This window comes from Prenolepis imparis, unplaced genomic scaffold, assembly GCF_030444845.1.
Source record: "Prenolepis imparis isolate NDT839.2.m4 unplaced genomic scaffold, iyPreImpa1.0 SCAF_15, whole genome shotgun sequence".
Taxonomy (NCBI): domain Eukaryota; kingdom Metazoa; phylum Arthropoda; class Insecta; order Hymenoptera; family Formicidae; genus Prenolepis; species Prenolepis imparis.
Genome location: NW_028141173.1, coordinates 7,999,411 through 8,071,499, shown reverse-complemented (window position 1 = coordinate 8,071,499; position 72,089 = coordinate 7,999,411). Strand labels below are relative to the sequence as shown.

Genomic DNA, 72,089 nt, shown 5'->3' with positions numbered 1-72,089 from the left:
TGTATTCCTGGCTGTGTGAGAATACTCATAGTGTTAATGAAAAATTTAAACAATTTGTAAATATTTTACAATGTGATAATATCCGCGATGTGAGCAATGCCGCAAAGGTGATACGTGATAGTAATATGTTTAATAGCGAATCACTTATAGATTGTGAATTGATAACTTGTGCTATAAATGAAATTATTTATAATGCTTGCAACAAATAAATTATTTTACTATTAAACTGTGTTTAATTCTTTCTTTCCCGCCCCTGTTCTATATGTATATAAATAGTATGATGTGCACATGCATTATCAACAAAACTCTTCAAAAAAAAAAATGATGAGCTAGATGATACTCCAGTTAGAACAGAGAGATGAAGAGAGATGTAGAATTAAAATCAAGAGGGGAGCAACATTATAATATATGTGTCGTGTCATAGAGTAGCAGACTTATACTCGCATGCTCGTGCTGTGCGGTTGCATGAAACTGTATGATATATAATTCTACAAGTGTTGTAAAGATGATAACTCTGGAGGAATACATTGAATTACTGGAACAACTTGTGTTGTGCAATGTTGCTGACCTGAAAGAATGGGATTTTTTCGGACTGCCTCCACTTAAAATTGATAAAACGGTTTACTGGATGTGGGAGCCAGATTGTGATGGTTGTATCGACTTGTTAGAAGGACAATGCCCGCAAGAACTAATGAGAATTTTCGGAATGCAAATGAACCCCAAGAAATTATTAATTGGAAATTTGCAGTCACGGACAACTCGAATCGCGCGACTTGAAGAAATAAGAAGATTGCTACGCAAACGTTTCTTAAGCATAGATACCAGTGTTCCTGCGCTTTCGACACACACTCCGGTTAATTCAATTGTGCAGGCGATACATGGGCGTGAAATCGGTTTGAAAAAACCTCATACTGATGCTCTAAAATATCAACTATGGGCTATGAAACTATGGGATGATCCGAAAGAACGATCTTTCCGATTCGAGGTGAACGTTAAAAGATTTTCATATGTTGAGCATAGAGAATCCTCTGAGGAGGAATAATTGTTGTAAGTATTTCTTTTCATTTAAAAATTATTAAAATAATAAATTGAATCATAAAATAAATATATTTAATAAAAATTTCTGTTATGTAGGAGTTCCGCCCTGCCGCCTCATAGCCACCGCCACCTCGCAGCCACCATCGCGCTGCAGTAAATTTTATATACTTTTTTACATTTTATATTTTACATTTTATATTGTTTATCTTATTATTTGTATTTTTTCTTATATATTCATATTATATTATTATATTTTTATATTATATTATTATATTTTAAATTTTAAATTCACACACACACACACACACACACACACACACAAACATTTTGTAAAATATACACACACACATAGTTATATAATAAAAATTACTTTAAATATTTAAAAAAATGTATTTATTTTAGAATAGGTCCTCACCCCTTCCTCATCCTAAAAATATTAATTTAAAAAAATATTTAAAAAAAGTCTCTCTCGCGTCCGCCTCTCGCGCTCTCGTTCGCTGCATCAGCTCTCGCGCTCTCCATCGCCGCATCGTCTCACAACATCTCTCTCTCGCTCTTGTAATATCTCTCTCGCGTGCACCTCGCGCTCTCCTTCGCTGCATCAGCTCTCGCGCTCTCCTTCGCGTCATCTCGCTACCTCTCGTCATCTCGCGCTATCTCTCTCGCTCTTGCATATACGCCTCGCTGCAACACCTCGCGCTCTCAATCGCCGCATCATCTCGCTACCGCTATCTCTCTTTCGCGAACGTCTCTCTCGCGACATCTCTCTCTCACGTTCGCCTCGCGCTCTCCTTCGCGTTCCTCTCTCCCCGCAGACCCCTCACCCATAAAGCTTCATGCGGTCTTTCGCGGTTCCTCTCTCCCCGAGAACCCCTCGCGGATCCTAAAATCGCGGACGCTTCCCCCTCCCGCGGACCCCTCGCGGATCCTAACCTCGCGGACGCCTCCCCCTCCCCGCGGACCCCTCGCGGACCCGGCTCCAAAATCGCGGACGCTCCCCCCTCCCCGCGGACCCCTCGCGGATCCTAACCTCGCGGACGCCTCCCCCTCCCCGCGGACCCCTCGCGGACCCGGTACCAAAATCGCGGACGCTTCCCCCTCCCCGCGGACGCTTCCCCCTCCCCGCGGACGCCTCCCCCTCCCCGCGGACCCCTCGCGGACCCGGTACCAAAATCGCGGACGCTTCCCCCTCCCCGCGGACGCCTCCCCCTCCCCGCGGACCCCTCGCGGACCCGGTACCAAAATCGCGGACGCTTCCCCCTCCCCGCGTGACGTCATCCCCCCTCCCCGCGTGACGTCATTCCACCGCGCCGTGGGTTCCCCTCGCCCCTCACCCCCCCTCATTGCCCCTGGGTTAGAACTCTCATAGTATATCTACTTTCCATGATGAGAATAAGCATATGAATAATATTTAAAATTGAAACCACAATCGAACATCAATAGAACCTCGTACATACATCGATCAACCACCTTCATACCTCGATCGAACCACTTTCAAACATCAATCAACCACCTTCAAACCACTTTCGAACCATGTTCAAACATCGATCGAACGTCAATCAACCACTTTCGAACCACGTTCGTACCTCGATCAACAACGTTCGAACATCGATTGAACGTCAATCAACCACCTTCGAATCACTTTCGAACCACGTTCGAACATCGATCGAACGTCAATCAACCACTTTCGAACCACATTCGTACCTCGATCAACCACGTTCGAACATCGATTGAACGTCAATCAACCACCTTCGAACCACGTTCGAACATCGATCGAACGTCAATCAAACACTTTCGAACCACGTTCGTACTTCGATCAACCACCTTCAAACCTCGATCGAACATCAATCAACCACCTTCAAACCACTTTCGTACCTCAATCAACCACTTTCGAACATCGATTGAACGTCAAACAACCACGTTCGTACCTCGATCAACCACCTTCAAACCTCGATCGAACATCAATCAACCACCTTCAAACAACCACTTTCGTACCTCAATCAACCACTTTCGAACCACCTTCGAACCTCGATCAAACATCAATCAACCACCTTCGAACCACTTTCAAACCACGTTCAAACATCGATCGAACATCAATCAACCACCTTCAAACCACTTTCGAACCACTTTCATACCTCGATCAACCACCTTCGAACCACTTTCGAACCACGTTCGTACCTCGATCAACCACCTTCGAACTTCGATCGAACATCAATCAACCACATTCAAACCTCAATCGACTACATTTAAAAATTATAACATAAGAATGCTGTCGCATACTGAAATTAATACGAGTACGTGCGGACATATAATTCTTGTATGCATGTGAGGAAAAGGAGAGAGGGAGAGAACAAAGAGAATATTATTTTAATATTAATTTATTCAAAAAAAGGGTGTGGCGAATCATTGCGATGATTTGACCACCAATTAAATATTTTTAATACATTTTCTAAAGCGCAATTTTTTACATATTTATCGCAACGTAGGCTATAGGTAGTATCTAAGTTGTTTAAGGTAGGAATATCTTCATAGTCTGCATCCAAGGTCTCAATAATGAAACCGTTTCTCGCATCGTCCATTATATCGATCAACCATTCTCGCTTTTCATGGCCTTTTACATACTCAAGAGAGGATGACTCTTCTTCTTCTTGTATCATACCAGCGATAGCTGTTATAATCAAACGCTGAGCCATGCTGTATGGAACGTTTCCATCTACCCATTGCAATCCATGATGATTTCGAGTCAACCATGAGGCTTGACGTCTCTCCGATTTTATGAGCACTTCCCATGGTACGGGGCATGCGAAAAATTAATGTGAAACAATGAATCCTCTTCTCAGGATCGCCGCTTCCTTCACAATAAACTGTTTATTGAAAATAAATCCTTGTAGATCCACAAACGTTGGTACAACCATATTGTTGCAAGAATGTTGGACGACTGATGTCGATTGTTAAAAATTTCAATCTTTTATATCGGAGGATAAATGCTGATTAAGTAATTTTACGAACTATGTTGGTCAACGGACAATATTCGACAACACGATCGTGCAAAATGAGACAATAGGCGGTAGTATTTGCCGGTACATCTTCCTTACATTCAAATTCTATTCTCACGTCCACGGTAGAATTTTTGACAGATTCATTTTGTTGCGAACAATCAATAACTGCGAGAGGACCGCAATGTAGAAATTTAGCGATAGTTAGTACATTCTCAATATCACACCCGTAATAAGATTTGCGAAAACGAGAGTACATATCAAACAAGAGGGCGAATCTATTTTTTTCCAAATCTAAATTTAAATCATCATAGGGATAAGATTCCGAGTTTAGATATAGCTTAACGTTGGCTAATTTACAATGATCGAATGTAGTAACATCTTTTGTCATAACATTCTTTTTACCAGTCTGCAGTGCAAAGATCACATATCGCGGCTTTTCCAGCTGAGAGGCGGTTTTCACAGTCCACGAATGCTTGGTCGTACTATGTAACAGCGGAAATTCGTACAGATCCCAAGAGCGAAAACTCATGTTTAAGAATCGCCCGCTTTCCAATGTTCGTAACAAGGATAGTTTATTGATTTCGTTCAATATTACATGCGGCATACGCCATTGTATCTTGATCAATTCAATATCAGCTTCAGCAGGTCCATACAGACAATTGTTGTCGTTGCGCGAACGTATCAAAATTAATTCGTGGCGAGCATTAATCACAACTCGCTTGTAATCTTCGCAAAATCCCAATAGCATGTTGAGCGGCACGCAAAAGTTGAACATGCAACTATCACCACATGATCCATTATGTGTCATATCCCACCCGGCATTCTTCAAGATTTTACTTCTCTCAGTAGTTAAAGAGACATAATTTTTCAACGTAGAAGTTATTCCAACGGTTCTGTTGCGATCAATCTCCACACCATCGAGTTCATATCGAATTTCATCAAACATGAACGCAACGCAGTTATTTGCCAATACCAGCGTTTCATTTGCATCTATTTTAGATATCGTCAACTTTCCCTCAACATACAGAAAGCTTTCGCATGGTAACGTGTACAAATCCTGGTGGTGTATAGGTATCCGTATCTCATCGCTATGTCCAAGCGATGAGTTGGCGCATGGATTGTATGTATGTGTCTCAACCTTGACGATACGATCATCAAAGACTGGTTCACCACCAATATTCAAAATATCAATCATTTTTTCGTACGATGAATCCCAATGATTTTAAAAATTCGCGATTCAATGCGCTGAGTTTCTTTTTAGTGTAACGAGATCTCTGATTATTGTCGCTCACTGCCACAGCTGCTCTCGCAAAAGTATTGTCACTCGTAAAATTATTGTCTCTCACGTGCTCCGTATCATTTAGCACGAGCATCACACGCTAATTTTGTCGACGCCGTACGTGCAATCTTACAGTAACTTCCTCTCCTCGAAAATCCAGCAATCGTCCTTCTTGATCAACAATGCGTATCGTTAGATCAGTAATGCTCCGTACGACGATCGGGAGATAAATGATCTGTGCAGGCGTTTCCGATATCTTATATCCTGGCGGCACGCTCGGTGAAAATTCATGTATCGTGTGTACGCGCTTGTCATTACTGTACGCACCAGTGGTGACGCTACATTCTATACGGATAATATTCACGCTAATAATATTTATAGGTAAATCCGAATCATGCCATTTGTGAGGTTGCAATATACGATTCGACGAGAATCCCAACAGCGATCCAATGCTGTCTGGTTTACTAAAATTTATTCTATAGATGCATTTGATTTCGCTCTTTAGAGTATTATGATTGGCGCGAAGCGCTATTGCATCTTCATTCTGCTCTTTATTGGAAGGATATTCTGAAATTGCACGTCTCAGATACTCATCTATAGCTTGTATTTCGTATGATCCTTCGGGTATCGTAATTTCCTTGTCATCGTTATCAAAGTAAAATTTATTATTCTTAGAATTTACATTCGGTATCGTATGATAAGTTTCAAAATCTGTTAAACCGAGCTCATAATCACCATTCGATAAATCTATAGCTGGAAAGTAGCTTACAGCGAGAACGCTACTTTTGCCAGTCAACGTTAGTGTTAGCGACATGTTGTCAAACTGAATCGTGATGATGGATTGACAGGCTTTATATCAGTCGTTTGAAGAAATCGTAAACACAATTGTCCACAATTATTCTGATTATAATTTTGATAGGATGTGTGATTGTATTCTATTTTCGCAACATTTAAATATTGCACCAATTCTTTGGGTGGTTGAAGATTGCCAAAACTATCGAAATATATTGCTCGATTTCCTCTCTTTACATATGCTACCCAATGGGTACCGGAACCATCAACGTCATCCAAATTTACAATACCGCTTTCATTTTGTCGTATACCGCTTATCGGTAAATTATTGCGCATGAAAACATCTCTAAAGAATGGTATACGCATACGTCTTGCCAGTTGTTGCAATTGTACATTAGTTGTTACACCCACAGGCATTTTTAGCGTTTTTTTTTTGACGTTTTTTTTTTCTTAGTTGAGAATCCCTGTCCACGCTTGTATGGAGCGAGATAAACTCCACGACCTTCCATAGCGCGATTATGACGTTGCATTTCTTCAAGCTGACGTTGCGCAGCCTTGCTATCATTCACAGCCTTTGCGACTCCCGCTGCTCCACCGGCCAACGAACCGAGAACTCCCAACAATGGTAAAATTGGTAAGATACCACCACGCTTCGCCACAGGCAGTATTCGTTTCTTCTTCTTTTTCAAAGATTTTTTCGTCTTCATCCCCATACCGAATTTTGTTTTTGCTTTCATAGCTGCCAAAACAGTCGTAGCGGCTGCTCTTTCACCAAGAGTCGAATCTCTCGCAGTAATACGTTTTCGCGCTTTCGCAGCGAGTATATTGTCAGCAACGTGTCGTTCTCTGAGGGCGTTGCTTTGAGAATATGCAATGTCGTGCTCGCGACACGCAGCATCCAATGGATTAATGCCTCGATCACCTCTAGCCAATCGCTTTTCCAAATGAGTCACCGGACCGCAAAACTGATAGCCGGGGATATGTAATTCGATCGGAAGTGCGTTTATCGCGCGATTAAAGAGACCACTACCTATTTTCGTTGACATTCGCTGCAATCCTTTATCATCGGTGCTGGACCGTCGATGTGCGTTCGCTGCCACGGTCGATTGTAATGTTCGAAACAGCGGCGACAGGCCTGAATCTCTGGATCCGCCTTTATGTGTTCCGGAAGCTTGTCCCACACGTAGTGTATGTGATTTTCGTATCGCAATAAAAATGCTTTTGGCACAAATTGCAGCTGTTCGGCGCTTAAACCGTGAATATCGGAAGCACTTGTTAGCAGAAGAAACATTTTTTCGCTACTGAGCGATTCATGGTTCCGCGCAGCTATAAATAGGCTCTCCATGACTCATTCATTCATTCGAGAGAAAACATGCGGTTCGTTCAGCAATCGACGATAATCAAAGTTACAAATTTCGATGATAAAATACGGTTAATGTTGGATAAAGAAATACGCAGACATGGAAACATGCTACCAAATACTATACGCGGTATCATCTGCGGCCCCTCGAATTGCGGTAAAACTAACGCGTTGATTAGTTTGATAGAAAGCCCGCACGGCGTTTGCTTCGAGAACATGTACGTTTACTCGAAATCGCTTCAACAGCCGAAATATCGATATTTGGAAAATTTGCTATCAACGATAGAAGAAATTGGTTATTTTACATTCTCTAATAATAGCGATGTCATTCCACCGAGTGAGGCGCTTCCGAATTCCATTTTTATCTTTGATGACGTGGCATGCGACAAGCAAGATATGATAAGAGAGTACTTTGCAATGGGACGACACTCGAGCGTCGACTGTTTCTATCTTTGTCAAACGTATGCCAAGATACGCAAGCATCTTTTACGTGACAATGCAAACTTATTAATTTTATTTAAACAAGATGGGACAAACTTGAAACATGTGTACAACGATCACGTAAATACAGATATGTCTTATGATAATTTTCGCGCTTTTTGCCAGAAATGTTGGCAATATAAATATGGATTCGCGGCGATTGACAAGGACAGTCCGCTGACTAATGGACGATATAGAAAAGGATTTAATGAATTTGCAATACCGCAAAGCAATTAGTCGCTTTCGACACATTGATCGAGCAACGTCTAAATTACAACATGATGAATAACGATCGTGAAAAGATTGTGAGAGAGATTTCGAAAACGAGCGATTCAATCCGCAAAAAATATCGTTTCTTGAAAACTGGTAAAATGGAGGAGGACGATGCATTGGAGAGGCATTTTAAACCAATCTCTGAACCTCTGAAACAGCTTGTTGAAAACACAGTCGGTGTTGAGTCTGGTGAGGAAAAGATTGAACCATCGAGTATGCTCGCAGAGAAAAAAGAGTTTAAAACAAAGCGATCAAATATATCATTGAGCGGTATAACTTCTACTCCAAAGCGAATCAAAAGCAGGCGAATGCAACAATTATTGGATGCAACTACTTCTACTCCGATACAAGATGTACAACCAAGACAATTATTACATGATAAGACATCTATCGAGGAAATTTTCGAGACTACACCTGAATCGCTTGTGACATCGATTCAACATTCATTACAAACATCTGAGGGTCAAAATTCATTGCGAAATCACCTGGGTCCACTTGCTCAAAAATATGTGGCAGCTATATTGAGTCAAGATAAAAATTCCAAGATGGATTACGTATACGGTGTTAAATTTATCGACAAAGGAATGATGCTCGGTAATAAAAATTTCGATGTGGATAAAAATGATAATATAATTATCGATGGATCAAAATACGTTGGAACAACAGGTCTTTACGAGCTAGTTTTCAAGAGAATTCCCGACGATGAAATATATACTACAAATGACTTGCAAAACTACAAAAGTATATTCATAAGAACAAATGCGCACAGACGAAATGGTAATGTGAATCATCCAGTATTAGGTAACAAGGGATACAAATATAAATATATAATCGCACCATTATTCTCTGATAAAAAATCTGGAAAAGGTATACCGCGTGCTATGACCTTAAACAATAATAAGATTGATTACGTGCATTGGAATGATCCCAACGAGTTGGTAGATCGTCTGCGATTGCTCGAAGCTTCACGTCAAGCCGGCAACAACGCCCACGACAATGAAATATTGTCGATTATCGAGGAACTTTACGAAGCTGGCATTATTATAAAATAAGTTATACATCCACGATACGAGTCAGTCTGTCAATATTAGTGGTATCGAAATGTCGATTAATAAATTTGGATTATCACTTGGAACGTCGAATAATAATTCATATTATCAATGGAATGGATTACTAAGAAATTACGTGCGCGATAACACTCTGTGTCTAACAGCCTCCGGCTATGACGCAAGGTCGCGCAAGATACGACGTGTAGCGCAACCGGAAGATGATAATGATGCAGCCAACAAACGATATGTCGAAGCGAGTGTCAAGCTTTTGAGAGATCAACAGAAAGAAATTGAGAAGAAAATAATAAGGCTTGAAAGGAATATGCAGGCGCTATTATTAACGCTGGATAAAATGGCTGTAACGCAGACTACATTAAAACATACATAAAGAACTGTACGTGAAAATTATATCACATTATTACAAATATGCCTCGATCAAACACCTCTGAAAAGCAGCTACTCGTGGAGGAATTGCACGCTCCAGCGAGAAGAAATTTTCCGCGTAGACGCGTCATAGTACGTGGATACGACGACCTGTGGCAAGCTGACGTGGTCGAGATGCGTCCTTATGCAAGAGTCAACAAAGGATACAATTACATACTCACCGTCATCGATGTGTTGAGCAAGTATGCATGGGCCGTGCCGCTCAAGAATAAGAGCGGACGCGAAACAGCTGACGCTATCGCCGAGATAATTCGAGATGGCAAGAGATGTCCGAGAAACATACAAACCGATAGAGGAAAAGAATTTTACAATGCAAATGTGCAGAAACTCGTAAAAAAACACAACATCAATCATTACTCAACGTATTCTGTTATGAAAGCCTCAGTGGTGGAACGATTTAATCGTACTTTAAAGAACAATATGTAGAAAATGTTTACACTTAATGGCAATTACAAGTGGATCGATGCGCTGTCGCGACTCGTTGCAGAGTACAATGCGCGAAAACATCGCACTATCGGCATGAAACCTATTGATGTTACTCCGGAGATTGCTGAAAAACTTTTAAATACGATATACAGTAACGTAAAAATTGCTGCTCCGACAAGATTCAAAGTAGGCTGTCAGGTACGCGTGAGTAAATTCAAGACCATCTTCGAAAAAGATTTTACACCAAATTGGACTACCGAAATATTTAAAATTATCAAAGTGCAGAAAACTAATCCTGCGACATATATACTTGAAGATTCGCGCCGAAATTCCGTCGCCGGAGGATTCTACGAGTACGAGTTACATCATGTTGCAAATCCCGATGTATATCTCGTGGAAAAGATTTTGTGGTCCGGGGACTCATTTGGAAAAGCGATTGGCTAGAGGTGATCGAGGCATTAATCCATTGGATGCTGCGTGTCGCGAGCACGACATTGCATATTCTCAAAGCAACGCCCTCAGAGAACGACACGTTGCTGACAATATACTCGCTGCGAAAGCGCGAAAACGTATTACTGCGAGAGATTCGACTCTTGGTGAAAGAGCAGCCGCTACGACTGTTTTGGCAGCTATGAAAGCAAAAACAAAATTCGGTATGGGGATGAAGACGAAAAAATCTTTGAAAAAGAAGAAGAAACGAATACTGCCTGTGGCGAAGCGTGGTGGTATCTTACCAATTTTACCATTGTTGGGAGTTCTCGGTTCGTTGGCCGGTGGAGCAGCGGGAGTCGCAAAGGCTGTGAATGATAGCAAGGCTGCGCAACGTCAGCTTGAAGAAATGCAACGTCATAATCGCGCTATGGAAGGTCGTGGAGTTTATCTCGCTCCATACAAGCGTGGACAGGGATTCTCAACTAAGAAAAAAAAAACGTCAAAAAAAAAACGCTAAAAATGCCTGTGGGTGTAACAACTAATGTACAATTGCAACAACTGGCAAGACGTATGCGTATACCATTCTTTAGAGATGTTTTCATGCGCAATAATTTACCGATAAGCGGTATACGACAAAATGAAAGCGGTATTGTAAATTTGGATGACGTTGATGGTTCCGGTACCCATTGGGTAGCATATGTAAAGAGAGGAAATCGAGCAATATATTTCGATAGTTTTGGCAATCTTCAACCACCCAAAGAATTGGTGCAATATTTAAATGTTGCGAAAATAGAATACAATCACACATCCTATCAAAATTATAATCAGAATAATTGTGGACAATTGTGTTTACGATTTCTTCAAACGACTGATATAAAGCCTGTCAATCCATCATCACGATTCAGTTTGACAACATGTCGCTAACACTAACGTTGACTGGCAAAAGTAGCGTTCTCGCTGTAAGCTACTTTCCAGCTATAGATTTATCGAATGGTGATTATGAGCTCGGTTTAACAGATTTTGAAACTTATCATACGATACCGAATGTAAATTCTAAGAATAATAAATTTTACTTTGATAACGATGACAAGGAAATTACGATACCCGAAGGATCATACGAAATACAAGCTATAGATGAGTATCTGAGACGTGCAATTTCAGAATATCCTTCCAATAAAGAGCAGAATGAAGATGCAATAGCGCTTCGCGCCAATCATAATACTCTAAAGAGCGAAATCAAATGCATCTATAGAATAAATTTTAGTAAACCAGACAGCATTGGATCGCTGTTGGGATTCTCGTCGAATCGTATATTGCAACCTCACAAATGGCATGATTCGGATTTACCTATAAATATTATTAGCGTGAATATTATCCGTATAGAATGTAGCGTCACCACTGGTGCGTACAGTAATGACAAGCGCGTACACACGATACATGAATTTTCACCGAGCGTGCCGCCAGGATATAAGATATCGGAAACGCCTGCACAGATCATTTATCTCCCGATCGTCGTACGGAGCATTACTGATCTAACGATACGCATTGTTGATCAAGAAGGACGATTGCTGGATTTTCGAGGAGAGGAAGTTACTGTAAGATTGCACGTACGGCGTCGACAAAATTAGCGTGTGATGCTCGTGCTAAATGATACGGAGCACGTGAGAGACAATAATTTTACGAGTGACAATACTTTTGCGAGAGCAGCTGTGGCAGTGAGCGACAATAATCAGAGATCTCGTTACACTAAAAAGAAACTCAGCGCATTGAATCGCGAATTTTTAAAATCATTGGGATTCATCGTACGAAAAAATGATTGATATTTTGAATATTGGTGGTGAACCAGTCTTTGATGATCGTATCGTCAAGGTTGAGACACATACATACAATCCATACGCCAACTCATCGCTTGGACATAGCGATGAGATACGGATACCTATACACCACCAGGATTTGTACACGTTACCATGCGAAAGCTTTCTGTATGTTGAGGGAAAGTTGACGATATCTAAAATAGATGCAAATGAAACGCTGGTATTGGCAAATAACTGCGTTGCGTTCATGTTTGATGAAATTCGATATGAACTCGATGGTGTGGAGATTGATCGCAACAGAACCGTTGGAATAACTTCTACGTTGAAAAATTATGTCTCTTTAACTACTGAGAGAAGTAAAATCTTGAAGAATGCCGGGTGGGATATGACACATAATGGATCATGTGGTGATAGTTGCATGTTCAACTTTTGCGTGCCGCTCAACATGCTATTGGGATTTTGCGAAGATTACAAGCGAGTTGTGATTAATGCTCGCCACGAATTAATTTTGATACGTTCGCGCAACGACAACAATTGTCTGTATGGACCTGCTGAAGCTGATATTGAGTTGATCAAGATACAATGGCGTATGCCGCATGTAATATTGAACGAAATCAATAAACTATCCTTGTTACGAACATTGGAAAGTGGGCGATTCTTAAACATGAGTTTTCGCTCTTGGGATCTGTACGAATTTCCGCTGTTACATAGTACGACCAAGCATTCGTGGACTGTGAAAACCGCCTCTCAGCTGGAAAAGCCGCGATATGTGATCTTTGCACTGCAGACTGGTAAAAAGAATGTTATGACAAAAGATGTTACTACATTCGATCATTGTAAATTAGCCAACGTTAAGCTATATCTAAACTCGGAATCTTATCCCTATGATGATTTAAATTTAGATTTGGAAAAAAATAGATTCGCCCTCTTGTTTGATATGTACTCTCGTTTTCGCAAATCTTATTACGGGTGTGATATTGAGAATGTACTAACTATCGCTAAATTTCTACATTGCGGTCCTCTCGCAGTTATTGATTGTTCGCGACAAAATGAATCTGTCAAAAATTCTACCGTGGACGTGAGAATAGAATTTGAATGTAAGGAAGATGTACCGGCAAATACTACCGCCTATTGTCTCATTTTGCACGATCGTGTTGTCGAATATTGTCCGTTGACCAACATAGTTCGTAAAATTACTTAATCAGCATTTATCCTCCGATATAAAAGATTGAGATTTTTAACAATCGACATCAGTCGTCCAACATTCTTGCAACAATATGGTTGTACCAACGTTTGTGGATCTACAAGGATTTATTTTCAATAAACAGTTTATTGTGAAGGAAGCGGCGATCCTGAGAAGAGGATTCATTGTTGCACATTATTTTTTCGCATGCCCCGTACAATGGGAAGTGCTCATAAAATCGGAGAGACGTCAAGCCTCATGGTTGACTCGAAATCATCATGGATTGCAATGGGTAGATGGAAACGTTCCATACAGCATGGCTAAGCGTTTGATTATAACAGCTATCGCTGGTATGATACAAGAAGAAGAAGAGTCATCCTCTCTTGTGTATGTAAAAGGCCATGAAAAGCGAGAATGGTTGATCGATATAATGGATGATGCGAGAAACGGTTTCATTATTGAGACCTTGGATGCAGACTATGAAGATATTCCTACCTTAAACAACTTAGATACTACCTATAGCCTACGTTGCGATAAATATGTAAAAAATTGCGCTTTAGAAAATGTATTAAAAATATTTAATTGGTGGTCAAATCATCGCAATGATTCGCCACACCCTTTTTTTGAATAAATTAATATTAAAATAATATTCTCTTTGTTCTCTCTCTCTCTCTCCTTTTCCTCACATGCATACAAGAATTATATGTCCGCACGTGCTCGTATTAATTTCAGTATGCGACAGCATTCTTATGTTATAATTTTTAAATATAGTCGATTGAGGTTTGAATGTGGTTGATTGATGTTCGATCGAAGTTCGAAGGTGGTTGATCGAGGTACGAACGTGGTTCGAAAGTGGTTCGAAGGTGGTTGATCGAGGTATGAAAGTGGTTCGAAAGTGGTTTGAAGGTGGTTGATTGATGTTCGATCGATGTTTGAACGTGGTTTGAAAGTGGTTCGAAGGTGGTTGATTGATGTTTGATCGTGGTTCGAAAGTGGTTAATTGAGGTACGAAAGTGGTTGTTTGAAGGTGGTTGATTGATGTTCGATCGAGGTTTGAAGGTGGTTGATCGAGGTACGAACGTGGTTGTTTGACGTTCAATCGATGTTCGAAAGTGGTTGATTGAGGTACGAAAGTGGTTTGAAGGTGGTTGATTGATGTTCGATCGAGGTTTGAAGGTGGTTGATCGAGGTACGAACGTGGTTCGAAAGTGGTTGATTGACGTTCGATCGATGTTCGAACATGGTTCGAAAGTGGTTCGAAGGTGGTTGATTGACGTTCAATCGATGTTCGAACGTGGTTGATCGAGGTACGAATGTGGTTCGAAAGTGGTTGATTGACGTTCGATCGATGTTTGAACATGGTTCGAAAGTGGTTGATTGATGTTTGAAAGTGGTTCGATCGAGGTATGAAGGTGGTTGATCGATGTATGTACGAGGTTCTATTGATGTTCGATTGTGGTTTCAATTTTAAATATTATTCATATGCTTATTCTCATCATGGAATCTTTGTCTCGGACCATCTGTTTTCTTATCTCATGTACTGAGTAAGCGTTCAAGCTAATTCTTATGTCATACATCTCCTACTTTTCCTACCGAGAGCGGGTCTGTCTCCGCGATGTTCGTCATAAAGTTTTTAGCGTTTGACGCGTTAATATCTTAAACAGTTTTACAATGAATTTTGAAGAAATAGTGCGCCATGACGATCGACCCAGGTGGGTCGATATGATATTTCGTGACGATCGACCCATGTATCATGACTTATGGTACGAGTCGGTGCGTGAGGTGGTGGCTGCGAGGTGGGTGCGGATAAGTCGGGAGTATGACCGATACTATAACGATCTGCTGTGGGGCGACATAGAGGAAGAGGTCCCTGATGGCGAATGGGATGATGTGTGCTGCCTTCGCCAGTTGTTCGGGGAGGAACCTTATCCTCCCGAACATGTCCCGGAGCCATTATGGGCCTAGTAAGTATTTCTTTTCATTTATAAATTATTAAAATAATAAATTGATTAATAAAATAAATATATTTAATAAAAATTTCTGTTATGTAGGAGTTCCGCCCTGCCGCCTCACAGCCACCGTCACCTCGCAGCCACCACCACCTCGCAGCCACCACCACCTCGCAGCCTCCGCCTCGTACCACAAGTGGTGATACATGGGTCGATCGTCACGGAATATCATATCGACCCATGTGGTTCGATCGTCATGACGCAGCCACCACCATCGCGCTACAGTAAATTTATATACTTTTTTTTTATTTTATGATTATATTATATTTTATATTATATTTTTATATTATATTATATTCATATTATATTATTATATTTTAAATTTTAAATTCACACACACACAAAATTGTATAATTGCACACATACACCTATTTTATAAATAAAAATTATTTTAAATATTAAAAATATATAGTTTATTTTAGAATAGATCTTCTCCCCTTCCTCATCCTAAAAATATTAATTTAAAAAAATATTAATTTAAAAAAAAATATTATTAAAAAAAAAGTCTCTCTTACGAACGCCTCTCTCTTTGCGTTCTCCTTCGCTGCATCAGCTCTCGCGCTCTCCTTCGCATCATCTCGCTACCTCTCGTCATCTCGCGCTATCTCTCTCGCTCTTGCGTCATCTCTCTCGCGTGCGCCTCGCGCTCTCCTTCGCGTCATCTCGCTACCTAACCATCTCGCACTATCTCTCTCGCTCTTGCATTTACGCCTCGCTTGCGTCATCTCTCTCTCATGTTCGCCTCGCGCTCTCCTTCGCGTTCCTCTCTCCGCGCGGACCCCTTACCCAAAAAGCTTCATACGGTCTTTCGCGGATTCCTCTCTCCCCGCGGACCCCTCGCGGACCCTAAAATCGCGGACGCTCCCCTCCCCGCGGACCCCTCGCGGACCCTAAAATCGCGGACGCTCCCCCTCCCCGCGGACCCCTCGCGGACGCTTCCCCCTCCCCGCGGACCCCTCGCGGACCCGGCTCCAAAATCACGGACGCTCCCCCCCCCGCGGGCCCCTCGTACATCGTGGACGCCACCCGCGTGACGTCATTCCTCCGCGCCCTGGGTTCCCCTCGCCCCTCACCCCCCTCATTGCCCCGTAGTTAGTACTCTCCTTATATCACTACTAAATTATTCTTAATAATTTTATTTTTATAGTAGATAATTGTAAAAAATGGATTTCACGGGCTGCTGTGAAACATTGGCGAAATCGTCGAAATAAACGATTAAAAAAAGCTTTGCTTCGAGGTTCGGTATCAGATTGACGTGATAATGAGTCCGTTGTGAACCTTAATTTTTCCAAAATCATAGAATCTGAACAAATGCTTTCTTCCGTTTCTTCGAGTGTTCCCGTTACCCAATTCGATTCACCCATCAGATCTCCATCTCCTGTACTCGTACCTCATTCGCACTCTCCCGACCAATTCGATTCACCCATCAGATCTCCATCTCCTGTACTCGTACCTCATCCGCACTCTCCCGACCATTTGGATTTACCTGATTCACCCAGATCTCCATCTTCTGTACTCGTACCTCATCCGCACTCTCCCGACCAATTCGATTCACCCATCAGATTTCCATCTCCTGTACTCGTACATTATCCGCACTCTCCCGACCATTTTGATTTACCTGATTCACCCAGATCTCTATCTCCTGTACTTGTACCTCATCCGCACTCTCCCGACCAATTCGATTCACCCATCAGATCTCCATCTCCTGTACTCGTACCTCATCCGCACTCTCTCGATCAATTCGATTCATCCAGATCTCCATCTCCTGTACTCGTATACCTCATTCGCACTCTCCTGAACAATTCGATTCACCCAGATCTCCTGTCCCTTCAACAATCATTCTTGAAGAAGATTCATCTCCCTCTTCTCCAATTTCTCTCGAAGATGTACAACAATTGGAGAATGAAACGATTTGTATCAGTGATGATAGCTCTGAAGAACCGGAGTTATGATATGAACAATCAAAAGCTCGATTTTTTAATCAATTTCCTATATTTGAAGAAATACCTGAAGGCTATTTTACAATTGGTCCAGGTCCTATTGATTATAATATTCTACAACAATTTTTAACAAATGCCAATCCAAATACTATTATTGCCTGGTATGTTTTTGGATATAGATATCCTTTTGCTGTTCCAGTTAACGTTTTTTTAAAATTTTATCCTCTCTCAACTGTTCAAATTCAAGAAATTTAATTTCTTCTGAAATCTTCTGAAAATCGGAAAAGCGCCGAACAGCTGCAATTTGTGCCAAAAGCATTTTTATTGCGATACGAAAATCACATACACTACGTGTGGGACAAGCTTCCGGAACACATAAAGGCGGATCCAGAGATTCAGGCCTGTCGCCGCTGTTTCGAACATTACAATCGACCGTGGCAGCGAACGCACATCGACGGTCCAGCACCGATGATAAAGGATTGCAGCGAATGTCAACGAAAATAGGTAGTGGTCTCTTTAATCGCGCGATAAACGCACTTCCGATCGAATTACATATCCCCGGCTATCAGTTTTACGGTCCGGTGACTCATTTGGAAAAGCGATTGGCTAGAGGTGATCGAGGCATTAATCCATTGGATGCTGCGTGTCGCGAGCACGACATTGCATATTCTCAAAGCAACGCCTTCAGAGAACGACACGTTGCTGACAATATACTCGCTGCGAAAGCGCGAAAACGTATTACTGCGAGAGATTCGACTCTTGGTGAAAGAGCAGCCGCTACGACTGTTTTGGCAGTTATGAAAGCAAAGACAAAATTCGGTATGGGGATGAAGACGAAAAAATCTTTGAAAAAGAAGAAGAAACGAATACTGCCTGTGGCGAAGCGTGGTGGTATCTTACCAATTTTACCATTGTTGGAGTTCTCGGTTCGTTGGCCGGTGGAGCAGCAGGAGTCGCAAAGGCTGTGAATGATAGCAAGGCTGCGCAACGTCAGTTTGAAGAAATGCAACGTCATAATCGCGCTATGAAAGGTCGTGGAGTTTATCTCGCTCCATACAAGCGTGGACAGGGATTCTCAACTAAGAAAAAAAAAACGTCAAAAAAAAAACGCTAAAAATGCCTGTGGGTGTAACAACTAATGTACAATTGCAACAACTGGCAAGACGTATGCGTATACCATTCTTTAGAGATGTTTTCATGCGCAATAATTTACCGATAAGCGGTATACGACAAAATGAAAGCGGTATTGTAAATTTGGATGACGTTGATGGTTCCGGTACCCATTGGGCATATGTAAAGAGAGGAAATCGAGCAATATATTTCGATAGTTTTGGCAATCTTCAACCACCCAAAGAATTGGTGCAATATTTAAATGTTGCGAAAATAGAATACAATCACACATCCTATCAAAATTATAATCAGAATAATTGTGGACAATTGTGTTTACGATTTCTTCAAACGGCTGATATAAAGCCTGTCAATCCATCATCACGATTCAGTTTGACAACATGTCGCTAACACTAACGTTGATTGGCAAAAGTAGCGTTCTCGCTGTAAGCTACTTTCCAGCTATAGCTTTATCGAATGGTGATTACGAGCTCGGTTTAACAGACTTTGAAACTTATCATACGATACCGAATGTGAATTCTAAGAATAATAAATTTTACTTTGATAACGATGACAAGGAAATTACGATACCCGAGGGATCATACGAATTACAAGCTATAGATGAGTATCTGAGACGTGCAATTTCACAATATCCTTCCAATAAAGAGCAGAATAAAGATACAATAGTGCTTCGCGCCAATCATAATACGCTAAAGAGCGAAATCAAATGCATCTATAGAATAAACTTTAGTAAACCAGACAGCATAGGATCGCTATTAGGATTCTCGTCGAATGGTATATTGCAACCTCAAAAATGGCATGATTCGGATTTACCTATAAATATTATTAGTGTGAATATTATTCGTATAGAATGTAGTGTCACCACTGGTGCGTACAGTAATGACAAGCGCGTACACACGATACATGAATTTTCACCGAGCGTGTCGCCAGGATATAAGATATCGGAAACGCCTGCACAGATCATTTATCTCCCGATCGTCGTACGGAGCATTAATGATTTAACGATACGTATTGTTGATCAAGAAGGACGATTGCTGGATTTTCGAGGAGAGGAAATTACTGTATGATTGCACGTACGGCGCACAGTGGGACCAAAGCGCCGTTCGAGCGGACAAAACCTCTTCATAATATACGATGCTCTTTATCATCAAATAACATTTAAATGATCTTGTGAAGCATCCCAAAATACTTTTGTTATGCGTATGTCATTTTAAATATTAATCTTTGAGTCGTATTAATATCAGAATGTTAGCGTAGTATCCAAACAGAGTCACTATATTGAATCTGGAAGTAAAAAAAGCAGAGCATTAGAATAACAATGATATGTTATATATTTTCAAATGTGAAATTATTTATTATACATGAATTTAACAAAAAATATTAATAGATATGAAGAAAAAAATATAAAGAAAAAAATATAAAAATATAAAGAAATATACATATTTATATACATTTATCTTTATTCATCGTCTGAATCTTCAATATCTTCATTGCTTTCCAAATTATCCAGAAGAGCAATAACATTTGGACTTAAACATCCTTCTTTTCTTCGAGGAAGTGATCTGTATGATGAAATAACAGGATCTGAGGATATCAAGAAGATATGCATTACATCTTCTTTCGTCGCAGTTCTTGATATTTTTCGTGTAAATTTCTCATGAAATGTCCTAAAATCTTTATTCCGTGCTTCTTGAGCCTCTTCACTCAACATTCCGATGGGAAGCAACGATACAGAAATGACATCTGAACCATGAATAAGTATTTTGTGAACTGATGCCGGTATTGGATACCAGGGATACTCCTTTACATATAAGCGTGCGGTATCCAATGCGTAATCTTTAAACGCATTCACGTTGACAGCGTATCCACAGGATAAGGTTTTTAAAATAACTGCACATCTGGATATGACTTCTTCACTTATTCCCGTTATATCGGCAGATTTACTTGCATTTTCGAAAAATCGACGAGCCATGTTTCCGTTGTGAGTTGTGCCTTTTCCTTGAATGATTATGCCAACAGGCAAACCCATTTCTGAATGAAAACGATTTTTTATGTACGTTTCCCTAGCATCTATCAGCTCCTTAACATCTTTTCGTTTTTGCCATGACTTTGTATCTAATCTAATGGAAACATGATACAACCATTCAAAAAATCGGATGTAGGCATGAAGAGTTGAAAGACCAAATTCGCACACACTTTTATCGATTTCTCTCTTCAAAACTTCATCGATATTATTCATATTTGCAGGAGTAACGCCACACATGTTACATTTTTGCGCCGATTTAGTATTAGTTACAGCATTGCATGTCTTTCCATCAATCATTGTCATGCACAGACCATGGTGTATAGTTATATGAGGCAAATTTGGAATCTCCACTTCTGATGGAAGTAAATTTCGAATTTGGTTTTCCATTTTTGCCTTCTCCGTGCGTATCACCTCTGCAGTTTCTTTAATAAATTCTAATTTAATGGCTCTGCAATATCGAGTGGAGGATGGTCTTGGATTTTGCCACAAAATTGTCTTTTTTCCATCATCTTCGGAAACAGCGTACAGTTGGAGAGGCACTAAACATGTCATAAATAAATCGCTATCCGATTGTTCCACAGTTGTAAAAACTTGTTTATAAAGTGAGTGACCGCTGCTCCCATCACAGCCCCATTTCGATATTAAGCGTAAATTATGTAGCATATTTTGTGCACGTTGCAAAACTTCAGATTGCAACTGAATTATGCGACGAACCGTGAGATCTAGTAATGCCTGTAATTCAATTTCAGACATTGTTTCTGTAATGTGGATACATTCTTTTGGCGGATAACATTCAGCTTTAGCTTCGCAGAGTCTCTTATAAGATGGATATATATCTGCTCCGCGAGATTTTGCTTGAGTTCGTATAATTTGATACGAACTCTTTGTCAATTACTATCTATCATTAAAGCTAGTGCTTCTGCAGGGGTATAAGAGATAATATTAGGAATGTTCTTAGAAATACTCCAAGCCTTATTTATTTTTCTTGACCGTGAAGGTGTTGTCATTATTGCTTCTTTCATTAATTTGGCTTCCTCGTGTTTTCCGTCTACACGCAAACTCTTCTGTGCAGCATACACTAAAAGTTCTGTATCATTTTTAGACATTTCATTCGCTTTTCTCCTCTTGCTTCGTTCACCGCACAATCCAAATTCTTTTACTGGACGACCGCGACCGCCTGGATTCTTTTGTGCACTTGCCTCGGAATTATGACCAGATATTGATATTGTAATCACAGTATCCAGCCAATTAGAATTATGTTCCATAAAACGCCTTCGGTTCCGATTACAATCCTCCCATTTCCTTTTTATTTTTGAGTAATGTTTCGTTAACTCATATTTTGCAACTGAATTCAAAGTATCTATGCACAACATATTTTTGATATAAAGATTTGCACATTCATATCGCGAACTCCATGAGTTAGATGTTGAATTCGTTTGTATTAACGCTTCAAACAGCTCTCGCCGTGTAATTTCGAAAGACATTTTTGATAACGCAATGTGACAAAACTGGTGAATGACACAACACAACGAAACGAATGTAAAAATAATGGAAATATAGGAGCCTCTAAATACGTGACTATCGACTGCAGTGTAAGATACTACAATCGGTCATGAACAATTGCCGATCGAACAGTTGATGATCATTTTCCGCATTTTATTGAACGGTATTACATGGAGCATAATATTCAAAATAGATGTTGCGTTATTGAAAATGTCTTTCGAAATTACATATCAAATCAAAAATATGTTGTGCATACTTTGAATTGAATTGCAAAATATGAGCTAACGAAACATTACTCAAAAATAAAAAGGAAATGGAAGGATTGTAATCGAAACCGAAGACATTTTATGGAACATAATTCTAATTGGCTCGACACTGTGATTACAATATCAATATCTGGTCATAATTCCGAGGCAAGTGCACGAAAGAATCCAGGTGGTCGTCCAGAAAAAGAATTTAGATTGTACGGTGAACAAAGCAAGAGGAAAAAAGCGAATGAAATATCTAAATCAATTTGCTTTTCGTGTTTAATAATAAAAAATATAAGAAAAAAATATTGTTTAACTCTAAGACATCAACGATTGCTGTGTCCATTGCAGTAAATTTATACGTTACACTTGTATTACCTTTTATTCATTAATTGTTAAAAACAATGTAAACAACACTTACCTAATATACCAATCACATCTAATAAAGTTATTATTATTCTTGATTATTAATGAATAATGAGAAATCAGGTGTAAAGTTCGTGGTTGTGCATTTGGCGGCTGTCGAATAAGGTTGACGCGCGGTTATGCATAGGCCGAACGCCATGCGTCTCTGTATAAAAAAATGCAATTTTCTCAAAATGGAGCAAGTATGAGCACAAGCGCTTTGGCGTGCACTTCATGGATATCTTTAGCTTACAATTCATGATGAAAACAGAGCGGGGCCTCGTGGGGCTTTTTTTATAACCCTTCGAGAAGTTTATTATTTTACTTCATGCATCATAATTACAGAATAAAATTTTTATATCTTATACCCATGCAATAATTATTTATTCCATAATATTTCTACAATAAAAAGGTTCAGCAAAACTAAAAAATATTACATTTCATCTATTTCTAACATTCTCTAGAATCAGGAGACCAACATATTATTACTATGATTTACAAAGCGTTTCGAAATCTCTCACAACCACGAACTTTACGCCTGGTTTTCTTATTAGTCTGATGATGAATCATTAAATGGCATATATTTTCATAAACTTAGGACATATCTGCATAATACTACAATAATTAAAAATCCTAGCAACAACTTTTATTTTTGAGGTTTTGTCCGCTTAAAGGGCACTTTGGTCCCACTGTGCGGCGTCGACAAAATTAGTGTGTGATGCTCGTGCTAAATGATACGGAGCATGTGAGAGACAATAATTTTCCGAGGGACATTACGAGGGACAATACTTTTGCGAGAGCAGCTGCGGCGACGGCAGTGAGCGACAATAATCAGAGATCTCGTTAAACTAAAAAGAAACTCAGCACATTGAATCGCGAATTTTTAAAATCATTGGGATTCATCGTACGAAAAGATGATTGACATTTTGAATATTGGCAGCGAGCCAATCTTTGATGATCGTATCGTCAAGGTTGAGACGCATACGTACAATCCATACGCCAACACATCGCTTGGACATAGCGACGAGATACGGATACCTATACACTACCAGGATTTGTACACGTTACCGTGCGAAAGCTTTCTGTATGTTGAGGGAAAGTTGACGATATCTAAAATAGATGCAAATGAAACGCTGGTATTGGCAAATAACTGTGTTGCGTTCATGTTTGATGAAATTCGATATGATGTGGAGATTGATCGCACCAGAAACGTTGGAATAACTTGCATGATGAAAAATTATGTCTCTTTAACTACCGAGAGAAGTAAAATCTTGAAGAATGCCGGGTGGGATATGACGCATAATGGATCATGTGGTGATAGTTGCATGTTTAACTTTTGCGTACCGCTCAACATGCTGTTGGGATTTTGCGAAGATTACAAGCGAGTTGTGATTAACGCTCGCCATGAATTAATTTTGATACGTTCGCGCAATGACAACAATTGTCTGTATGGACGTGCGGAAGCTGATATTGAATTGATCAAGATACAATGGCGTATGCCGCATGTAATATTGAACAAAATCAATAAACTATCCTTGTTACGAGCATTGGAAAGCGGGCGATTCTTAAACATGACAAACATTTTCACTCTTGGGATCTGTACGAATTTCCACTGTTACATAGTACGACCAAGCATTCGTGGACTGTGAAAACCGCCTCTCAGCTGGAAAAGCCGCGATGTGATCTTTGCACTGCAGACTGGTAAAAAGAATATTATGACTGCAACGGACTTTTCCTTCCCGTGCCGCGCAACTTCGTCACTTTTCTCGGTATCTCTACACACAAAAATTCGACAGAGTGCTTGGGCGCCAGGTACGGTCAAGCCGCACCACTCAGGATAACACGATAATTAATTCTACGACAGTGACGGCTTAAGCTCGGTAACTCAGTTTCTTAATTGGCAGAGGGGCGGGATTCTTAATGCGGGGAATCGTACTCGGGGCTTCGGAGAGAAGGAGAGTCATTAAATCGGCACATTGACATAATTAAATAAAAGTTAAATAAATATATTTCATATTAGAAAAATGATTGCGGTTTCACATTACTTATTTACGGCCTCGTGACTCGGTAGATCCTCGACACTCGAGGTGTTACAACACAATTATGGTTCGATATTTATCGCTACCGAGGGGAACATATCCCGGATTATATTTCAATCGAGGAGGCGGGGGAGAAAGACATTTCCCAAATTACAAGACTCAAATACTCGACACACGACAATCAGAGAGACGAAACTCGATAAATAATTAAACTAACATTTATACACAAAATTCTGGACTGTCGACTCGGTACGGCTCTCCACGGAGAGAGAGAGAGAGGCTGCGCAGTTCTTACTTTAATGGCGAATCTCGGTACAGGCCTCGCGTTTCGGACACTCCCGAGGGCTCGGTAACGAAAGTAATTAACAATGACATTGATAACAATCTTAACCGTCTTACTAGAGACGCGAGTCCCCGCCGAGTTCGCTCTTACCGACTTTGAAGTGGTGGCCTTACAATAATCTGTCGTCCGTCGGTGTCTCACGTGGTTCGCACGCCGCAGTCTCGTCGAACAGTGTCGACTCTGGGCTCACGGCACGCCGGTAGCCGGCGTCGGTGGCGCTGTGCGCGCCGCCTATAATCGATCCTGGATCCTCTGTCGACGATAGTCGATCCTTGTGGGCCTCGTTGCCCCGGTATTTTCGAAACTGCTCTCGGTACTTTTCGGAATGTTGGTGCGGATAATGTAGCTGCTCGCTGCACGTTCCGAATAATTGCTTCTCTCCTTCTCTACTGGCTGTTGACTTGCGGGGGAACCCGCCGAGAGGTGATCAGTCTCCGACTGTTCCGCTTTCCTCGGGACGGTGCCGGCGGCCCCACTGGAGCAGCCATCCCTGTCTCGGGATGTTCGTACCTTTTGATGGGCTCCTCCGCTTAATTCCGTCCGCTATCCGAGGCTGTAAAACGTATCCGGCAGTAACGGGCCCTTACGTATTTATTCTATTTATGGACAATAAATACCTTACTTCTCCGTGTTACCCGGCGTCCCCGAGCGCACCGCTTCCACCCAGGTCGTCCACTCTTGCTGCAAATTCCGCTATCCCGCGATAATGTGGCTGCTCCCTTCGATACATCAGGGCCTTCTCTGACCACTCACTTCCACTCGGTAAATCTATCGGACTTATATAACTAAAGGCGAGTCGACGAAGAAAAGTTCGTCGCTCGCCGACCCAAAATTCGTCCTCTCTCTCGACCCTTCCTCGGCCGGGCCGTGCCGGCCCTGTGACGGGCGTTAAAAACGTCACGTCACATGACAAAAGATAATACTACATTCGATCATTGTAAATTAGCCAACGTTAAGCTATATCTAAACTCGGAATCTTATCCCTGCGATGATTTAAATTTAGATTTCGATAAAAACAGATGGTCGATTCTGTATGATATGTACTCTCGTTTTCGCAAATCTTATTACGAGTGTGATATTGAGAATGTACTAACTATCGCAAAATTTCTACATTGTGGTCCTCTCGGAGTTATTGATTGCTCGCGACAAAACGAATCTATCAAAAATTCTACCGTGGACGTGAGGGATTTATTTTCAATAAACGGTTTATTGTGAAGGAAGCGGCGATCCTGAGAAGAGGATTCATTCTTTCACATTATTTTTTCGCATGCCCCGTACCATGGGATGTGCTCATAAAATCGGAGAGACGTCAAGCCTCATGGTTGACTCGAAATCATCATGGATTGCAATGGGTAGATGGAAACGTTCCATACAGCATGGCTCAGCGTTTGATTACAACAGCTATCGCTGGTATGATACATGAAGAAGAAGAGTCATCCTCTCTCTCGTGTACGTAAAAGGACATGAAAAGCGAGAATGGTTGGTCGATATATTGGATGATGTGACAAACGGTTTCATTATTGAGACCTTGGATCCAAACTATGAAGATATTCCTGCCTTAAACAAATTAGATCCTACATATAGCTTACGTTGCGAAAAACATGTAAAAAATTGTGCTTTACAAAATGTATTTAAATTATTTAATTGGTGGTCGAATCATCGCAATGATTCACCACACCCGTTTTTGAATAAATTAATATTAAAATAATATTCTGTTATAGCCCGAACTATAACCAGTAATTATTAGGAATAAGAATATTATAAAACATTTTTACTTATAAACGAGCGCTCTAGCCAAGCGCTCGTCGAACGAAAACGCTAACGCAGCGAAACACGCACGAAGCACGGAAATCGCGAGCTGCAAGCGAAGGCCAGGGACTTCGACCTGCTTCGCTTGCATTTAGACCAAAAACGCGTGAATATTATTAACCAATCGGGGACTTGTTTCCAAGGGCCTCGCCCGTTGAAAATCAAAGAACAAAAGAAGATATAAGACGGAGAGCCCACGAAGGCAGTCTCGAATAAAACTCCTAAACATCAAGACGGAGTCGCTAATAAGAATCCGGTACATCAGGACGAGACTCACTAATAAAAATCTGAATCATTAAGAAGAATTACTAATAAACGCTCGCTAGCCAAACCTTGAATGTTACGCGAATATTTAATTAAAGAAATAACGAGAAATAAAGTGAAACCAAATTTAATCAGAAATAAAAATGTATTTTAAGAGAAAGAAAAGAGTACAACACTCCTAACTTCCTACGAAGTCCTGCACGACCCGAGGATCCTCATCCTTATTTCGGCGCAACCCCAGTGCCTTGCTCGAGGCACATAACAATTCTCATTATTCTCTCTCCTGTTCCTCATATGCGAGCGAGTATTATATTTCCACACGTGCACGTTCATGTATGCGAGCGATTATTTCCACACGTGTACGTATTAATTTCAGTATGTGACAGCATTCTTATAATTTTTTAAATGCAGTTGATCGAGGTTTGAACGTGGTTGATTGAGGTTCGAAGGTGGTTGAGCTTGGTTCGATTGTGGTTCGAATGTGGTTCGAAGGTGGTTGATCGAGGTTCGAACATGGTTGATGGAGGTTTGAATGTGGTTAAAACATGGTTCAATCAGGGTTTGTATATTATAATTTACTATACTGGTAGACGCCGACTTTTGTTTTCTTATCGTGTATGCTAACTTTTATCTGATGTAATATTATATTTTTACCCTCTATATACTTTTTCACATGCTACTTATCGTGTATGCTAACTTTTGTCTTTTTTATCAGTATAATTTTATATTTTATCCCCTACTTTTCCTACCGAGAGCGGGTCTGTATCCGCGATGTTCATCACAAAGTCTCGAACTATCACCGAGCTATGTGTGGTGACTAAAAGTGCTTGACTCAATACAAAAAAAATGAATTTCGAAGATATTGTGCGTCATGACGATCGGCCCAGGTGGGTTGATATGATATTTCATTGTGGTCGGTCCAGGTTTCACGACTTCCGCCGAGGCGGGCACGCGGAGGCGGACCCCCTCGTCGCCGGACGAGAAGACGCCCACCCGATGGGGTGGATTAGGAGGGAGGTCGGGCGGGGGACGCTGTGCCCCCCTCGCTCGAGGAAGAAAGAGGAGGAGGAGGCCCGTAAGGACGGAGTAGTTGAGCGAGGGGCGCCGTGCCCCTCTCGCCCAGCGAGTGAGGGAGGCCCATGAGGGCGGAGTAGTTCTGGGCGGAGGGCGGGGGCGGGTGTCGCCCGGCTGGCGGCCGCACGGCGAAAGCCCTGCGGCCGGGAGTCGGGCGGCGTCCGCCCTCGTCCCTGCCGAGTTCCTCCCCTAGGGGAGGGCCTCGGCGATGCCCCCGGGCCGATGATCGAATCCCGTAAAGGGAAGGAACCGCGGCCCGGGGGCACGGGGGGATCATAGGGACTCAGATACCGAGTCCCATTGCACGTGATCCCCCCGGGAAGGGACGCGGCAGTAGCGGCCCTCTCACCGGTGCCCTAGAGCGCCGGTGGGAGGGCAACATTGCCTGCGGCGAGGGTTCCCCCCCTTCTGGGGGGAACTCCCGGGTGAAGAGCTCCCGGAGCGTCGGCCGAATCTCTCGTCCCTCTAGGGAGGGAGAGGAAGCCCCGCTCTGGGAGCGGGGGGTGGCGGCTCGAGCGGGAATACTCGAGCTGTGACCCCGCCCCCAAAACTTTTTGGGAGAGCGCGACGTGGGGGCGGTGTCCCCCTGCGCCGCAATCGGGATGGACCGCACGATGGTTTCGCGGGGGAGAGTATCTTCCTTTCGGGGAAGATGCTCTCCTGAGAAGGCTAGGCCTGGGGATGGCAAGAAGTAATGTTTCGGCAGTTCCTTGCCACCCCCGTAAGCGCCAGCGAAGGCACCCGCTGTGGTTTTAGTGAGGTAGGTCTTGGACCCCACCGCCGATCCACACGTGGATCGGTGATGGGGGACAAGGAGTCCCACATAACCCTCATCCCCTACCCGGGGGGTGAGTGGTACCATGAGGTTTCCACAGCGCAAAAAAAAAAAAAAAAAAAAGGTTTCACGACTTGTGATTTGAGTCGGAGCGAGAGATGCATAGTAGGTGGGTGCGGATAGGGCGGGAATACGATATTATAATGACCAGCTGTGGGTAGTGATGTGCGATTCTGAATCGATTTTCTCGACGAAAAAAATCGATTTTTTGTATCGATTCTATAGTATCCGATTTTTGAGAGAATCGATTTTTATAAAGCTAGAATTCTCGATTCTTTTTGTGCTGTTTTCTAACATTCACTGATATCGGTGAGTATGTACTTCGGTGAGTACTACGTACACTTTACATACACTTTCCGTTAGGATACATTCACATGGACTGATATTTTCCGCGTACGTGGAACGACTCTGATTGGTTACGCAGTACACGTTACGCGGAAAATATTCGTCCATATGAATGCACCCTAAGACGTAATATTAATGTAGCGGATCGTTGTAGGCAGATAGATTCTCGTTAATGATACGTACATCAAGTTTTATTCGTTATTCGCCATCGTTGTTCTGACATTCTACTGATATCGGTGAGTATTAAGTAGTGGATACTAAGTTTTAAATAGATAATAATGTTTGAAAACGCATGCCGTTAACCTCAAATTTACTATCCTTAGCATAGCGCTTTACCCTATTTTTCGTATTAATACAGCAGATTGTTATGGGCTTATAGATTCTAACTAATGATATGTTTGTGTGTGCATGTGCACGGAATTTTGAATTTAATTTCCAGGAGGAAGAAGGAATTTTTATTAACTTTTATTGGACTCTCTGGGCTTTCATTGGTTTGTTTTTGTGTCTGACCAGAGAAAGCAGTAAGCAGTAAGCAAAGAAAAATGTTTATTTCAAGCAATGTCGAATAACATTACCTACTCAACATTACTCAAATAATTTTTTTTACATATAGGAAAATATGACATAATACTCAACATTGCTTAGCGCCTTAGCTTAGTACACTAATCTGCTTGAGAAACTATCTTTCGAATTGATGTTCTCTTTATTGCTTTAAAATATGATTGTTTTTGCACTTTGCAGTGTCTGTTAAGTCAAAGAAGAGTTCTACGTGGAAATTTTTTATAAGTGGTGAGGGCAGTGCTAAATGCAAAATTTGTCATGTTAACGTTAAAACAGGTGGCAACACGACAAATTTGATGAACCATTTGAAACGAAATCATCTCGAAGTCATCGAAACAGAGCCTGTAATCAAGAAAATGCATCTGAACTCAGAATCTAATGTATGATATGACTCAGTGAAAGTTTTTAATTGGTTTGTTAATATATATATTCTCTCATATTCTCTATATTCTAATATAGGCCAAACAAAGTGAGGCTAATAATCCAGATAATCCTACTAGTACTAGGATACAAACTGAAGAAGTAGAATGTAGTGAGATTACCGCACTACTGTCAGATTCGTCAAATGTCTCAACCACATTCAGGCCTGCATCTAAATCTGATGCTTCATCACCATTTCAGTCAAAATCTAAACAACCGAAGATTGACAGTACATTTCAAGATGTACAATCCTTCCGAGGTAAAAATTTAAATTATTTTTATTTTTTTTCTCGTGCCTTGTTTTTTGAGTAATTTTGTACCTGCTTTTTATATCAAAACAAAATATAATATGTATATATATACATATATAATATAATAATAATATATATAATATGTACATAATAATAAATGTATACATAAATAATAATTATAAATATAATAAATATGTAGAATAATAAATGTTATTTTTTTCAGAAGGAGGTTCCAAAGCTGGTCAAATTACAAACGCAATTTTATTTATGATAGCGAAGGATAATCAGCCTTTTCAAATAGTGGAAGACGAAGGATTTCAACATTTCATTAAAACAGCAATTCCTTTATATAAAGTTCCTGGCCGAAAATCAATCACACGTCTGATGGAAGAAAAATACGAATTATTATCCATGGTTATTAAATCGAAGCTTTCGGCTGTGGATGCAATAACATTAACAACAGACGTCTGGACGGATACTTTGAACACACGAAGTTATTTAGGAATGACTGCACACTTTATATCGGAGGCTAAACTACAATTATGCTAGGCGTGACTCCACTTGAAGAACGACATACAGCGGATTATTTGAGCGAATGGTTGCTGAATACCAGTACCCAATGGAGAATCGCGACAGAGAAAGTTGTCGCTGTTATAACAGACAACGGCGCAAACATATTGAAGGCTGTTAATGACAGTTTCGGAAAACACAAACACCTAGCATGCTTCGCTCACACTTTGAATCTCGTTGCATCCAAGGTCATCGATGAAGAACCGATGGTTCACGCTTTGTGCGAGAAAGTAAAAGCACTTGTCACGTTTTTTAAACAATCTGTAGCAGCCGCGGATGAGCTCAGAAAATATACTAATAAAAAACTGATTCAAAGTGTTTCCACCAGATGGAATTCGACGTACTTTATGCTCGATCGATTTGTCGAAATATCAGAAAGCGTTAGCGGAGTGCTGCTCAAGTTTCCAAAATCGCCTGCAATGTTATCAGCAAGTGAATTGCAGCTTGCAAGAGAGACCATCCAAATATTGAAGCCTGTCGAAAGCGCATCGCGAGAAGCGTGTGGCCAAACTTATGTAACGGCCAGCAGAGTCATCCCTTTAATAAACTTTCTAAAAAATAAAATTGATACATTGGAGACGAATTTGACCACAAGCGGAGGAATTAAGTTGAGAGTGCTACTTTTGGCCAATTTTGAAAAGAGATTCGGAAAAGTCGAATACACTACTCTTCTTGCTGTTTCGACGATCTTGGATCCAAGGTTCAAAAAATTATATTTTAATAGTCCACTCGCGTACTCTCAAGCGCTGCAAAAGATTATAAGAGAGATGAAATTGGTTTCTAAAGAATCACTAAATGTTCAAAATAAAGAAAACTTGACTCCAGAAAAAGAGCTTCCCAACGATGATAGTCTCTGGTCATACCACGAGAGCCTCCTCAGTAAATATCAGACAGTTAATGAAGAAGATACCTCTTCGGGAAATGAAATACCGGCAGACCTAAAACATTACCTGAATCAATCGACATCTAAATTGAATGATGATCCTTTGAACTACTGGCATAATAATAATATATATCCGATATTAAGTAAGGTAGCACATCGCTACTTATCTATAGTGGCAACGTCTGTCCCGTCGGAACGATTATTTTCCAAGGCAGGTAATATCGTAACGGAACGTCGAAACAGGCCTTTACCAACACATTTACAGCAGTTGCTGTTTCTTTCATCGCTCGCGTATAAAGACTGGCTCAACGATTAATAAAGAAAATTGAAAAAGATCAATGCGTTATTTAAAGTACTTTTTATTCTTATCTTATAGAACCTACCTAACTTCTAAATTAGGCTTAGTTTATAGAGGCCGTTAACTTTTTCCATAACCGTTTATTTAAGGATTCAACCAATCGCGTTGCTGAATCAAGTTTCGGTGTATTCTTCTTTTATGCTATATATAACGTAAAAAAATCGATTTTCACGAAATCGATTTTTTGTACTTCGATTTTTATGAGAATCGATTTTTACATGTGCGATTCAAAATCGATTCAGAAATCGATTTTTATCATACGATCGCACATCACTAGCTGTGGGGCGACATGGAGGAAGAGGTTCCTTAAGGACAATGATCCCAGACTTCGACGGAACTTCGCAATAAAAGCTCCAAAAGTTTTTAAACGCGTGCACATATGCCATGCAAAACATAAATCCCGGGGATGAAGAGTCATTAATTCAAGCAATGCTATACACAAATTAGACGGAAAGGCCATGCAAGATTTCGAAACGCATGATATTCAAACTTACGAAGAACTCAAACAACAATTAGAAGACTATTATCAAACGAAACAGAGCACGACGCATCTACAATTAGAATTCAACTCGTTAAAACAAAAAACGAACGAAAACGCGCATGATTTCGGCCAACGCTTCGACCTATTAGCCATGAAGTTATACAATTCAATGATTGAAGGGAAAGACCACCACCCCCCACCCCTGTTTAAACGCGCTATTCACCAAACAATAAAAAACCAAGCATTAATTAACTTCCAAATCGGGCTACGAAACGACCTCAAAATTCTGGTTCGAGCGCAACGATATACGACACTGCAGGAAGCGATAACCAGCGCGGGCGAAGAAGAAAAACTTCTCGAAAACCCTCGGTCTTAGGACAAACATAAAGCCGCATCAAATTATCCGCAACAAACTCGCACTCCAGGCACGCAATGCTACAAATGTGGAAAAAACGGTCATTACGGACGCGACTGCCGCAGTAGCAACAAATACGCGCTCCCGAAACCCGAAAAACCTTCACGAGTAAATGCGATAAATAAATATTGCAACCAGTGCGAGAGGTCCGGGCATAGCCTCAATGAATGCTGGAAATTAAACGGGCGACCAAAAATCCGCGGAGATGAAAAACGAAAAGACCATCAAAAATCACGCGCCGAAAACACACGCGAACAACAGGATTTGCGACGTCAGCGAAAAAGAAGCACCGATTCCGCCAGCAGTGGTAACGAAGACGAACATAAAGACAGAAAAAAACTACCGACGAAAGCATTAAAATATCGCGTCGCACACATAAAAAACACGCCGCACATGCAAAACAAACCAAAACTACCGATAGTAACTTTACCCGTACGCGAAGCAAAAAACGGAAAAGTAAATATGATGTGCGATTCAGGAGCGACCATCTCGCTAATAAAATTAAAAGAATTAGAAGACGAAACGTTAATTTAAGGCAAAATTGCACTCACCGGAGTAGCCGGACATAAAATACACCCCATAGGAAAAATGCATGCCACGTAGTAAGAGACGACATACCTATCGAAAACGACGGAATCATAGGAATTGACTTCCTACAAAAACATTCCGCCATCTGCGACTTCAAAAAGGCGCAACTTAAAATAGGAGAAGCCATATTAAACCTGCAACTTCCCGAAAGAATTAGATTAAAACCGCGTTGCAAGACAATTATTAAAGCCGCGACCAAAATCAATCGAATAGGCATAGTCCGAGCAGAAGAAACTGCTCCCGGAATATACATCGGCAACGGGCTCGTAGAACCGACCGATTTTACTTGCCCCGTCAGCATAATAAACACGACAGACAAGGAAGTCGAAATACCAACGCCGACGGTAGTACTCGAAGAAATAGAACGAGACACCGCGACCGGGATAAACGCGATAAAAAGATGCCAAGCCAAACGAATTAAAGGCGCCACGAAAAGACCGCGTTTGGCAATCACTACGAACTGATCATTTAAATGCAGAAGAACGACAGGCACTGCTACATAACTGCAAAAAATATTACGTACATTCCACTTAGAAGGAGAACCGCTGACGTGCACCGCCGCTATAAAACATGAGATAAAAACACGCGCCGATACCTCACCGATAAATGTGAGACCGAATCGCTTACCAGAAAAACCGAAGTAAATCGACAAATAGTCGAAATGCTAAAAGCAAAGATAATAAGACCGAGTGCAAGCCAATGGAACGCACCCTTATTAGTAGTACCCAAGAAGGCCGATGCATCCGGAAAACCCAAGCTTCGAGTAGTGGTAGACTTTCAAAGAGTAAACGACTTGACAATAGGCGATTCGTTTCCACTCCCTAATATCACCGACATATTGGACCAATTAGGGAACGCCAAATACTTCACAACGCTGGACTTGGCGTCAGGGTATCATCAAATCCCGATGGCCGAGCAAGATAAAAATAAAACAGCATTTTCAACGCCCTACGGACATTACGAATTCAATCGAATGCCGTTCGGATTGAAGAATGCGCCAGCAACCTTCCAGCGATTGATGAACTGGATACTCATTGGAATACAAGGACTCAAATGCCTAGTTTATTTAGACGACATCGTCATATACGGAGCCAGCCTAGAGGACTACCATAAACGACTTAAGGAAGTATTACAGAGACTTCGAGAAAATAAATTAAAGCTACAGCCAGACAAATGCGAATTCTTACGCAAGGAAGTGATCTATCTGGGTCACATAATATCGGAAAACGGAATATCACCAGACCCGTCAAAACTAACGGCAATAAAGGAATTCCCAACATCAAAGAAGGTAAAAAACGTACAGTCATTCATAGGCCTACCCGGATACTACAGGAAATTCATAGAAGACTTTTCGAAGACCGCCAAACCGCTAACGAAGCTCACAAAAAAGGCAGAAAAATTCGAATGGACCACAAAACAGCAAAACGCCTTCGATGCGCTAAAAGAAAAATTGATGACGGCGCCAGTGCTACAGTATCCTGACTTCACACAGGAATTCATCGTAACCACCGATGCTTCCGACTATGCAATCGGAGCGGTGTTGTCACAAGGAAAAGTAAGCAATGACCGGCCAATTGCTTACACCAGCAGAGTTCTATCGCGAGCAGAAAAAATTATAATACGACTGAAAAGAAGTTACTCGCAATAGTATGGGCTGTAAAACATTTTAGGCCATACGTATACGGCACAAAATTTAAAATTGTGACCGACCATAAACCATTAATATGGTTATTGAATGTCAACGACCCCGGGTCAAGACTGATCCGGTGGAGACTCAAATTGGAGGAATATGATTACTGTTCAAGCTGGTTAAAATTGAAATTTTGTATTATCTTTAAGAATTATCTTTAAGTATTCGACATTACTTTATTCTGTTATTATAACATAAAACCGAAACACGCGAGTTCACAACATCATTGTTTCGGGACATGTTGATTCTTCTCTTGTTTTGTTTTCGCCGGATAAAGCGTTACCGTTACACCGATTTACTCAAAATCAGGAGATTCGCGCAAACTCGAGTCATCCCCTTCCCGCTTCGCCGAAGGTTCGAGATCTTCGTGGAAAATATTATGAAAGGTCAGACTCGACTAGCGCGGCTCTCTATCTGTTTTGATACAAGTAGCAATCGAATCACGAATATCTCGAAAATCTGTGGATCGAAATAAATTCATCATCTGGTTATAATACGCGCTGTCGCGTTGAAATAAAGTGTCGATTAAAGTGATCTATCGCGATTAATGATCGCAGCAAATTATGTGCTTATCGGACTCGATAAAATAAACGTATTTTATCCAAAGTGCAACACAGCCTCGCAATTGATATTTCATTTCTCTACTCCGATACCTCAAGATCTCTCTCAGTTAATCCGACCTTCGGTTCCTCGCGTTCAATCAGCTGACGCTTCACACCACAACATACTCTATCCTTCTCTCTCTCTTAGTCTCACGAGCTCACCGACATTGTCTTCTTTCCCGCCTTCGACACCTCTCGCTCTCTCTGAGCGATATCGGCAATTCTAATTCGCACGTGCATATCAAACAACACGATCGCGAACATAATTTGGTCCTTCGAGCCGGATTGAGGTGCATCTGTGCGGAGCTCTAAACGCAGTGTTGTGTGACTTGACTCTCTTCATTGTTCAAAATGAGTGAGCTATTAGGGAAGCAACAAACATTCTTATACTCCATCTCTCGAGCTTTAGAAAATTTTAAAAAAATCGGGAAGAACAATTACACCGGCGCGAAGATTCGTTCGCGTGTGTCCGTATTAAAGGAGACATGGGGGCAGTGCCTTCAGACCCATGCATCTCTTCTGCAATACGTTCCGGAAGAAAAACGAGACGCGTTAGACTATTTCGCTAAGCAACGTTTCGAGACCCACGAAGACATCTACAACGATACACTGGATTACATGGCAGAGTGCCTCGAGGACATAGAGCCGGTTGTCAAGCAACCTGCATCTCCCGATCACCTGCATCGTCAGATCGGCTCATCTGCAACATTCTCCCTGTCGCATCTACCGCCCATCAGCATCCCGCCGTTTGCCGGCAAGTACGACAAGTGGGAGAGTTTCCGCGATCGCTTCAAATCTCTTATTATCGAAAATAAAGACTTGTCAGCGTTTGCTCGGATGCATTTTTTATCGTCAAGCCTTACAGGTCGCGCGTTGGAATCGATTCAGAATATTCCCGTTACCGCTGATAACTTCGACATTGCGTGGAAAACAATAACATCGCGATATGAAAACCAGCGTCGATTAATCGAAGTGCATGTTTCTGCATTGTACAATCTACCGAGCGTTTCGCGCGACTCTGCGTTTGAGTTAAATGAGCTTCGAGATAAAGCGAATCGCGCGATTGCCTCGCTCAAAAATTTAAAAAGAACCGCGGAAGAAATACTTAGCGACATCCTCGTTTACAGCGTATCGCAAAAATTAGATAACTCGACACGGAAAGCGTGGAAATTGAAAGGAGGCGACGATACGACGATACCAACTTATGACGATCTCGATCGATTTATCGCGTCGCGCGCTCGCGCTCTCGAAGATTTCGCACTTCCTAATGCAAACAAACAAACACGCACACAAAAGGTCACCAGCGCTAGCGCTTCACCTTCAGCTACTGTATCGTGTTCATTATGTAAAGCATCTCACTACCTTAATAAATGTCCACAATTTATAAAGAAAAATCCGAATCAACGGCTAGAGATTGTGAAGACAGCTAAACGCTGCCTAAATTGTTTAAGTTTAAAGCACGCAGTAAACTCGTGCCCCAGTAAATATTCTTGTCGGACATGTCAAAAACGACATCACTCGATGCTGCATCTTGATTCGGCTTTGTCTCCAAGTGTCGCCGCCGTTTCCACATCGATTACAACACACGCGGAAACGACGGAAACAAATTCTGTAACAGCATTATTTTCGACGTCGAACGTCACGTCTCGACCTCCGATTTTACTCGCGACGGCCCGCATTACCGTAAGCTCACAAAATGGGCGCGCCGCAGTCGGGAGAGCGCTCCTGGATCAAGGGTCAGAGATCACGTTTATCTCAGAAAAGTTAAGTCAAACTTTAAAATGGCGCCGCGTCCGCACGCCTATCTCGATTGCCGCTGTCGGATGCGTCGATGCCGGCACTTGTCGTTACGCCGCTAATATTCGAATTTCGCCGTATAATCAACCTCACCCGGTTTTAACTACCAGAGCCTCGATTTTAAAGTCACTCACCAAATATTCTCCGCCGCCAGTAGCCTCTCAGATCAACTGGAGTCATTTAAGCGATCTCGCGCTCGCAGATCCCGAACCTCTAAACGATGACCCCATTGATCTAATAATCGGCGCGGACCTTTATGGCGAGCTAATTCTCGACGGCGTAAGAAAAGGGAAGAATGGACAACCAATCGCGCAAAAGACAATTTTCGGGTGGATTCTCTCGGGCCCTACCTCGACCCCTTCTGTCTCGCGTAAAACCGTCACAGTTCAACATTGTTCGAACTCGTCTCTCGAGCTAGAATTACGAAAATTCTGGGAGATCGAAGAGATCCCTCGACAAACTTTATTAAGTCCGGAGGAGCAGCAATGTGAAGAGCACTTTCGCACGACACATTCACGCTGCTCTGACGGACGTTACGTCGTTCGCCTTCCGTTTAAGCGCGGCCCGCCCATTGAAATCGGTGAATCTTACTCTACTGCCGAGAAATTGCTAAAAAATTTACATCGTCGATTCAACGCGAAACCCGAATTAAAGCTTGACTACACAGAGTTTCTTAACGACTTCGAAAGACTCGGACACATGCAGAAAGTCGATAACGCCGCGCTATCCTCCACACAATGCGTCTATCTGCCTCATCATCCGGTGACAGCAGCCTTACCACGCAGTTAAGAGTCGTGTTTAACGCTTCGAGTCGCACTTCTAACGCAACGACGCTGAACGACCACTTACTTATCGGTCCAAAATTACAAACGGATCTAGCTGCGGTAATCCTACGGTGGCGTCAATTTCGGTACGTCTATTCGGCCGACATCGCAAAAATGTATCGACAAATACTTGTCGATCCCCGCGATATCGATTATCAGAGAATTTTGTGGAGTGCGCGTAATACAGAAGTTGCACAAGCGTATCAACTTTTAACCGTGACATATGGCACGGCTTCGGCTCCGTTTTTAGCTTTGCGCGTTTTAAGACAGCTAATCCAAGATGAGGGAGAATCGTTTCCCCTGGCCGCTGTAGTTTTACAAGACCATATTTACGTCGACGATGTTCTATTCGGTGCTGACGACGTTCCCCTTTTGCGTCAAATTCGAAATCAATTATGCACTTTGTTACAACAAGGTCAATTCAATTTAAGAAAGTGGTCGAGCAATACCCCAAAACTTTTAAACGATATCGACATCGAAAATCACGGGCTAGCATGTAGTAAATCGTTGCAAACAGACGAGCAAGTAAAGATTCTCGGTATTAGTTGGAGACCATCATTGGACGTCTTTCAGTTTCTCGTATCGTTTCCTACCGATATTCCAAAAACGAAGCGATCGATCTTGTCTACCGTTGCGAAAATGTTCGATCCGCTGGGTTGGAGCACCCCCGTCACTGTCGTTGCCAAAATTTTCTTGCAACAACTGTGGCAACTCAAATTAGAATGGGACAATCCGCTTCCGCTTCCATTAGTCGAAAAGTGGGCAGAAATTCAGGGATCATTAACCGAGCTCAATAATTTGCAGCTCAATCGCTGGATACAACGCGGCGCGGACACCGCGCATTGCGAACTTCATGGATTTTCCGACGCGTCAACCGCGGCCTACGCGGTAGCGATTTATATAAGAATCACGCCTTTAGCGGGACCCGTCACGTCGATGTTATTAGTTAGCAAATCCAAGGTCGCGCCAGTCAAGACATTGAGTGTTCCGCGACTAGAGCTTGTTGCTGCCGTTTTACTCGCAAGACTAATGGAATTCGTGCGTACATCACTTCATATGACAACCGTACCGTGTACCTGTTGGACAGATTCGACTGTCGTTCTCGCATGGGTGAGCCAATATCCAATGAAGTGGAAAACATTTGTCGCGAATCGCGTGTCTGAAATTCAATCTCGAATTCCATTTGTCCAATGGCGACATGTCTCTACGGCCAAAAATCCCGCCGATTGCGCGTCGCGAGGCATTTCCGGAGAGCGGCTCGCGTCATATGACCTTTGGTGGCAAGGACCACCATGGCTGCTTCTTCCGGCTTCTGAATGGCCCTCGCTATCCGATACTTTGAAGATCGATACGAGTCTCGAACAAAACGCTCGCGCAGCTATTCATCTTACAACACCTAAAGAACCGTGGGATCTCGCTACGCGATATTCGTCGTGGCCTAAACTCATAAGAGTCACGGCTTACGTTATAAGATACGCATCCCTTCTCCGCAATCGCATCAAACGGCGCGAGACACCAGCCGAATCCGCCTTTGCTTTGTCAGCTGATGAGTACAGGACGGCTCGAGATTTTTGGCTTCAACGAATACAAGAGGAAACATTTCCTCTTGAAAAAGACGCGCTTCTTAAAACAAACCTGACTCCGTCAAAAGGCGCCTTGTTATCCTTAAATCCATTCCTCGGCGAGGATCAATTAATTCGCGTTGGCGGGCGGTTATCAAACGCGCCGCTGCTCCGTCCGGTTAAGCATCCGATCATTTTAGCGGCACACCCATTAGTAAAGCTAATCATTCAAAACGCTCATCTGCGATCTCTCCACGCCGGCCCGCAGCTGACAATGGCAACCTTACGAAGAGAATTCTGGATTCTTCGCGCGCGAACGATGGTAAAATCTGTAATTCACCAATGCGTCGTTTGCGTTCGCGAAAAGGCCGCTGCGCCTACACAACTTATGGGAAGTTTGCCAAAAGTGCGAGTCACCCCTCCGACGCGGGCATTTTTACACTGCGGAATCGATTACGCCGGCCCCGTTCTCATTCGATCCATGTCTGGTCGCGGCATAACGTCCAGAAAAGCTTATATCGTCGTGTTTATATTGTTACGTCCCTGGTCTTTCTTCCCCTGAATATCATCCCTTGAGTGTCATCGAGGAGCTTCATCGTAAAGGGGGTTGTTTATTGACAACCGCCCTGTCATTGTTTTTCGGCTCCATGACAGTTTTGGTCTGGCTGACGCATCGAGCGGACGCATGTGGATCAGACAAGCTTTCTTACATTGTGCAAATAATATTGTATCTCGTTGCTTTCGCGTATTGGGTTGTGATATTAAAGGTCATTGCTTCCTTACGAGAGTGGATTCATTTCGCGCGCGAGTGAGTGCGAGAGTGAGTGTGACATTTTTGCGAGAACCGCAAAAACCGTCCCGAGGACGTAACATTTTGGGGGCTCGTCCGGGATAAAAGGAACATCTCACCGCAGCGGAACAGAACATCGAAAATGTTACATTCCCCGAGGATTACCCGTTCACAAGCTCTGTCTCGAGCGACTGACAGCGAGGAATCGAGAGAGCAAACGGGCTCGTTACCGGAAGTCGCAGGAGAACCAGCAGCGACAGAATCTACAGCTCTTCGGGCTCTCCTTCTAGAAATGCGAGAGATGCGACAGGAGCAGACACGTCGAGAGGACGAAATTGCGGCGATGCTGCGTCGTCATGACCAGGAACTGCAAGCCTTAAAAGAGATTCATTCCCGACCACAAAATCTACAGCTAAGTCCTTCTATTAATAGAACGTGTGGAAATTCGGGTGCGCATTTTTCAAATGAGAGAGAGAATGATTTTCGCGCGATATTAGGATTCAAATTAAAACCTGATACTTATGACGGGACAGTATCACTTCGTGAATTTTTCTCGCAGTTTAATTTAATTGCACGAGCAAATAGTTGGGATGATGCGACAAAGACTGTTGCACTTGCTTCGAGTTTGAGAGGAAAAGCGCGTTCGGTATTAGAAACGGTAGAAGACGTGTCCAATTTAGAATTTAATGAATTAAAATCAAAGCTTGAATTACGTTTTGGAGAAGGACACTTATCACAAAATTATTACGTACAATTTACAAATCGAAGACAAAAGTTTGGGGAAGATTTGGCAACATTAGGTTCAGAACTCGATAGATTGGTTCGCCTTGCGTATCCCGAGTGCCCACACGAAATCCGAGATAAGATTGCCTGCGCGCAATTCATTTCGGCGATATATGATAGTTTTGTCAAACGAACTTTACAATTGGAAAATAGAATCTCTTTGAGTTTGGCAATTGAAAGGGCAAAAGCAATAAAAATAATTCAAGGGGAGGGTTACGAGAAAAAGAGAGGAAATTTAAATTTTAATAAAAATTTTTCGGGTGTTGAAAAAAAGAGCGCGCAGGGTAATAAATTAGAAGGCAAACGGGATGAAAAAGATAAGAAGGAAAACAATGGAAAAGGAAATTGGCCAGGCAGCAAATTTAGCGCCGGCCGAAGGGAATGTTGGACGTGTGGGAAAATCGGACATTTCCGGTACGAATCCTATTGAGAAGGGAAACTCGATTTAGCCGAACTTTCCGGGGAGAGTTTGGCTTCCGTGAAAAATTCCTCGGAAATTGTATTAAATGTTAATAGGATTAAGAATAACGATTATTTCATTTACAGGGGAAAAGTAGATAATAAAGTATGTTCTTTCAAGGTCGACACGGGCTCCGATGTTTCCATAATAAATAGCAAATTTGTTGATAAAAAGAAAAGAAAGATTTGTAAAAAGTTTGTTAATTTGAGATATCCCACCGGAGAAAGAGTTCGTGTAGAGTTTTCGGCAGAAATTAAAGTTGAATTAGGAAAATATTCTCTAGAAATTCCAATGTTTATTGCAGACATAAATGATGAATGTCTTTTGGGAATAGATTTTCTAAAAATGGTTAATTTGGATAAAGTCTTTGAATCGGCTTTTGGAATTCCGATATTTGAAAAAGAAATAGCTAGAATTGAAGATTCTTTTAAAGAAGTTCCGATCCCCTTGAAAGAACTCTATGAAACGAATTCTCAACATTTAACTGAAGTAGAAAAAGAAAGTTTTGTCGATTTTCTTGATGAATTTGATGATTTATTTTCTGAAAACATTATTGCAGGGAATTGTAATGTTGTAGAACATATTGTAAATGTGCGAGATTCTCCTCCCATAAAACAGGTTCCTCGTAGGATTCCGATTCAAATGAGGGAAGAAGTCGATAAGATTTTGGAAGATATGAGTTCACGTGGAGTAATTGAGGAATCACAGAGTCCATGGATTTCCCCTGCTGTCATGGTTAGAAAGAAGGACGGTTCTATAAGATTCTGTGTTGATTATCGAAAATTAAACGAGGTGACTATTAAGGATTCTTATCCCCTTCCCCGAATTGATGACATTCTTGATCAGCTAGCAGGTAATTCTTGGTTTTCCACACTTGATCTTAAAATGGGTATTGGCAAATTAAGATCCGTCCCGAGGACAAAGAGAAAACGGCTTTTTCAATCGGTAAGGGACTTTGGCAATTTACAATTATGCCCTTTGGTTTATGTAACGCCCCTGCAACATTTGAACGCCTTATGGAAAAGGTTTTACAAAATTTATTATCAAAAATTTGCCTTGTATATTTGGATGATGTGATAATTTTTGGGAAAAGTTTTACTGAAATGATAAACAATCTTAGAACAGTGTTTTTACGATTAAGAGAAGCGAATTTAAAAATAAACCCGAAGAAATGTGTGTTATTTAGTAAAAGCGTAAAATATTTGGGTCATGTGGTTTCTGCGGAGGGCGTTGTTACAGATCCCGATAAGATTTCCGTTGTTAAAGATTGGCCAATCCCTCACACAAAAAAACAATTACGAAGTTTTCTCGGATTTTGTTCTTATTATCGTAAATTTGTTAAAGGATTCTCTTCCTTAGCTAAGCCCCTTTACATGTTGACAGAAGGTCAAACTAAATACGTATGGGGAGATGAATGTCAGAAAGCTTTTGAAAAGTTAAAGTTTTTATTGTGCTCTTCTCCAATTCTTTCCTTTCCGAGAGAAAAGGGAGAATTTTTATTAGATACTGACGCATCGAATATAGGGATCGGTGCAGTGTTGTCTCAGAAGCAAGATGGAGAAGAGAAAGTAATTGCTTATTTTAGTCGTGTGCTTAATAAAGCCGAACGAAACTATTGCGTTACTCGACGGGAACTTTTAGCGATAGTAGATTCTATAAAGTTTTTTCGTCATTATCTTTTGGGACAAAAATTTTTAATTCGAACGGATCATGTTTCGTTACGGTGGCTTTTATCTTTCAGAGATTTGGAAGGTCAATTAGCTCGATGGATGGAAAGATTGCAGCAATACGAGTTTGAGATTATCTATCGTAAAGGGACTTCTCACAATAATGCTGACGGATTATCCAGAAGACTTTGTGAATCAAACAATTGTCAATATTGTGCAAAAGTGGAAAGGAAAAGCTCAGAAGAGAAGGAACAAACAGTTTCTCGCATCGTGTTCGAAGGCGAAAATTTGGAAAATTGGCGTGAAACTCAACGACAGGATCCTGACATTTCATTTATTCTTCGTGCCAAGGAAACAGCAATTCGTCCCCCACGCTCAGAAATAGTCGGAGAGGATATTTCAACTCTAATATATTGGTCGTATTGGGATTCTTTGATTGTGAAAAATGGGATCCTCTATAAAAAATGGGAAGCTCCAAATTTAAAATCAAGTTTTCTCCAACTCGTGGTTCCTCGAGTACGAATAAAAGAGATATTAGAGGAGACGCATGATTCTCCAGCAGGAGGACATTTCGGAGTCAATAAGACTCTAGAAAAAATTCGAAAACGATTCTTCTGGGCAACCTGCAAACAGGATGTTGAGGAATGGTGTAAAACCTGTAAAATCTGTGTTTCGATGAAAGGTCCTTCAGGAAAAGGGAAATCTCCTCTACAAATTTATAATGTTGGAGCTCCATTAGAGAGAATACAGATGGACATACTTGGTCCTCTTCCTTTGACAAGATCTGGAAACAAATATTTGCTTGTTATCGTAGATTGCTTCACTAAATGGGTAGAGGCTTTTCCTATTAAAAATATCAGAGCTAGAACGGTCGCTGAAGTCTTTGTTAATCAATTTATCTCAAGGCATGGAATTCCAAATGAAGTTCACACCGATCAAGGGAAGAACTTTGAATCACAACTTTTCTCAGAATTAATGAAATTACTCGGGATAAAGAAGACTAGAACTACTGCCCTTCATCCTCAATCTGACGGACAAGTAGAACGCCAACATCAGACTATTTCAAATTTCTTGGCGAAATACGTGTCAGAGGATCAAAAAGACTGGGATCGATGGATTCCCATGTTTCTTTTAGCTTACAGATCTTCGAAGCATGAAACCACTGGCGTGACTCCGACAGAGCTATATTTTGGTAGGGAACTTAGGTTACCTGTGGATCTTTTACGAGGAAGTCCTGAATCTTCTGAAGGAAGACTTTCGGGAAGAAATTTTACTAGAAATCTAAAAGAGAAATTAGAGGAAATCCATTCTTCAGTTAGAGAGCGAATGAATCTGAAATCTTCTCAGATGAAGATTCGTTATAATCGTGGTGCCAGAAGAATTCTTTTTGAAGTAGGACAGAAAGTTTGGTTTTATAATCCTCGTAGAATTAAAGGGAAAGCTCCGAAGTTACAAGGAAGTTGGGAAGGTCCATTCCGAATAGTGAAAAAACTTAGTGACGTGGTGTTTTGTATAGAAAAGTTGTCTAGACATAAGAGAAAAATTGTACATTCAGATAGATTAGCTCCTTTTCTCGAGAGAAGTTTAGAAAACTAATAAAGTAGATTGGAGCCCGGAAATGTCGATTTTTCTTTAAAACGGGGGGATATTTTTAATTTAAGGAAAAGTAGAATAAGTTATTGCGCATTTTATTTTCCGTTTTAGAGTCTTCTATTTGGGAAGAGGTTTGTCTTTAACCTGGGAAGAGTTTTCTGAATGGCGGGAAAGTTGATCTTCCAGCTTAGTCTTCCAGGAAGGAAATCTTCATTTGTCTTTGTTCTACTCTAAGAAGACTGTCTCGCCCGCGGTTTTTGATCCGTGGTTTTCCCGCGGGACTTTGGGCAAATGCCGAGACAGGGACTTGGGGAGTCCATGAGGGACGATGGGTCCACGGAAGATACCCCCCCCCCCTTGTCTGAACCGGAGGACGTAGGGAGACCGGGACTTGTCTTCAAGGAACTTTAAAAGTCGATTGGGACCAAATTGACGGAGTCGCTCGGTAACCTGCTGCAGCAGCCCAGGGTAGGGCAAGAAGACTCGTCGGTGCCCTGGAATCGACAATTGGTGCAGATGTACTGTGGATTTAGATTGGCGGATAGTTCAACGACCTGCGGCGGGAGCCTACGGTAGAACGAGAATTCGTCGAAATCCTAAGTTGGACGTCGGAGCACGGAGATAACTTGTGCGGATGTGCGACGGGATCCAGAATCGCGTATTGTTCGGTAACCTGTGGCAGGAGCCCAGGATAGAACAGGGATATTCGCTGGAGTCATGAAGTCGACATCGAAGCACAGAATTTTGGATTAACGGTGGATGCCCCTTGTTATCGATTGTCGGGACGACAATCTTGACGGAGGGGGGCAGTGTTACGTCCCTGGTCTTTCTTCCCCTGAATATCATCCCTTGAGTGTCATCGAGGAGCTTCATCGTAAAGGGGGTTGTTTATTGACAACCGCCCTGTCATTGTTTTTCGGCTCCATGACAGTTTTGGTCTGGCTGACGCATGTGGATCAGACAAGCTTTCTTACATTGTACATGCAAATAATATTGTATCTCGTTGCTTTCGCGTATTGGGTTGTGATATTAAAGGTCATTGCTTCCTTACGAGAGTGGATTCATTTCGCGCGCGAGTGAGTGCGAGAGTGAGTGTGACATTTTTGCGAGAACCGCAAAAACCGTCCCAAGGACGTAACAATATGTATGGCCACCCGAGCTATTCATCTCGAAATTGTAGACGGATATTCTACTTCTGCATTTCTTGGTGCATATTCTCGATTCTGCGCGCGAAGAGGACTACCCGAGTCAATATACTCCGACAACAGCACTACGTTCGTCGGAGCTGATCGTGAATTAAAAACTGCATTTCGCGCCGCGATTAGAGATCCAAATGTCCTCAACAAAACCGCATGCGACAAAGTCTCGTGGCATTTCATTCCTCCGGCCGCCCCGCATTTCGACGGTTTATGGGAGGCAGGAGTGCGCAGCGTAAAGCACCACCTTCGGCGGGTGGTCGGTTCGCACACCCTGACGTTCGAAGAGTTTTCAACTCTTTTGTGCCAAATCGCAGCTTGCTTGAATTCGCGACCTCTCGCCCCTCTCTCGGATACTCCGGACGAATACGACCCTCTGACACCCGGTCATTTTTTAATTGGCACCGCTCTTACTACGAGTCCAGAACCTTCAATTCTGAATGTAAACGAAAATCGCCTAACGCGCTGGCAATTAGTTCGTCAATTAATCGAAAGGTTCTGGAAGTTATGGCAAAGCGACTATATAAACACCCTGCAACAACGAGTAAAGTGGAAGAAAATCGCTCAAAATGTTCAAGCAGGACAACTCGTGGTAATTCGAAATCCGTTGTTACCACCGTGCAAGTGGGAATTAGGCCGCATCATTCAGTGCCATCCGGGCGCTGACAATTTAGTCCGCGTCGTAACAATCAAAACTGCTACCTCCGAATATAAACGTCCGTTAACGAAAATTTGTTTGTTGCCGATCGCACTAGAAAATCGTGAAAAGGCGACTTGATTAATCTTTCACTGCCAATTAGTGTACGACGAACTCTAGATATATCCAACGCCTCGACTGGGTAAATTCATTTTTTGGTTTCTGTGTGTTGGTTTTTATATAGTAACGCCTGGTTCACCATCGTTAAATTGTTTCGAAATGATTCTTTCGATGCGGGCGGTATGTTCAAGCTGGTTAAAATTGAAATTTTGTATTATCTTTAAGAATTATCTTTAAGTATTCGACATTACTTTATTCTGTTATTATAACATAAAACCGAAACACGCGAGATCACAACATCATTGTTTCGGGACATGTTGATTCTTCTCTTGTTTTGTTTTCGCCGGATAAAGCGTTACCGTTACACCGATTTACTCAAAATCAGGAGATTCGCGCAAACTCGAGTCATCCCCTTCCCGCTTCGCCGAAGGTTCGAGATCTTCGTGGAAAATATTATGAAAGGTCAGACTCGACTAGCACGGCTCTCTATCTGTTTTGATACAAGTAGCAATCGAATCACGAATATCTCGAAAATCTGTGGATCGAAATAAATTCATCATCTGGTTATAATACGCGCTGTCGCGTTGAAATAAAGTGTCGATTAAACTGATCTATCGCGATTAATGATCGCAGCAAATTATGTGCTTATCGGACTCGATAAAATAAACGTATTTTATCCAAAGTGCAACACAGCCTCGCAATTGATATTTCATTTCTCTACTCCGATACCTCAAGATCTCTCTCAGTTAATCCATCGACCTTCGGTTCCTCGCGTTCAATCAGCTGACGCTTCACACCACAACATACTCTATCCTTCTCTCTCTCTTACAAGTAACACTACCCAACTGATACTCACCGATTTGAATGAAACTTAACATACTTATTAAACACCGAAAAATATTAAATACGTGTTTTTTTGTTTCGGCTAAACACGCTTTTTAGGGGTAGAAAGCACCCCTCAACCCCTGGAGGTGGAAACAGTTATGGCTAATTATTTCTGAAACGATACATTTTCTGAAAAAAGTGCTTAGGACCAAAGTTGTAGAGTTCAAAGTGATGCACTTGATGGCGACCTTGAAGTCGACCTTGAGGTCGATTTTCAAGGTCAATTAAATTTGGAAATAATTAGCCGTTGCCGGACTTTGACCACATCCTGTATCTATAATCAGTAATTTTATGCGTTGACTCTAAATCTGTCTTCAGAATTGATTTGTTGCGTTATTTTCCTAAAAAAAGAAAAAAAACCTGACGTAATAGGAAAATAGGCGCAAATTTATAGAAAAAATAAGGAGAAAAAAGTTTTGTAAGTAACTTCAGAATAGAAGTAAAGATAAGAAAACATAAAATGTCACTCTAATTATAAGTTAAACATTACCTTCATGCTATATTAGAAATTTTCAAATTTTTTAAAATTTTTATTGCTACTCTGGAGTTATCCACAATATCTTTTACTTTGTATTAGGATTTCATTCGGACATATGATCAATTATTATTTTCCCGACTGTCGTTGAGCAAGCATTTTCCAAAATTACTTCTTGATCACTTATTTGCTATGAGCTATCTTGCTCGTGAATTTCGTTCGAATATACCTTCAATTATCATTTTCACATCTGTACTTGGGCGAGTGTTCATTGTTTATAGTTTTACGTCAATTGTTCTTACGACTGCTGTTTCTCGTGAATGTTTTCAAAATTCTTTCGGAAAGTATTTACTGCAAGTACTTTTCCATCATTTGTTCCCACGACTATTTTTTGTGTTAATTTCATTTAGGCTTACAATCATAAACTCTGCTTTCTATGAATTTACTTTGAATCTCTGTTATAATATTATTAAAGCATTGTTAATCTGTAAAATTTCATAATGTCATTAAACCCAAAAAATATTTTAAAGTTATTATGCCTCACTTTCGAGGACCCAGTGTACAATATAGAATCTAGAATAACAGATGAAGAAAGATCATTCGCTTCTCAACTTGCAGATTTGATAAAAGACGCTATCAATTTTGATATATTTAAAAAGACTTATGATACTTTGAACTGTACTGATGCTAGTGTGATTCCTGATGCTGTTTTAGTTGAAGACAATCCAGAAGATGTTTCGGAAGTTATGCAAGACGATACAAAATTCAGAGAAATTGTAGACATTGATTATAAGAAGAGAGTAATTGAATTTTGGCGATCTGGACAAAAAAAAGAAGGAATATAGAATCAGTTAAAAACCGATTTAAGAAAGTTATAAATGTAACACAATTGTACCGATGGGAAGCACAAGTTGTTGAGGGTGGGTCAAGGACTGATAAATTGTTATATATCTCTCAATACGTTCTAGAACAATTTAACAATGCATCTGATCGAAATCTACCCATTCACGATTTAGATCTAAAGAGATGGGCCTTGAAAGCAAGAGAGGTAGTTCATTTGCCTTCTCAATTATTTACGGCTTCATCAAAATGGATACACAACTTTAAAATACAACATGGTATTGTTTCAAGAAAAATAAATAAATTCGTGACACAAGCGCATATTTTAAATAAAGCAGAACTATTGGAACAATCTTCCAATTATGTGAGTCAAGTTAAACTAGAGATAGGCTTGCTAGGAACAGCAAACGTTTACAATTCAGATCAATCAGGGTTCAATTTGGAAACACATGCTGGTCGTACATTAGGCTCAAAGGGTTCTTTGAAAGTAGAGTGTCTTGCTCAATCTTTGAATTCCTTGACTCACAGTTACACAATACAACATTTAATATCTGCCGATGGTATCTTGAAATCCCCCTTATTAATAGTTCTGCAAGAAACAAGTGGCCGTTTCGGACCGATAATACAGAAGTCAATGTACAAAGCAGATAATATCCTCGTTTTTGCCACAAAATCTGGAAAATTGACATCCGACATTGTTATTAAATGGTTTGAAGATGTCTTCTTGCCTAATGCTGGCAAGAAGTCTATTTTGTGTTTGGACTCTTGGTCAGGACAAACAGAAAAGAAATTTGAAAATATAGACAAGAGTAATAAAGAAGTAAAAATCCTTACAATTCCTGCGGGAACAACTGGCTTCACTCAACCATTGGATGTCTACGTATTCAGACCGTGAAAAAACTTCCCGAAACAATTTTCGGACTTAATTCTCTTATACAACTATGATATTAACCTACATTTGAGGAATAACATTCTCAAAATTCAATCATTAATCCACAATCAATTCTCATCACCCCGATTCCAAAACATGATTAAATATGCCTGGTGGAAAAGTGGATATATTGAAGAAAAACCAGATAGATGTGAAACGCCTGTTGATTTCTGTTTAAAGAATTGCGGTACAGTCTGCAAAATCTGCAATAACATTGCAGTAATAAAATGTGCGTGGTGTACTAACTCTCTGTGTATGGAGCATTTTTTTGCGATAGAAGATAAAGCTATTCCTCATTATTGCCATGAATATAAAGAATAATGCCAATTATCATGGAATTTATACTCATAGACTATGAAAAGAAATTATGAAATCTTGCCTTCACTGGCTCGACCATATCTTGCCTTTACTGGCTGGATTTCGCTCACATCTTGCCTTCACTGGCTGGATCTCGATCACATCTTGCCTTATTTGAATGAATAATTAACTTTTAATTCCTTTATTGATCGAATTATTGACTGATCTTGCCTTAATTGGTTGGATCAATGAACAATTTTAAATTGCAGAGGCTTGTTTTATTTACAAATCACCAACGTTCTGAATGTAAAATTTTACGCTCTATCGATTCTCGGGATGAAAAGTAAACTACTCCCTTTGAAAAACATGAAATGATTTTCAAATGACCTTGAAAATCGACCTCAAGGTCGACTTCAAGGTCGCCATCAAATGCATCACTTTGAACTCTACAACTTTGGTCCTAAGCACTTTTTTCAGAAAATGTATCGTTTCAGAAATAATTAGCCATAACTGTTTCCACCTCCAGGGGTTGAGGGGTGCTTTCTACCCCTAAAAAGCGTGTTTAGCCGAAACAAAAAAACACGTATTTAATATTTTTCGGTGTTTAATAAGTATGTTAAGTTTCATTCAAATCGATGAGTATCAGTTGGGTAGTGTTACTTGTAAGTGCATACTGCGATAAGACAAAAATCTTTACTATCCTCCGTTTCCCGTTAATAGCGAAACCAACATACGACGTTATAAAAGTAGTTGCGCTCCCTATTCCGGACCATAACGCTATAATGTCAATAACAGAAGTAACGAATAAAATAATCGCGTTAGGTAGGGAAACGCTAACATACGTGATACTAACAATAAATGAATTAGAAAATTGTAAGAAAACCAATTATAAATACGTGTGCCAGGAAACAAGTCCAGTGTACCGAATAAATGCGAACGCACCATGCGAAGTGCAAATGTACGAGCAAAGACAACATAATAACTGTAACATAAAACGCATTATTACGAAAAATGCGATATGGATCGCGTTACACCGACCGGTCACTTGGCTATATTCAACCGCCGGAAAATAATCAACAATTTTTCACAAAAAAACAATTCGTGTACCCGATGGCAACAAACGGAATAATTTTAACTATAACAATAGCCATCATAATCTACATAACTCATAAAAACAAAAAAAAACAGAACAATTACCCATATACAGATCCGACACACTACCGAGATTAAAACCGATACTAAAACGTAGTCTAAGTACGCGATATTAGAAATATTGTAAATATCGCGTATATGTAAAAAATTTTAGAAAACTACGTACCTCCGTTTTCTTTCTAACAGGGGAAGGATGTTATAGCCCTAAAAGCTATATTATATTAAGCAACCAAAATTAGAGCGCATACCCGCGCGAAACGCCGACGCAGCGGGTCTCACGCAATCCGAAAAAACGAGGCTAACGCCGACTAAGCGATTACATTTCAAAATTGCCAAAATGCAAGCGAAGCGTCCCGTTAACCTCTTTCGTTTGCATCTAGATCTTTTGATTGCGCGTTTCGATCCAATTACCTAATATAAAAAGGACCCATCACTAACACTCGGGGGTCAATTCGAAACAATAACGTTATACGTATAAACCGCGTTGACACGGAGAAACGACAAGAAGTGATTACGAGTATCATTCGAGGATACACTCTAACGCGCATTGTAATACGTGAGTGCCATTGTAAGAAGACCGATTAAATCCTGGAAGTCTATACTAAACACTGTATCATGTCTTCAACTGTTAATTCCCTGGACAGATCCCGAACTTCCCAGTTCCTATCCGGCCACGATCCCTTCAAAAATGTCGTGCCTCTCACGGGCATAACATATTGAACCACTTTCTTTCATGTTAATTTCTCGAACCGGCATAGAAGTGAGACTTCGCCGACTCAAGGTCGCTAACCAAAACAGCTTTTTCTGCTGTTTGATTCGCCTCTACTCTAGAATATTTGTACAGAGCATATTTATCATGACGGTTCTCAACCTCGGCTGCTGTAATTACAAACGGAGTTCAACTTAATTATTAAAATGGAGAAACTTTTGCTTGAGCAAGCGGAAATTATACGTCTCACCACTCGTACTTTGGAGAATTTCGAGAAACTCGGAGAAGCCAAGTTCACGATACACAATATCCGAAATCGACAATCTCTACTTAAGGAACATTGGGAAAGGTGCCAAAATCTACATTCGGCGATCGTGTCAACGGCTACAGAGAAAGATCAAGAGACTTTGAAGTATTTTCTGGACGATGAGATTCTACTAGCAGAGGACAGATACCTGAAGGCTATGGACTACTTTGCAACTTTACTGGATAAGTTGGTTAAACCGATAGCAAATACCGATAGCAATACCGATTTGAATGTTAACTCCTCCACGGTAAGCGAGACCACTGCAGCGACTATTCCGCTGCCTCGTATACAATTGCATAAATTTTCGGGACAATATTCTGAATAGACTAATTTCCGCGATCTCTTTCAATCGCTAGTCGTTTCAAATGAAAGTATTTCGAACGTGCAACGTTTACATTACTTGAAGGCTAGCGTAACTGGCGAAGCTAGCACAATTCTTAAAAATATCACGGTTATGGACGCAAATTATAATATTGCGTGGTCCGAATTAAAACAGCGGTACGAAAGTAAACGATTAATCGTCGCGGCACACCTAAGATCCATCCTTGATTTAATCCCGATGAAATCAGAATCTGCTTCGGAATTGAAACGCGTATATGATACTATAAATGACGCGCTGCATGCTTTGCGGAATCTCGATAGAGTAGACGATGATTTTGTAGTTGCAATTGCGGAACGCAAATTAGATTGTCACACGTTGCAAGAGTGGAATTTTCATCTTGGAAGCACGGTCGAGCCACCTCTTTTTTCGAAACTAAGTAAAATATCTTGTTAGTAGATTACGCACGCTCGAAGCTACTCAGCAGATTAAGAACATGACAAATAAGTCTAATCGTTCAGGAACCGCTAAATCTCTCGTCTCCGCAGTCAGCAAATTTAAATGTCTCTCTTGTAACGAACCTCACTCTCTTTATCAATGTAATCAATTTAAATCATTATCTTTAGGAAAACGGAAGGAAGTCGCGAAATCACAACGCTGTTGCTAAAATTGCTTGGGAAAGGGACATTTTCCACGAAATTGCCCTTCTCAAAAACGATGTACTCGTTGCCAAGGCAAACATCATACACTACTACACGAAAAGAACAAAGATGAGAACCTCAAGGGTAAAGCGGACAATGTGAAAACTGATTTCTCCACCGAAATTCCAGTAAGTGACACAAAAAATACGCATATGCTAAAAGTTCAGTTAACTCCAGGATCAGATCATACCTACCCTCCCGTTTTACTTGTCACAGCGAGAGTGTTGACACATTCTCCAGAAGGACGTTCGCTAAGATTGCGAGCGTTCATCGACTCTGGCTCGGAAGCTACATTTATTTCGGAACGAACCGCTCAAGCTTTACATTTAAAAAGACAAAAGACAAGAGTTAGAGTCACTGGAATAGGAGATCATTGCAATAACACTGCTAATTATAGCGCCAAAATTAGATTGACTCCTTACGATAACAATAAAGTCTCTGTTTGTGTCAACACCCTTATTCTTCCTCGCCTAACCTCATATAAACAAGTTCCTGACTTCAAACCTTGTACCCGCTTTTAAAAGGTCCGCTTTTAGCAGACAAAAGCTCCTCTGAGCGTAAGCGTATCGACCTGTTAATTGGTGCAAATCTATATGGATCTATTCTGCTAGAAGGTTTGCGAAAGGGCGCAAAAAATGAACCCATAGCTCAGCGGATGATTTTTGGATGGATCGTTTTCGGGCCGAATCATACGTCGAATCCCCATGTTTTTCTAAATTCAAGAAAGGGTCTTTGTTAATACTTTGCGCTCTGTAATCATCTTAATTCTCATAAACTAAAGCATCATTCTAATTTCGCGTTTTGATTAGATAACTTTCAATTTTGTATCACGAATATTCGATCACCTGTTCGCGCATTGTATTCGACTTTATAAATAGCTTCACACATGTTTACGCGTTTTTGCGTGCCTCTTGAGTCTGGCCGCGCGCGCCCCTCGCTTTACCTTCTCAGCGAGACTCAGCTGATTTGATCTACTCGGTGTCGAAAATTCCTCCGTTTTATCGTGTATCGACCTTCGGACGAGAAACACCGCGCTATCAACGTATCTTTTCGGCACGAAAGCGTATCGCAATTATCCATCTATTATCTGTTAAAAGTCATTAAATAAATTTTTAGTGCTACGTATCTGCAACGTTTAATTTGTGTGTGCAACTCTGCATCTAGTGCATTCCTAAACATTTCTGGTCCTTCGAGCCGGATTCTTTGAACGCAGATTCTAATCGAATTTCTAATCACCGATTGTTCGTTCGCTGAGTTTCGATAGTTCGTCGCGACATCGACATCAATCAGCGATTCTCTCTCGCATACCTCTCGCGCTAGATCGAGCCGTGACAGTTGCATCTTCCACATTCTGCATAAGCCGTGACATTTTCGCTTATCGTGACTATCAGTGACCGTTAAACTTAAAAAGTTCTCTGTGTTATTGTGACCTTGCGCGCTCGTCATCCACGATGGCAACCTTCGGCTATATTGTCGAGAAACAAAACAGTTTATACGGATTTATCGCTCGAGCGTTCGACAATGTGAAAAAATTAGGAAATGATAAAATCAATAAGCACAACCTTGATACTCGCCTCAAGACTCTCGACTCCTATTGGGAAAAGTTTCAAGCCTACAATGAAACCCTTGTTGGTGCGTTAACCGAAGAGACTCATAAGCATCAATATTTCACGACGGACGTGTACACACTGTGTGAGGAAGCATATTTTGCCTCTTGCTCTAACATCATGGTCCTTCGCGACTCTATCACGACTAAGTCAGACGATTCAGGCGAATCTAACATAAGTTAAATTCCGGCATCGGTCGAGCGTTGCCGAAAATTAATTTGCCGAAATTCTCAGGAGAGTACCATGAGTGGCCGTCCTTCCGCGATCTTTTTAAATCGATGGTGAACTTAAACAAGGAGATTCCCGCGGTAGAGAAGTTACATTATCTCAAGTCACAAGTGACAGGCGAAGCAGCTCGATATATCGCGAACATTCCTGTGACGTCTGCAAACTTCTCGTGTGCTTGGGATGCGCTCACCGCTCGCTACGAGAATACACGAGTCATCGGAACGACGTATCTCGATCGGCTCTTCAGCATTAAACCGATCACTCAAAAATCCAGTGCCGAAATTAAAGCCATGCTTTCGACAGTCAAGGAAGTTCTGGGAGTCTTGCAATTTCTAGGCGCTCCTACGAACCAATGGGACATCATCATTGTTCACTTCGTCACCCGACGTCTCGATGCGAAGACATTGGAAGAATGGGAACTCGAGCTCGGAACCTCGCAAGAATTCGCAACGCTTGACCAGCTGGAGGAGTTCCTGGACAAACATATTCGCGCTCTCGAGTCCGTGCAATCGCGTGCTCTCGCAACAACCACACGTCTCAGAGGTCAAATCAAAAAACGAAGGCCTCTGCTCGAACTCACGCTGCTATCGTGACTTCTCCTGGCTGCTCCTGCTGCGGTGCCTCGCACTACATCTCTTCGTGCTCTGACTTTGCGTCTAAGTCATTACCTGAGCGGCAAGATCTCGTCACAAGGAAGTCACTCTGCTTCAATTGTCTCGGCGCTCACAAGCTCAACGAGTGTCGGTCTCTTAAACGCTGCCGAAAATGTAAATCTCAACATCATACTCTGTTGCATCGCGAAGCAGCCACTGGTAATAAGATCGCTCCCTGCGCAAGCACCTCCACAGCTGCTTCAACCACAGAATCAACAAACGTCTCATCGCCTTCAGGATCTGTTACGTCAACCGCTGTGCATTCTCACAACGCTGCCACTGGCCTTGAGCGTCATCAAGTATTGTTAGCGACTGCCTGCGTCACTCTTATTGATTCAAGGGGAGCAAGCATCAAGTTACGAGCTCTGTTGGACCAAGGATCTGAAATCTCACTCATCCAAGAGTCCTTGGTTCAGCTCTTACGTCTTCCTCGTGCTCGTGCATCTGTTCCAATCGTTGGCGTCGGCGCTCAGCCTATCGGCTCATCACGAGGCGTTGTGACATTGACTCTTCGATCACACTACGATCCGTCATGCGAACTCTCGGTTTCAGCCTTCGTTATCCCAAAGGTCACAGGTCGGATACCTTCTGGTCCAGTGACAGCATCGTGGAATCATCTCGCGAATTTAGAGTTGGCCGATCCTGACTTTACTTCACCAGGACCAATCCACATCATCTTCGGAGCTGACGTTTACGGATCTTTGCTTCTCGGCGGTTTTAAACGTGGACCTCTAAATGCGCCCGTCGCTCAACACACTTCATTAGGTTGGATTGTTTCCGGGCCAGTCCACGATCAGAGTCCAGCGTCTCGCTCATCGACTATAGTATCTTGTTGTCAATCTCAAGAGATGGATCTTCAGGATGCTCTTCAACGATTCTGGATTCAGGAAGATGTCCTTCCGTCCAACCTTCCAAGCCTCACTCCGGAAGAACAAGAATGCGAGACTCATTTTCGCACTACGCATTCGCGGGACGAAACAGGGCGATACATTGTTCGACTGCCATTTCGTTCCTCAACCAACCATCTTGGCGATTCCTTGCCGGCTGCTCGACGGTCCTTTGCAAACGTGCGGCGACGCATCCAACGTGATGAAGCCTTCAGATTACTGTACTCGGACTTTATGAGAAAGTATGCCGAGCTGGATCACATGACGCCGACCTCAACACCTTCAGGACATGATGTCACATTCATCTATCTGCCACATCACGGAGTGTTACGCGAGACCAGCGCAACTACTAAGCTGCGAGTTGTTTTCAACGGGTCTGCTCGCACTTCCACAGGAGTTTCACTTAATGACTGCTTACACGCCGGTCCTAAACTCCAGCAGGATCTCGACGCCGTCATACTCCGCTGGAGAACGCACGCCTTCGCATTTGCCGCTGACATCGAAAAGATGTATCGGCAAATCGTGATACATCCTGAGGATCGATCGTATCAGCAAATTCTCTGGAGCAACAACGACTCGCCGCGCAGCTATCAGCTCACCACGGTGACGTACGGTTTAACCTGCGCGCCGTATTTAGCTCTGCGAGCTCTTCAGCAACTCGCAATCGACGAAGAACGTGCCTAACCGCAAGCTTCAGATATCGTGCGCAAAGCAATTTATGTTGACGATGTTCTCTCAGGTGCAGACACTCCACAGGACGCACAGGCCAAAGCTCTTCAACTCGTTCAGCTCCTCAAGGCGGGCGGTTTCAAGCTGCAGAAATGGTCAGCCAATTGTGAAGAAATTCTGCAAGGCATCTCGGACTCATCCTCGCTCAACTCGACTCGAGAACTTCAAGCAGAAGCTCGCACCTTAGGTCTCACGTGGCATCCAACATCTAACGCCTTCAAGTTTCACATCAGCCGCTCTGATCCAATCTTGACCTTCACTAAGAGAACCATACTGTCTCGCATCGCTCAATTATTTGACCCACTCGGTTGGCTCTCTCCAGTGACGATACTTGGCAAGATCTTTATCCAGACTCTCTGGAAGTCAAGCATAGGCTGAGATGATACACTGCCTCAGTCTCTCATTCAGGAATGGACTCTATTCGACAAAGAGTTACGAGGCGTATCTGAATTATCAATTCCTCGACGGCTTGGCACGTCATCCAGCAGTCAAGGCCTCGAACTGCACGGATTCTCAGATGCATCGCAGGACGCGCTCGGAGCAGTGCTATACATCCGCACCATTGACACTTTCGCGGACGCCAAGGTTACTTTGCTAGTGGCTAAAAGCAAGGTGGCACCTCTCAAAAAGCAGACAATACCTCGTCTGGAACTCGAGCAGCTGTTCTTCTGGCCGTCTTCTAACTCGTGTTCGCAGCATCCTCAACCTCCGTCACGTTCCTGCACACCTGTGGGTCGACTCCAGCGTCTGCTTAGCTTGGATTCGCGGACATCCCTCGCAATGGCAGGAATTTGTCGCCAACAGAGTCGCGGTCATACAGGAGCTCGTACCAGATGCTCGGTGGCATCACGTAGCCGGCTGTGAGAATCCCGCCGACTGTGTCTCTCGAGGTCTGTCTCCAAGTCTTTTACAGGCACACGCATTGTGGTGGCGCGGACCAGTCTGGCTTCAAGGTCCTTCAGTGAGGTGGCCATCAACTTCTCCTCCCATTGATGAAGCCGTAAATTTAGAAGAGAGACGGTCTCAACGAGTCCTAGCAGCGGCAGTAAGTACTCCTGCCTCGTGCTGGGATCTCATTGAGCGGTTTTCTAGCTTGACTCGCCTCCTTCGCATCACCGCGTGGATCTTACGAAGCTGCGCAGTCTTCAAAGGGGCTGATCATCCTTCTTCAAGAATTCTACATCCTGAGGAACTTCACACGGCCCGAACTTTCTGGATCAAGCACACACAGCGAGCCTACTTTAATCACGAGCTCGAGATGTGCACCACAAAGACGCCACTGCCGAGATCGCATCCACTGCTGAAATTAGCTCCATTCGTAGACGCGAACGGAGTTCTTCGCGTTGGCGGAAGATTGAAAAATTCGCAACTTGATCCCGACGGAAGACATCCCACCATCCTTCCTCGAGATTCTGTGTTGTCTCGTCTTATCATTGCAGATATCCACAACCGGACATTACATGGCGGCGCTCAAGTTGTGCTAGCCACGCTACGCCAACAGTATTGGATACTGGGAGGACGCGCCCCAGTAAGCGCCTTCATACGCCGCTGCGTTAAGTGCGCTCGACATCGAACAGCCACCGCGCAAGAGATGATGGGGTCCCTACCGACATCGCGTGTTACACCAACGCGCCCATTTCTCACCTCTGGGGTGGACTACGCCGGCCCTTACACTCTTCGCACCTAGCGAGGTCGAGATCATACAAGGCGTATCTCGTCATCTTTATCTGCTTCTCAACCTCCGCGGTACATCTGGACCTGGCGACGGACTACTCTACACAAGGTTTCCTCGCAGCCTACCGCCGATTCATCGGACGACGAGGACGATGCACCACCCTTATCAGCGACTGCGGAACAAATTTTGTCGGAGCGGACGCTGAACTCCGAAAACTCTTCAACTCAGCATCCAAGGAAGTAGCAGAGCTTGCTCACGTGCTAGCCGCCGACGAAACGGAGTGGAAGTTCAACCCTCCTTCCTCTCCACATTTCGGAGGCAAGTGGGAAGCTGCCGTCAAATCGGCTGTTTCATCTATGAAGAATTCTGGGTGACACTGTGCTAACCTACGAAGAATTCAACACTCTCCTCACGCAGGTTGAAGCGGTGCTCAATTCGCGACCGCTTTGCACCTTATCCGACGATCCTGTGGATGTCAGCGCGCTCACTCCAGCGCATTTTCTAATCGGCGAGCCTATCCTCGTACTGCCAGAGCCGTCCCTTGCCGAAGTTCCAACATCTAGACTATCACGCTGGCAACTTCTTCGACAAACGCTCGATCGATTCTGGACTCGTTGGTCAACTGAGTATCTTCAACGGCTGCAACCCAGGAACAAGTGGCGTTCATCAACTCGGCCGCTGAAAATCGGAGATCTCGTCCTTGTTCTGGACGAGCGCTACCCACCAACTAAATGGCCTCTCGCACGCGTTACAGCAACGCATCCGGGCAACGACGGTCGCGTACGCGTCGTCACGGTTCGCACATCAGCATCCGAATTTAAAAGACCGATCGTCAAACTATGTCCGCTTCCGATCGCGACGTAATTCTCCTCTCAGTTTTTTGTTTTTTTTTTCTCGTTCGTCACTTCCGTGCAATTCCGCGTTCAATTTATCAGTCAGATCTCTTCGTCACTTTAATTCGTTCTCATTCCATTTTCAGTTCAGTTTGTCATACTCAGCAACGCTTACAACGCCCCTGAGGCGGGCGGTAATGTTAATACTTTGCGCTCTGTAATCATCTTAATTCTCATAAACTAAAGCATCATTCTAATTTCGCGTTTTGATTAGATAACTTTCAATTTTGTATCACGAATATTCGATCACCTGTTCGCGCATTGTATTCGACTTTATAAATAGCTTCACACATGTTTACGCGTTTTTGCGTGCCTCTTGAGTCTGGCCGCGCGCGCCCCTCGCTCTACCTTCTCAGCGAGACTCAGCTGATTTGATCTACTCGGTATCGAAAATTCCTCGGTTTTATCGTGTATCGACCTTCGGACGAGAACACCGCGCTATCAACGTATCTTTTCGGCACGAAAGCGTATCGCAATTATCCATCTATTATCTGTTAAAAGTCATTAAATAAATTTTTAGTGCTACGTATCTGCAACGTTCAATTTGTGTGTGCAACCCTGCATCTAGTGCATTCCTAAACAGTCTTCTTGTTTGAATTCGACGATCTCCTGTTTTCTAGACTCGTCATTACAGAAGTTTTGGGAGCTTGAAGAAGTGCCGTCTTCCGAGTCCCTCTCGGAGGATGATCTCCGATGTGAATTCATTTTTGTATCGTCACATTCACGAAGATCGGATGGACGATATGTCGTCCGATTACCCTTCAAAGGAAACGGTGAAGTAGTAACTAGTTTTGGAAATTTCTTTCAGATCGCTTCTCGAGCTTTTGAACGACTGGAACGCCATCTTTTCAAGGACGTTAAATTGTCGGCGGCTTATCATCATTTTCTGCAGAAATACGAAACGATGAGCCATATGGCTCCCGTCGCAAATGCAAAGGATTCCGGCTCCCTATATTATATGCCGCATCATTCAATTTTGCGAGAAGCTAGTACTACCTCACCGTTGAGGGTGGTATTTAATGCCTCTTGTGTTACGAATACGGGGACTTCGTTAAATGAACAATTGTTAACTGGTCAGAAGTTGCAATCGGATCTCCTCGCGATCCTGCTACGTTGGCGAAAGCATCGTCTGGTCTTTACCGCCGACATTAAAAAATGTTTAGGCAGATTCTCATTCACCCCACTGATGCTAACTTCCAATGGATTTTATGGCGCCCAGTCGCTAACAAGCCAATCATTTCTTATAAGCTTCTCACGGTCAATATGGCACGGCTTGTGCGTCATTCTTAGCGATGCGTGTGTTAAAGCAATTATGTCTCGACGAAGGTGCAGCGTTTCCATTAGCAGTCTCCGTTTTAGAGAATTCTACTTACGTCGACGACGTTCTATTTGGAGCACATGACGTTTCCACGATAATGGAAAACAATTAATCGCCTTGTTGAAGCTAGGATGATTTCATCTGAGAAAATGGACTTCGAGGTAAATACTTCTTCAGAATATACCCGCTACTGACCTTTTGGATATTTCCAGCGTCTTTTTCTCGGAAGATAATTCGATTAAGGCGTTGGGATTTGGAATCCGACCTCTGACTACTTTTCATATCAGTATCACCTCGAAACGTCTATTCAACCATCCAAGCGTTCCGTCTTGTCGGTTATCTCACGTATTTTCGATCCGTTAGGGTTAATTTCACCAGTAGTGGTTTTAGCAAAAATCCTTTTACAAGAAATTATGGATTAGCAGACTAGAATGGAATGCTCCCCTCCTGGATGACCTTCGGGATGCTTGGAGCTCTTATCTCAGTAGTCTAAACCATTTGCGAAGTATCTCCATTCCACGATGGATAAGTCAATCTCCTGACGTGTTGGGAATAGAATTGCACGGCTTCGCGGATGCCTCTAGCAGAGCGTATGCCGCGATGATTTATCTCAAAGTCTTAACAGCTATGAATCAATTTAACGTATCTCTTTTGATTAGCAAGACGAAAGTAGCTCCAATCAAGACAATTAGTATCCCGTGGTTAGAACTTTGTGCAGCAGTACTGCTCGCTCGGCTTGTTCACTTTACTATAAATGCGCTTCACTATACGTCCGTGCCGGTTTATTGTTGGTCAGACTCTACAATTACACTCTCATGGCTAAAACGGCATCCGTCGTATTGGAAACCGTTCGTGGCTAACAGAGTCACTGAAATTCAGACAAAACTCACGCTCGCCAAATGGAGCTATATCAGCTCCCAACAAAAGCCTGCCGATTGCGCCTCGCGCGGCATTGACGCAGCTTCTTTAAAAGATCATCCTCTCTGGTGGAACGGTCCGGATTGGCTTCTCAAACCGACAGCTCTCTGGCCTGAGCAACTACCTTTAGAGTTTCCTGACGTCGAATCCGAGAAGAGGATCGTCAAAGTCTTACTAACTCGCTCGGATAATTTCGAGTGGAGCTTACCCTAAAAGGTTTCTTCATGGCCTCGACTTTTAAGAATTACAGCTTACTGCATGCTATTCTGTGGCAAGCTTTCTCGTCGCAAACGTTTTGCTCGAATCTTTCAAGAGCCGATCGAAGCTACCTTAACTACGGCGATAAAATTAGCTAGAACATTCTGGGTCCACTTCGCTCAAACTTCGCATTTTGAAATAGAGATCCGAGCCTTGAAAAAAGGAAAACCTATCCCCCCGTCCAGCAAGTTGAGAAGCTTGAATCCGTTTCTTGACAAGGAAAATTTACTACGAGTGGGTGGCCGCATTGATCGCGCGCCCTTTTCCTTTGAAGAGAAACACCCGCTAATAATGCCTAGACATAGGATCGCAAATTTAGTAGTTGAGCAAGCTAATCTGCGCTGCCTTCACGGAGGCACTCAGTTGACTCTGCGCACTATAAGAACGCAATTTTAGATTATAGGTGCTCGAAATCTCGTTAAAGGGCATGTTCACCAATGCGTAGTTTGTACACGCTATCGAGTCGCTCCAATTACGCAACTAATGGGAGATTTACCCAAAGAACGGGTTACCCCAGCTCACCCATTTGTACACTCCGGTGTAGATTACACCGGCCCATTCTCAGTACTACCTATAGCAACCAGAGGTCAAAAGTCTTACAAGGCATACATTGCGTTGTTTGTCTGCCTCTCAACGAGGACAATTCACCTCGAACTAGTTAACGACTATTCAACCAAAGGATTTCTCGCTGCATTTAAAAGATTCTCCTCACGACGCGGGATTCCTTCTGTTATGTATAGTGACAATGGCACCAATTTCCAGAGAGCTGAACGTGAGCTCACACAAGCGTTTAAGCCCCTCTCACGTGATCCTGATCTTCGAGCTTACCTAGCTTCGGATGGAATTTCCTGGAAATTTATCCTGCCTTCAGCCCCACACTTCGGTGGATTGTGAGACGCGGGAGTTAAATCCGTTAAACATCATTTACGAAGAATTGTTGGATCCCACACACTAAGCATGGAAGAATTCAATACTCTCCTATCACAAATCGAATCTTGTTTAAATTCACGGCCTATTTCGCCTTTATCTGATGATCCTGATGACCTTTCCTCCTTAACACCTGGTCACTTACTGACTGGGGACCCGACATCTATACCGGAGGAATCAGTACTTAATTTGACAGAATCCAGGCTAGACTGATGGCAACGAGTACGTCTAATGTACGAACGTTTTTGGAAAATCTGGTCAACCGACTACTTACATTCTTTACAGCAAAGATTCAAGTGGCAACAGAGTTGTACTAATTTACGCTTAGGAGAGCTCGTATTTGTACGAAACGAACTATTACCGCCCAGTAAATGGGAACTAGGAAGAATTGTAAAACTCTATCCAGATGTGAAGGAACGAGTTAGAGTTGTTGACGTTAAAACGGTCTCTAGTATCTATAAAAGACCAATCGCGCGTTTGTCGTTTATCCGCGTGCGAAGATCGAATAAAGGTAAACACTTAGCAGAATGGCGGGTGGCCCCCAATTTGTCTAGGCATCTTCCACCAAAGATGATGCCCTATTATTATCTATCACAATTGCTTGAAACACGATCATTCTTTGTTCTATTAATTCGGTTTCGCATGGTTGCATAATGTGTATAATTATTAAGTTAATTATTAATTTAGTTTACTGCTTCTTTTGTAATTTAAGTTTCAGCTCTCCAAAGTTCTTCTGCTCTCTACGCTCCGAAAGGCCTTAAGAATTTCGTTTCGTACCACAGTACGAGGCGAGCGGCTTGTTCGGGAATGACCGAAATTTGAATATCCGCGCCCTGCCGATTAATTCATTTGAGCATTATCGATGACGCCTCTTGACGGTGTCACGAATAGCGCTTAACGCAGCCCTTATCGAAAGTACCAAAAGAATTCGAAAATTAGTGGGAAAGAGAGCTTCGGAGCGGTGATAGAGAACAGAAGGGTAAGAGAGTTGTCGGTGAACACACATGTACGGTTGTATCCGAGAATCCAAAAAATATCTGCAAAGTGTATTACAATCATTTCTTAACAATTACGTACACTGACTGTGATTTAACTTCTGTATTAAAAGCAGTAATTAACCGAATATTCGTTTCAACTCAATCGCCTTCTCCAGCCCATTACCACGTGCTCTATCCGGACATCGGAAGTCGCAATTACTTTAACGTGTGCTCTCGCATTATCTTGCGGGTGAAAACTTGAACACGATTTTATTATTTTAAAATAATTCTTATTCCTAATATTTCCTCTATTATGCGCCTTATTATATATAATTTACAATTCGCCCCTTCCAAAATTCTCTTCAAGCAAATTATGGGGACTACTTTACTTCCCCTAACAGTTAGTGTTATAAGAAGCTTGACGCTGATTTGTTTCGAGCTACCACGTTGGTCCTCTGCTGGCCTAGCTATCGCCTTTCAGTAAATGATGTAAATAAATATGCTACATGGTTGAAAGAAATATTGCATTGTACATGTAATGCCGTTTTGCCGCGCTCCCGTCCTTTTAAGAGAAAGCAGTCGGTATACTGGTAGAACTCATCTTAAGACTCTCCGTACGGCATATATTAAGACTAGGCGAAGCCTCACAAAAGCGAGGCGGAAGAATGATTTTAGAATTGATATATTCCGGAGTACCAGCTGGCATACCTTCAAAACAGAAATTACCAAAGCGAAGGAGGAAGCATGGTGTGAATTTATTAAAACATTGGATTCTGACCCATGGGTCAAGTCCTAAGTCCATCATAGACAAATTGCAACATCCGACAGCCCCTATAGTTTCTTCCTTGGACCCAGAGGTAGTATCCAAAGTAATAGACTGTCTGTTTCCTTCTGGTGATGGTCAGCCTCCCTCTAACCCGTAGTGAGAACCGAGGATGTATCACAAAACGAGCTTAGTTTGGCGTTCAAGAAAGCACAAAAAGGCGTGTTGCGCCCGGTCCCGATCTTATACTGGGTTTATTCTAGAACGCAGTTCGGTGGGTATCCATGAGGATTTTAGAAGGTGCTTTTCCAGTTATTTTAATCTTAGCGTGTTCCCGACTATCTGGAAACAGGGTAGATTGATATTGCTGATAAAGAAGAAGAAAAATGGACTGCCCATCTACCGTCCAATATGCGTTCTAAAGGAGGCTGTGAAGTTTCTTAAACGAATTTTGCTAGCAGAATCAAGGCTCGTATTGAAGTATACTCCTGGCTTTGCGGAATCATATGCGATGCGGTGCTTATGCTTCAAAAGATCACATCTAAAAATAGCCTTAAAGATTGGACCACGGTGACGATCAGGCTTGACATAAAGAACGCCCTCAACTTGCTCTCATGGAATGCGATTCACGACGCACTAAATAAATAAGGCTTTCCTTTGTACCTAAGATGTATGATTACGAGCTACTTAAGCAACCGGAATCTAGTCTATACTGATCAGAATGGTGTCACATGTTACAAAGAGGTCACACGAGGAGTGCCAGGATCAGTGCTTGGTCCTCTTCTTTGGATTATTACTTACGAGATACTTAAGGCCGAGCTCTCACCCCGTTGTGAAATTTGTTTTGCTGACGACACGTTAGTGATAGCTGGAGCAAAAACCACCAGCGAAATTTTGCTGCTAGCAACAGAAGCAGCTGCAATAGTGGCACAGTAATTAAAAGTCTGGGCTTGGAGATTATAGCTAATAAGACGTATTAGGTTTTCATAGCATCACCTACCGTTTTATTAAACCTAAACCTAAACCGGTTGTGGATGGGTGCCCCATTACGGTTAGAATGCGCCTATGTTGGAGGCGTAGAAAATGAGGCTATTAAATACCTCACTTCCTAGTGAACGTTTACGTGCGGCTTTAGCTCTTAGATTTGACCTCTAAATAAATAGGAGGCATGGAGGCCTAACTTTTAGAATAATGCAAATGTTGATAGCTGTTTTGACCAGTATGTGCATAGAATAGGAAAAGCAAGATTTGGATTTGGATTTGGCACAGCATAGTGGAAGAGTACCCTGCATGGAATAAAGAAAGAAATACTGTACTTGCGTATGACTCACAAAAGGAGAAACTCTCGCTTGAGTGGATTTTCGATTTAATCCTTATGAAATAAAGGGGTGGTGCGTCTTCTCGCAGTTCTGTGAAAAAGTAATGACGGCCAATCAACGGAGAGAATTCGCCCTCCCTAGAGGAAAGCACGCGGAGGAAAATAAAGATACAAGAAGAGAAGAAGAAAAGGAATATAAAGAACCCCGTCTTCAACCGCGTAGGCAAGTCGGACAGGTACAATATGACGAAGAAGAAAACGAAGACACAATTTCAGGCTTGAACAATGCGATAGGATAACGATAGTTTCCAACAACAAAGGACAACCTTAACGGCTTTAGGCGTACACGAAGAGCTCAGAGGTCAAACCACAAGTATTCTTGGGCTCCCATTTGACACTGCACTTAGAGGTGGTTTTAGTGGGTATTCTCGTTAGATAAGGCAAGTCCTACACTACCCGAATCCGGGTATACGTAAATGCATTTCCACTTCAACAAAAAAAGTTGGTTATTAGCGGCTTATTTTCTTAATGGAATCGCCCGCCTAGTATAGAAATGATAATTGGCTTTGTATTTGTAGTTTCCTCCTGGTCAGAGGTGTCAGAGCCAGTCAAAACATCGTCCTTGTTAGACGTCGCGAGACACCACAGCCCTCTTTAAATATCGACTATCTATATTCAAGGCGAGCTATTTGAGTGTGCCATAAAAAGAGCGCAGGCTAAGCCACTGTGTTTAAGGCATTATTCCCTCTAATCTTCGTCCTCCTTCTCCCTCCACAGTATTCGTTGTAACTTCCAGCCTTCAGGATGTACCAAAATTTGTCTGTACATTTTCTCTACTTCTGTAGTCAGAACGTAGCGGTACCATCGCCAACAGAGAAGCACATCCGTTAGGGCAAGCAGAACATTTTCCCCACGGAGGTGACCGGTAAGGGAAAGCAGCGATAATCCAAGATTCGTTGAACCACTCTTAAAGTGCTTAACTCACAAAGAATACCATGATGTAGATCATACTTGTTATGATTTTGGAGCCTCCGAAGATAACCGCGTCATATGTCCTAGTAATTCATGTTTTCATAAATTCAGTATATAGCTTACCGAACTCGATGTTTTTTCGGAATCGTTCCCCCATTTGTCGCAGTGATCATATAGCAACCGCTCGTGCATCTGACTGATTCGGCAGTATGGAAGCGACGGGGAGGCAGATCATATATCTGCCGTCAGGCGTTCGAGAATGCGTTCGCACGAAGATCCTCGCATTCCCTCGCGGCCTAAGTTAAAAGTAACGAGGCAGGAAGCAACTGCTGTCAGAATTTTCGAGTTCCGATAACAGTTCGCCGACGGAGCACTGATGAATAATGACGCTGTCATGCGTGCGAGTTTATTCCTCCCATGAGCATCCAGCCGGATATAGTGTCCTGGGCCACAGATTCGCCACGCTTGCCTTTCTGAAAACCTTCACATACCACACTGGAGTACATGTCTGAACCGAATAACACGTCGATTGGTTCCGCGGAAATAAAGTCGACGAGTTCAAGTCCCTTAAATGTGCGGCTAGTCGCACGCGGAGTCTCCTTTGCGTAGGCGGTGAAACGAGAAAGTACGAGAGCCGACGTAATGACGTTGTCGTTAGATTGCGACGATACCTTTAGCGTAATTTCCTCTCACAACGGCAGTCTGCTAATTTCCGAAGATGGTTACTACGTTGACGCGGAAGATGAAGTCTCTGGGCTCGGTAATATTGTTGACTTCTAAGTCTGGATACACTAAAGCACGCGCGCCGTGCAGATGTCCGAAACGATCGGCAACACAAACGTGAGCCGTGGCGAGTAGGACGGATACTCGTCTTTGCATGGAGCTGTGTCCAATTATAGCGCGTCTCTCGTCATTGACATAAGCATGCAACGATATACTCGCTTAAAAGTATAAAGCATCCGGTCAATAGTTGCAAAGATTTGTTCGTGCATCTTTGTGTTAAACTGTTAGATTCGCATATTCGAGAAGAATGAGAGCATTCCATCGAGTGATCATCGAACTCGCCTGCTTACGAAATGCTAAAGACCTTTCTCGAACCGAAACTACGCGTGGTTGAGATTATGCAACCGTCGAAGTCCGAGTCGGATGCGGGTAAAATGAACGGTTATTCCGCGCATTTTGCAAGAACTCATCATGCGCAAAAAATTGGGATCGGATCAGGTCGTTGTTCGTATGTAAAGGCGATCACACTTCCTTATGTTCTGCGCCAAAAAGAAAGCCAAATCCACAGCTGAAAGAAAGCTCAAAATGTCGAGGCAAATAATCTCTACGTAAATTGCCTCACAAAACAAATTGAAAGTGTCGAAACGCACGTGTGAACTGAGATGCACCATTTGTATCTGTAGTGAACTGTTCGCTGTCTTTGCGAGTTCCACGATACTACGCTTAATCCCCATTTAATATTTATTGAGGTATCCTGTTGTTGATCGTCTGGTTTCGAGCTCGCCTACGTAATCAAAGTCATTGTAGGCTCGAAGATGTTGATCCTGGTCGGTTTCTAATTTTAATTCGTAGTGTGCTGTTTTTTTTTAATACAAATACTTTAGAATCCTTTTTACAATCCAGTGTAGTTTAATCGGCTTTTCTATGTAGCAGCTTGCACAATTGACCGCAAAGATGATGTCTGGCCTCGTTGCTATGGATAGGTGCATTAAGCTTCCGATGGCTTCACGATATGGGGCTTTAATGACCTTCGTGTTGATCGGTAGAGCGCATTTCCGTGCATGTTTCTTGATGTGGATCGGCTGAAATGCTCACCGGATTGATCCATTCGAAACCTGTCGATGATTTTTCGAGTATAAATTGCTTGATGCAGTAGTATGGTGCCGTCCTTCTTTTGTTCAATTTTGAAGCCTAAGAACATGTCAGCCTGATCAGTGGTGATTTCGAATTCTTGTCTTAGTTCACTGAGCAATTCGTCGATGATCCTCTAATGCAATTAATCCATCGTCGATATATACCGGGTGTCCCATTTAAAGGACCCACTCAAATATCTCAGAAACACTGCGTTAAATCAAAAAATGTTTCCTACAAAAGTTGTAGGGTTTCGAGGGGGACATAACATAGTAATATTCATATGACCTTGGGCGGCGTCTCCAAGGTCAAGTAAAGGTGAGAATAAATTTTTTTAATGGAAACCCATATTTTTTATTATAACATCTTTTTCTACTAATTAATTTGAACAACTTTTATCTGAAGCATTTTTATATTTTTTTCAAAATTCACCTCACCTTCAAATTCTCACCTTCACTTGACCTTGGAGATGCCACCCAAGGTCAAATAAATATTACTATGTTATGTCCCCCTCGAAACCCTACAACTTTTGTAGGAAACATTTTTCGATTTAACGCAGTGTTTCTGACAATGAGATATTTGAGTGGATCCTTTAAAATGGGACACCTGGTATGTATATATATAGCTTATGATAAGTTTCTTTCCGTTACTGTTGCTTCTAAATACATGTGTCCGCGTTTGTTGCTTTCAGATTGAATCTTCTTTGTGAACTCCATGAACCAACGGTTCCAACATCTTGAAAATTGTTTCAAATCGTAAATGCTACGCTTCAGTGTACAGACTCGATCGCTTCCAATCCTCGTAGCCTTCAGGTTGTCTTATGTAAATTGTTTTGTCGATATTTCCGTAAAGGAACACAGACTTCACATCGAATTATTGTAGTTTCACCTTCTGTCGAGCTGCCGCAAGGGTGGTCCTGAACAAATCCAATCGAATCACTGGGCTGAACGTTTCCTGGTAATCGATCCCATGCTTTTGTGTAAAACCGCGAGCTATGAGTCGAGCTTCTTATCGCTGTACGTTCCCATTCGCATCTCGTTTCGTTTTAAATATTCATCGATTGTCCACAATGTCTTGTCCTCTCGGTGCTTGAATCAGCTCCCATACTTCATTTTGATGTAGTGATTTAATTTCCTCATTCATGGCTTCCTTCAATTTTGTTGCCTCATTACTCTTGACAACTTCTTTGTAGAATATGGGTTCATGACTCTCGGCCAGAAGGATCTCGTCAACATCGATGAAATTGTAGTATTTATTTGGGGTACGTAACGTTGCACAATTATGGAGTACTCGTCTTTTTTTTGTTATATGTTTTCATTCTATGCTTCTTGGACTGCTTTCTCGTACACGTCCTAGTCATTTTCTTCGTCGCTTTGACAAACGACTTCTTAAGATTCTTCTTGTGCTTCAGGCACTGGTACCTCTGGCACGTTCTCTTCATTGTTATTTGTTTCCTCGCTCGCCTTCTGTCTTGTGCTGATCCACCAACTGTCGTCTTCATGATTTTTATTCGTTGTATTTAACTGGTTTGCCTTTCCGGTGAAGATAACATCTCTTGCAATTTTTATGACGTCTTTGTCGGAGTACCAGATGCGATAGTTTGCATTTTCTTCGTATTCGACGAAGAAACCGTGTTGCCTTTTTGGATCCATTTTCTTTCTTTTCTCCTTTGGGATATTTGAATAGATCTCTTCACCGAAGATCTTTGAGC

General features: G+C 42.1%; 4 protein-coding genes across 4 annotated transcripts; all 4 read left to right on the top strand.

The window, feature by feature from the left end:
- The first annotated feature begins 30,405 nt into the window (after window positions 1–30,405).
- Window positions 30,406–32,554, top strand: LOC145946042 (E3 SUMO-protein ligase ZBED1-like). The gene is made up of 2 exons (XM_083055422.1): window positions 30,406–30,777; window positions 30,993–32,554. The coding sequence occupies exon 2, from the start codon at window positions 31,312–31,314 to the stop codon at window positions 32,536–32,538; it is 1,227 nt and encodes a 408-aa protein (XP_082911548.1). The 5' UTR covers window positions 30,406–30,777; window positions 30,993–31,311; the 3' UTR covers window positions 32,539–32,554.
- Window positions 32,555–36,707: 4,153 nt separating this feature from the next.
- On the top strand, window positions 36,708–38,942 carry LOC145946264 (uncharacterized). The gene has a single exon (XM_083055799.1). It carries the CDS (start codon window positions 36,708–36,710, stop codon window positions 38,940–38,942), a length of 2,235 nt encoding a protein of 744 aa, XP_082911925.1.
- A 149-nt stretch (window positions 38,943–39,091) lies between these two features.
- Window positions 39,092–41,101, top strand: LOC145946263 (uncharacterized). The gene has a single exon (XM_083055798.1). It carries the CDS (start codon window positions 39,092–39,094, stop codon window positions 41,099–41,101), a length of 2,010 nt encoding a protein of 669 aa, XP_082911924.1.
- Window positions 41,102–56,286: 15,185 nt separating this feature from the next.
- LOC145946262 (uncharacterized) lies at window positions 56,287–58,883 on the top strand. The gene is made up of 4 exons (XM_083055797.1): window positions 56,287–56,825; window positions 56,898–57,188; window positions 57,230–58,452; window positions 58,516–58,883. Exons 1-4 carry the CDS (start codon window positions 56,287–56,289, stop codon window positions 58,881–58,883), a joined length of 2,421 nt encoding a protein of 806 aa, XP_082911923.1.
- The last annotated feature ends 13,206 nt before the right edge of the window (window positions 58,884–72,089 follow it).

What these genes read in the sequence shown, in the direction of transcription:
- LOC145946262 (XM_083055797.1), top strand. Translation starts at nt 56,287, where the DNA reads ATGGTGAACTTAAACAAGGAGATTCCCGCGGTAGAGAAGTTACATTAT. An exon ending in CTCGAACTCACGCTGCTATC is followed by an intron (nt 56,826 to 56,897) that starts GTGACTTCTCCT and finishes TTTGCGTCTAAG; the next exon opens with TCATTACCTGAGCGGCAAGA. An exon ending in ACTCGCAATCGACGAAGAAC is followed by an intron (nt 58,453 to 58,515) that starts GTGCCTAACCGC and finishes ATGTTCTCTCAG; the next exon opens with GTGCAGACACTCCACAGGAC.
- LOC145946042 (XM_083055422.1), top strand. Translation starts at nt 31,312, where the DNA reads ATGCTAGGCGTGACTCCACTTGAAGAACGACATACAGCGGATTATTTG.
- LOC145946263 (XM_083055798.1), top strand. Translation starts at nt 39,092, where the DNA reads ATGTATCGACAAATACTTGTCGATCCCCGCGATATCGATTATCAGAGA.
- LOC145946264 (XM_083055799.1), top strand. Translation starts at nt 36,708, where the DNA reads ATGAGTGAGCTATTAGGGAAGCAACAAACATTCTTATACTCCATCTCT.